Source organism: Haliotis rubra, unplaced genomic scaffold (assembly GCF_003918875.1).
Source record: "Haliotis rubra isolate DU_JTF1 unplaced genomic scaffold, ASM391887v1 Scf369, whole genome shotgun sequence".
In the NCBI taxonomy this organism is placed as follows: domain Eukaryota; kingdom Metazoa; phylum Mollusca; class Gastropoda; order Lepetellida; family Haliotidae; genus Haliotis; species Haliotis rubra.
The window spans coordinates 753,572-825,660 of record NW_025767045.1 but is presented as its reverse complement, the minus strand read 5'-3'; the positions used below and the strand labels follow the sequence as shown (position 1 = coordinate 825,660).

Sequence of the window (72,089 nt, the reverse complement as noted above, 5' to 3'; positions counted from 1 at the left end):
CTATCTACTGGTATCACCTAGTATGGCATGAGAGGGGCCGGGGATAACCTATTGACTAAAGCCTTCGCTCCTCAAGCTGAAGACCTGGGGTACAATGAGTGAAGCCCATTTTAGGTGCTCCCCGCGGTGATGTTGCTGGAATATTGCTAAAAGCGGCGTAAAGCGAAAGTCACCCACTTACCATGGTATGCGATGGTAAGGTGCAATACCCCGGGTTTCTCGTTCCTTGAGAACCACGTTGTGTATTTGTCTAAAGGACCGGGACTAACAATCTAACACGTGTTATCGACACCATAGTGAGTGAGTATGCTTGTAGCAATATTCCAGCAATATCACGGAGGGGGACACCAGAAATAGGCTTCACATATTGTACCCATGTGGGGAATCGAACCCGGGTCTTCGGCCTGACGAGCGAACGCTCTAACCACTAGAATACCCCACCGCCCCATCAACACCATATATATATAAAGCACACTTGGACTGACGGTTTAGTGCTTCGGACCGGCGAGCCACAATGACACACGACAGAAGGGGTTTGTTGCGGCAGGCGCTGTTTCACGCCCCTTCAAAAGGTAGCTGCAAACAGAAATATATTAGAAGAAACCATTGTAGTGTACAGGTGAGTAAAGGTATGGAGCTGTGAGAAATATATCTATAATATAAGTTTTCAAGTGAGGTAATTTGTGTGTCAAATAAAACATGGCAGTATCCAGGTGCGCGAAGTTCTAGATATCTTGAATTATGCTGGAAAGAGAAAAATCATGAAGCTTGTCTTGTTAACATAAACATTTTACCATGGCCACATTGAATAGCGAGCTTACTGAGTGAGTTTTCTGTGTGAGTGAGGTGAGATGAGGTGAAATTGGGTTTAACGTCGTGCTTGAGAGTATTTCGCTCATATGACGACGTGCATGCGTGTGTATGTGTATGTGCGGCTGCTTGTACTAGCCCAGACTGAAGCTGGTTTTATAGTGCTAGCTCACTGAGATACCATGCCGCAGTGAAGCGTGAATACCCCACTCAGACACATTATACTGACTCCGAGCCGACCAGTCCTTGTTGTACCCATTAATGCCGAGCGCCAGGCAGGGACCAACAAGTACCATATTTTAACGTCTTTTGGTATGACGCGGTCGGGGATCGAACCCGCGACCTTCCGCTCTCCGGGCGGACGCTCTAACCACTACACCACGGAGGCGGTTGTGTGAGTGAGTGAGTGAACACACATCTGATTTATGACGGACGGACTCACAGATAGACGAATGGATGGATGGATGTATCGATAGATAGATATGTAAGAAGAGGGGTAGGTGTGTTGTAGGTAGTAATCTCTCTCTCCATCCCTCAACGCACGCACGCACACACCTTCATTAAACATGTCCACCTGCAGTCCTACATACCTACTTCCTGTGTCCGGTTTCACAACACACCTAAACTGACTGTCCACCTTCGCTCTGCACACACCTACATGTCCACCTGACTACATAGTTCAAGCGATACCTGTCTACTTCATGACAACTGTATTGGAATTCCTTTGCACCTCAGCCCTGTCCACCTTTACAAAAGGACTGGACAACCGGTGCCTACATGTCCACCACCACATACCTACTTCCGTCCACCCACAACTGCATTCTATGCTGTCCACCTTGCATTGCACACCTACAAAAGATTCTGAAAGAAGCTATGTGCTATTGGGGATGTCCACTCCTGATTTTGCATGGGGTACATACGGTGGTGTCTACTCTGTCCACATCAATGTGACAACACACCTACAAGGTGTTTGACTAGAACATGGTGTCTGTCCACCTTAACTGCACACCTACATGTCTACACCTGACTACATACTTGCTACCTGTCCACATGACAACACACCTACTCTGTCCACTACCGCACACCTACATGTCCACCTGACTGGCTACATACATACCTGTCCACCTGGACAACACACCCTACTCTGTCCACTCTTGACAACACAATCACATGTCCACATGACTACATACCTACTCTGTCAACCTCACAAACACACCTACCTGTCAACTTCACATTGCACACATGTCTACCTTGTACTCTACCTCTACTTGACAACACACCTACCTGTCCAATCTTACTGCACACACTCTACCTGCCAACTCTCACAACACACCTACTCTGTCCACATGACAACACACCACCTTACTGCACACTCTACTCTGTCTCACACCTGACTACATACCTTACTGTCCACTGGACAACACACCATGTCCACTTGACAACACACCTACCTAAGTCCACATGTGACTGTACCACTCCTGACAACTCACACCTACACTCTGTCCTGTCATCTCACAACATACCTACTCTGTCCACTCCTGACAACACACCTACTCTGTCCACATAGGCCTCTACAACACACCTACTAGCCTGTCTACAGTCACTTACAACACACTCTACTCTGTCCATCTTCTACAACACACCTACTCTGTCCACATACTTTCAAACATACTGTCCTACATGTCCACATACTCACAACACACCTACTCTGTCCACTCACAACACACTCTACTCTGTCCAATTTTCACACAACATACTCTACTTGTCTCCTCACTAATAACACACTCTACATGTCCACTACACAACACACCTACTCTGTCCACCACACAAATATACCTACTCTGTCCAATTTCACAACACACCTACTCTGTCCACCTCACAACACACCTACCTGTCCACATACACAACATACCTACTCTGTCCAATTTCACAACACACCCACTCTGTCCACCTCACAACACACCTACTCTGTCCACCTCTACAACACACCTACCTGTCCACCACACAACACACACCTACCTGTCCACCTACACAACACACCTACTCTGTCCACCTCACAACACACCTACCTGTCCACCTCTACAAACACACCTACCTGTCCACCTTCACAACACACACCTACCTGTCCACCTCACAACACACCTATACCTGTCCACCTCACACAACACACCTACTCTGTCCACCTCACAACACACCCACCTGTCCACCTCACAGTCCAACACATCTACCTGTCCACCTCACTGCACACCTACCTGTCCACCTAACAACACTCCTACCTGTCCACCTCACAGCACACCTTCATGTCCACCTCACAACACACCCACCTGTCCACTCCTCACAACACACCTACCTGTCCACCTCACACTACACACCCACCTGTCCACCTCACAACACACCTACCTGTCCACCTCACAACACACCTACCTGTCCACCTCACAACACACCTACCTGTCCACCTCACTACACACCTACCTGTCCACCTCACTACACACCTACCTGTCCACCTTACAACACACCTACCTGTCCACCTCACAACACACCTACCTGTCCACCTCACAACACACCTACCTGTCCACCTCACAGCACACCTGTCCACCACAGAATACATCTACCTGTCCACCTCACTGCACACCTACCTGTCCACCTAACAACATCCCTACCTGTCCACCACACAGCACACCTACCTGTCCACCTCACTTCACACCCACCTGTCCACCTCACAGCACACCTACCTGTCCACCTCACTTCACACCTACCTGTCCACCTCACAACACACCTACCTGTCCACCTCACAACACACCTACCTGTCCACCTCACTACACACCTACCTGTCCACCTCACTACACACCTGACCACCACACAATACATCTACCTTTCTACCCCAGAACACACCTGACCACCGCACAACACACCTATCCCACCAGTGTACACACCCACCTTTCCACATCACAACATACCTACCACACAACACAACACACCTATCCCACCTCAGTACACACCCACCTTTCCACATCACAACACACCTGACCACCTATGTGTTTAGGCAGGTACTTAGACCCATGTTAACAATGTATCAATCTCCAGGTGTCAGTATATTTGTGCTTCAACACAAGTATTATATATATAAACATACACGGTATAGGTATTTCGGGGATAAAGTCAGTGGGTACGTACACACTGATGGAGGGGAGGTGGGGAGGTGTTGATAGGAGATGGGCGGGGCTTCGTTTAGGATGTTTGACGTAAATACTCAGCAGAGCGTGTAGATGTGTGACCCGTGTGACCCGAAGTCGGGTATATAGGTCGGACTACATAAAGGTAGCGGGTGGACATTTGTGTAATATACAATTTTCACTCGTGTATTTCGGTTTTAAATTCAAGTAAGTTGGGAATGTGTTGTTTTTTTAATTGTTAAGTTCTAATGACAGAGTTCCGTGTAGGTGTGAGGGCAGGTATTGTTGGAAGCAAGTAAAACACGCAGTATGCCACCTCTATGTGTATACAGGTGTATGCACACTGGAGGAAAAGTTATGGATCAATAAAATAACGGGTTTTATAAGATTAACTGAACAATCTCTCTCTCTCCCTCTCTCTCTCTCTCTCTCTCTCTCTCTCTCTCTCTCCTCTCTCTCTCTCTCTCGCTCTCTCTCTCTCCCTATTTTTCTCTCTTTCTCTATCTGTCTTTCTCTCTCGCTCTTTCTGTGTGTCTCTCTCTCTCTTTCCCTCTCTTTCGCTCTCTCTCTTTCTCTCTATCCTTCTTTTTTTCTCTCTCTCTCTCACACACACACACACAACTAGTTATCCTTTAGGATACATGTATACCATAAGTCAAATATAACAATGAAATTGACTATGTCTATTTAAATGGAGAGGTGTATTGCTGGGTGGGGTGGGGGCTCAAGTGGACGTGGTCAGGGTGTTGTGTGTCTACGGGAAAATTCGATGGGTGTTGTCAATGGATGGGGTTGGGGTTATCGGGTGTGGCCGGTGATGCTTCTCAGTGGATGGGTCAGGGAGGTGGACAGTGTGAGAGATCAGGGTGTTATCGGTAGGATCAGTGCTGCGTGTCGGTGGGTTGAGTTGGTGCATGGGGTTGATGGATGGGGCCGATTGGAAGATTGCAGGGTTTACTCTATCGGTGGTGTCGGTCGATGGGCGTGGCAGGTTTTTGTTGTGCGTGGGTGGAGTCGGTGGCTCGGGTTGTGGGTGGGTGTCGGCTCGAGTCGTGGGTGGGGTCGGTGTTGTGTTTCGGTGGGTGAATTCGGTGGATATGGCAGGTGTTTGCTGTCCGTGGATGGAGTTGATTGCTCTGTTGGTAGTGTCTGTCGATGGGTGTGACAAGTCTCTGTTGTGGGTGGGTGGAGTCGGGAGCTGGGGTTATGGGTGGGGTCGATGGGAGGTGCCGTGTAGTATGTCAGGGCTGGGGTTATGGGTGGGGTCAATGGGTGGGGCCTTGTAGTGTGTCTGGGGTGGGGGTCGAGGGGTGGGGTTGGTGGTTAGTGTGTCTGGGGGTCGATGGGTGGGGTCGTAGTGTGTCTGGGGGTCGATGGGAGGCGCCGTGTAGTGTGTCGGGGCTGAGGTTATGGGTGGGGTCAATGGTTGGGGCCTTGTAGTGTGTCTGGGGTGGGGTCGATGGGTGGGGCCGTGTAGTATGTTGAAGGGTGGGGGATGGGGGTTCGATGGAACGTGCTGTGTAGTATGTCGGGGTGGAATGAGGGGGCCAGTTTGGTGCCTTCAAATAAGTGATGTGAAACTGAGGGTGAAATCGTATGAATATATAATAGGTGGTACAGTGAGCGTGTATGAACAAAGTGTTGTTTCAGACACGGTGGGTGATGACCGTTTCCATTTAACAAAGGCTTGAACAGTATTTCACACTAGATGATTAAGTCCGAGGTGACGCAGACTGCAGACAATTGCCGCTTGATACTATGTGTACTATTCCGTCTTGAATCCAAGATCAGAGCTCACAGAATTAACTGCACATTCCTGGTATTAGATTGCTCAACTCACACAAAGAACCTGTCCAGTAACTAAATCACAGTGTGAGACAGGCGGTGAACTAGGAACATGCTCCTTTAAAGGACCACACTGTGAGACACAGACGGTGACCTTATAATGCGTCTCAATCCCCCTCAACCCTCAACACACCCACAGCCCACGCCACATCCACACCCTTGCACACTCACATCCATATCCATCCACATCCACATCCACACCAACATCCACATCCACATTCACTCACATCCACATCCACACCCACATCCACATCCAAACACACCCACATCCACACCCACATCCAAACACACCCACATCCACACCCACACCCACACCCACATCCACATCCACATCCACACCCACACCCACACCCACACCCACATTCAAACACACATCCAAACACACCCACATCCACACCCACATCCACATCCAAAGACACCCACATCCACACCCACACCCACATCCATCCACACCCACATCCACACCCACACCCACATCCACATCCACACCCACATCCACATCCACATTCACTGACAACCACATTCACACCCACATCCACCCACACCCACATCCAAACACACCCACATCGATCCACACCCACACCGACACCCACATCCATCCACCCACATCCACACCCTTGAACACGCACATACGCATCCACCCACCCACACACACGTACACACACACCTACACCCCCCCTCTCTCTCTCTCTCTCACACACACACACACACGCGCGCGCGCACACTGTATTTGCGATGCACTACCATCACGTCTTCTCAGATTCTCAGAGCATACAGTTGGTCGACACATTATCTGTAACGCACATCGACAGTGAATGTTTATCATAACAATACCAGTAGCTAGACATTACCTCCCCGCCAAGAAACAAACAACCTTTCTGTAGAGACATAGGTCTGATCTAACCCACCAACAGGGGCGACGTGAATGTAGCTAGCCTACTCTCACCAAGATGTTTGATGTCTGCTCCAGGTTCATGGTAACCCATATGTGACTCTCTTATCAACTAAAGCTCAACCTTCACCTCGAGTCTACCCAATGAACAATGCACACAAGGTAGGTTATATATGTAGGTATTATATTGCAGGGTATACGGGCATAAGTGTAAGTATATATTCTTGTATCGCATGTATAGGCCATTTATCTATGATATATTATTAAACTAATAATTGCGATCCATTTCATAGTACATTTGCGCAATATCGTTGTGTTGTACCTCTTGGAAAGTTTGGCTGGACGTGACAATCCAGTGATTTATGTCATGATCATCGATCTATGCAACTGAGATGGTGGTAGTGGTACGGTTTGGTTTGTTGTTGTTTAACGCCGCACTCATAATAGTCCAGCTATAAGGCGGCAGACTGTAAATAATCGAGTATGGACTAGACAATCCAGTGATCAACAGCATGAGCATCGATGAGACATGCCACCATATCCCAATTGCGTAGATCGATTCTCATCCCATTAATCAATGGATTGTCTGGTGCAGCTTCGATTATTTACATACCGCCTCCATATAGCTGGAATATTACTGAGTGCAGCGTTAAACAACAAAGAAACAAAGGAACAAACAAACAAACAAACAAACACACGGTATTTTGCTGGTCCTTTGAAGGCCGAATGTATCGTGGTCTGACTCAGTGACGTGGGTAGGTGCGTGTCTTCTCGTAACACGACGGCTTGAGTCGGTGGGTGCTCATAACATCAATCACTGGTTTGTGTGGTCCAGTTAACAAGTACAAACAACCGTTATGCACCAGGAATACTGAGTACATGTACTTTGTGAAATAGGTCACATAACTCCCCTTTAACATGGTTTGGTATTGAGAGGGTTAATGTCTCGAGTACAAATGCGTTCGCGTATTGAACGTGAGGAGATTTGCATCTGGCAGTAGTCTCTATGTCCTCCAGTTAACTCTGTATATTTTCAAGGTGTATGTTACGCTGTGTACACATCGATAGAGACTGCTTGTCAAACAACCCAATTTTACAGTCCTAGCTTGGGTGGTTCCGCCGATTCTTTGTTGAATGAAAATATGAATATGAATACATTCGATTCCGATCAGTAGGTCACTTCTTACGAAACAGCCGAAAAAGCTCGATTTCATTCCTGGGTATTGGGATTCGTGTGATTAGAGCTGGGAGTTTGTTTCCCCGTTTGCCTCTTTGAATTACGTCAGGATGAGTTAGTATTAACGTGTACAGCTGAACGACGTATTCTGTCGTAACAGCTAAAATGTAGTAGACGCAGACGTAATGTTGATGATATAGGCGGTGGTGGTACTACAGGAAGACGTCGACGACTGCTGCCACTACTACTACGACGACGATTACTGCTAATAGTAACAGCAGCAACTGTTGTGGTATTGGTGGTAAAGATGGTGTGTTTGTAGTAGTCTAGTAGTAGTAGCAGCAGCAGTAGTCGTAGTAGCAGCAGCAGCAGTAGTAGTAGCAGCAGCAGCAGTAGTAGTAGTAGCAGCAGCAACAGCAGTAGCAGCAGCAGTAGTAGCAGTAGCAGTAGCAGTAGCAGCAGCAGCAGCAGTAGCAGCAGCAGCAGCAGTAGTAGCAGCAGCAGCAGCAGCAGTAGTAGTAGCAGCAGTAGTAGCAGTAGTAGCAGTAGCAGCAGCAGTAGCAGTAGCAGTAGTAGCAGCAGCAGTAGCAGCAGTAGCAGCAGTAGCAGCAGCACCAGTAGTCATCAGCAGCAGCAGTAGCAGCAGTAGCAGTAGCAGTAGCAGCAGCAGCAGCAGTAGCAGTAGTAGCAGCAGCAGCAGCAGCAGCAGTAGCAGTAGCAGCAGCAGTAGCAGCAGTAGTAGTAGTGGCAGTAGCAGTAGTAGTAGTAGTGGTAGCAGCAGCAGTAGCAGTAGTAGTAGTAGTAGTAGTAGTAGCAGTAGTAGTAGTAGTAGTAGTAGCAGTAGTAGTAGTAGTAGTAGCAGCAGTAGTAGTAATAGTAGTAGTAGTAGCAGTAGCAGTAGCAGTAGCAGTAGTAGTGGTGGTTGTAGTAGTAGTAGTGGTAGTAGTAGTAGTAGTAGTAGTAGTAGTAGTAGTAGTAGTAGTAGTAGTAGCAGCAGCAGCAGCATAAAACTAGTGGTACATCGCAGTACTGGAAGTAGCAGTAGCCGTAACAGTTGCAGTATTTGAAGTAGCAGTTGAGTGGCAGTCCATTCTTGTAAAATAAGCAATGTTATAATTAGCTGTTGTTTGTAGAAGTGATTACAGAAGATGTAATAGCCTCCCGTGCCAGCAATAATGTCTATTGTGAACTGTGGGAATCTGAGCTGCCGGCGTTAGCCAATGTAGTTTGAGTGTCACGAGGCTTGTTAAACCACAGGTATATGTTATACATCCTCGGTTTGACTGACGTTTAGATTCGGGTATAAACACTACAGCGGTGCCACGAACATTCTTGTGACACAAGCAGCCAAGGGCGATAACTCTTTCCAGTTCCTACGCCACCTACTGGGAAGATTTGAGATGTGGAGAGCGCCAGCGTTTACCGTGCCAATCAGTTCAAGTTGAAATGGACGATGTTGTCAGTTCTAAACGTCAGGATGTCCCCGTCAGATGTTACGAGGATGTTCGTGTCTCATTGAGAGACCAAAATTGTTTACTGCCAAACGAAATGGAAATTGGTTCATAATTGAGAATATACTTTTCTATTAACGTCAACCTACAGGAGATAGTTGCAGGGCGTGTGAATACAGTTTATCTGATAGACGAACATCAAGTCTCTGAAAATAACTTATCTGATAGAAATAAAACAGTTCTTAATTATCTTATAAAAAAATAATATAAAAAGGAGCCAAGAGACGTTCTCAATTTGCAAGAAACTGCAGTAATCAGTAATCTAGACTTGCCAAGTATTAAACATTTGCGCTGGCTCTTGGTTCTACCTGTGTCGGGTTCTGGATAGACTTGCACAAGTCTCTAAGGTAACAATTAATAGTTTAAACGATAGTTTCTAAAAAATATATAAATATCACTCTAAGAGACTGGCGTCCTTATCCGCTATTCTAGACTTTCCTCTTTAAAGGATAGAATTACTGTACATCAATGAACTTAGCATTCAGTATAGCCTTGGAGCAAGGCTAGTGTACTGATTATGTGTACTTGTAGAAAGTTATTTCTTTAGTGAGTGAGTGAGTGAATGTGTGGGGGATAGCAGCTTTAAAAAAACCATTGTAGTCATGCCACGACAGTAGAAAAAATAACGGGGTTAAATAAGAGCGCGCATCTGGTGAATCTTCGCTGCCATCGACCAACGTTCTAACCATTACATTTCTCCTGAATAAACCCCAGAGTGAGAATATGTGTTGTTTTTGTCGCTGGCTCGTTTACACTTAGTACCGACGAGAATGTTCTGCCCAGGGCGACACAAAACATTCTAATGAATACCATGGATCTACAGTTGCACGACTACTATGTCGCTTCCAAATAGTGAGTGAGTGAGTTTAGTTTTACGCCACTTTTAGCAATATTCCAGCACTATCACGGTGGGGGACACCAGAAATGGCTTTCAAACATTGTGCCCATGTAGGGAATCGAACCCGGGTCTTCGGCGTGAGGAGCGAACGCCTTAACCACAAGGCTACCCCAACGGTCCGCTTCCAAATAGACCTACACGTTTTGTACAAATAAACGTACACTTATACAAATAGATGTACAATGTGACTTAAAGTTTGACCTACAATAACTATCATAGAGGGACAAGCAATCAAATGGCCCAGATGACACTGCAAAATAAAACACTGTCGCTGATTGAAATAAAATATATATCAATATTACAAGTTTTGATGCAACATTATTTTCAAAATCAATTTACTAAAGCGTCATGGTATTTTGGGATCTTTCTTGATTTACAGGACACATCTTAGCTGAAGAAGAGAGCTACATCGTTGAGTATTTCCACAGGAAAACCTTGTCATGCCTAAACACGGTCAATTGTACCAACCGCCTTGAACATGGGAGGGTTAACGTTGGCTCAGAATAACAGTGTTGCTTTTCTGCCTCAAAATATCTTCATATTTTAACCCTTTGACCCCCCCAACAAGAAGAAACCGGCACCTTTTGTCCCTTCACCCGCGGAATTGGTGTGGATCATCTTATTTTCTAAAGCCTATTCGCGTTTACTCCAAATGAAAACGTGAAATTCAGCCACAACGGTTAACCTCTGATCTGGTACATCTGCCGCACGCAACCTTGTTTAGAAATCATTGTATTCTAAAATTTATTCTAACCCGTCGGCCCATTTGCTTTTGAATGAAGTACATACCGCTGCTCTCAACCAGTGACTTAATGCAAACACGAAATGTCCTCATCATTGAAACCCGCATTGCTCCTATCAACAAGGAGTAGATGGAATCCTCTTTCGTACCAATGGAGCCATTTCGTGTTTTGTATATAACACAAAAATATTAAAACGAAAAGAAAGATACGTATTTCCATAGCCAAGGACATCGCGTGCAGGTTGCCCAGATTTTTTTCTTCGTAATAAAAATACCCCATCATTTCATGACCTATGACCCCGACGGGTACGTCTTGACAAGTATGAAAGATGTGAATGGTATTGACACAAGCGAAAGGAGTCTTGGCCCGTAAGGCTCTTCCAGAAACTCAAGTGCACGGTATATATGAATGTTGAAAATACTTCACCTTATTGAAATATTTATGAGTAATGTAAACTTACGAACACTATTAAATGGGCGACAATTGAATTAGGAATTTAACTGAGTCACTGCAGGTTGGCAAGTATAACCAAGTATATTGAAGTCAATAGTGCTGACAATCGGTCACAATTTTCACTCGTGTTATTTTAAGATTTAATACTTTAAAATCGTGAAATATAGAAAGGATGTCGCGTGTTTGCTTCTGTGTTTGAGCAAACATTAAATACGACTTGATAAAATGATATTCAGATAAATAGAAAAGCAAATACTATTAAATGCAGTAAATTTCGTGACACCTCTTATGTGGGCAGCTGGCTGCTGGGAGCCAGAAGGGGACATACAGCTATAGGTTCAATGGTGTTTATCAAAGTGCGTGTGGCTGTCGTGTGTTCTGAGGTTAAGTTTTGCCAGCTGTTTGCAAGGAATGCGTAGACGTCCAGATAAACAAGGTTTCAGAATATAAGGCGCCGTTATATTTCTACTCCCTAATTAATGTCACTGTTTCAATTCTTAGAGGAGGAAATTGATGGATCGGAATTTCTGTATTTTGATATTTTTTTAATTTTTATTTTTGTTCTTTAACCCCACACTCAGTAATATTCCATCTATGTGACGGGAGTCTGTTAATAATCAAGCCTGGACCAGACAATCCAGTGATCAACAGCATGAGCATCGATCTACGGAATTCGGATACGATGAGTCTGAACACCCGATCCCGTTAGTCGCCTCTTACGACAAGCATCGATTACTGAACACCAATTCTAACCCGGACCTTCACAGGTTTCTGTATTTTGAGAATAATAAATATACTCAAAACATATACTCTGAAACGTCGTGTTCCTTTAATATACAGAAGTTGCCGTCCATAAAATTCCACAGCTTATGTGCATCATTTCTAATGCAGTTTGAGACTGTTTCATTAACTGGTATAACAAAAGTACTTGGGTCAAAAGATGAATTCTTCATATCTAAGAATGATCTTTGTGATACCTTGAAATGTCTATCATGACGATATTTTGTATAGGTAAGAATAATATATATATAAGGATGGGTTTGTGCGGGACGCAATGGTTAAACGTTGTTTCTTTTAAACACAGGGGCGGTGGGAAAGCCTAGTGGTTAAAGCGTTCGCCCGTCACCTAGAAGGTCCGGGTTCGATTCCCCACAAGGGTACAATGTGTGAAGCCCATTCCTGGTGTCCTCCATCGTGATATTGCTGAAATATTGCTAAAAGCGGCGGAAACCATACTTATTCGCGTTCCTGGATATCTTTTGTAACACGATGGGCATTTCAGGTCATGTCACTGTCCAAATTAATCTTTTGAATCTACCCTCATTTCGTGCTGTACCATTGTTAAAAGCGGCGTAAAACACACTCACTCACTCACTCACTCACTCATTCTTTCCGATCAGTTCCATCATTAGCCTCTAAACCGCCATTATAACTGTTATCATCATGACTCACTATCATTTCAATCATCACAACCATGTCAGTTATAAAATATATCAATTATGCCAATCATAATATATTTTGTACTTATTACCCCGTTGGCATTGTGCAGAGTTGTGTCCCTTTGGCAAGCCGTGTCAGTATCAAACATGATTATCTTAATGCAGATTCCACAATCATTACACTATCTCACACAATCATGTTAATAATCCTGTTTCACACGTCATCCTTTATAACCGTTTCGGTAACCATCGAACACAGTTACCATCCATGTCATGATGATCGCTATCTTATACAATCACAGTTTAATGCAATCTCGTCAATAATCATATGTTTCACACGATAGCTTTCAGATCCTCAGTGAGTGAGTATGGTTTTACGCCGCTAGCAAAAATCCAGCAATATCAAGGCGGGGGACACCAGAAATGGGCTTCACAGATTGTATCCATAAGGGAATCGAACCAGGGTCTTCGGCGTGACGAGCGAACGCTTTAACCACTAGGCTTAAACACCACCACCCCCACCCCCCATCTACCCTCAGTCACCATAGAACACAACTTTTATCCAAGTCGTGCTGATCGCTATATTACACAATCATTATCTCACACAATCATGTCAATAATCCTTTGCTTTGCACGTGATATTTTCCACAATCATGATTTCATAACCATGACTTAGTCAGTCACGAATGTAAAAGACGAAGCCTATAGCAAATATACAAACTCACAAAAACCGGAAACATTAGAAGGTAGATGTGCAACTTTAAGATGCTCTGTGATCACTTACAGGTGTTGAAAGTGCACATGGATGACCGCGAGATGCTGGGTCCTTACTCCAGGTAAAATAAGATGGATGGCAGGCAAACCCGGGGCACGTGTACACACTCACGGGTAACACAACACCCGTCTACTGTTCTTGTGTAAAGGTGATTATATCGAAACTAAACTCCACTTCAACACGTATTCCTGGTTCGTTTGACAGCGCCCCAAACACTGATATCCCATCAAAGCAAACATCTACACACCACCAATCATTAAATATTTTATTTTTTGATATCACTTTCTATTTGGTATATTATTAAGAGTCGACAGTGAACATTGCTCCAGAAGGGGTTGTTTCACTCCTTAAGTATTCGCGATAACATCGCTATTATTAGGTCATGTTTTCTACCTGTAACACCAGACTTCCCTGGTGGTCTCAGTGGGTCTTAAGGGAGAGATAAGATCGAGGATATTTAAAGTCATACAGCCAACTGTACGATTCTCACAAAGGAGCGGTCCCCTGCATGGAGGTGAAGTTACGACAGGTCAGGGGTTGTCATCCCAGGGGCGTCAAAGGTTGTCTCTTATTACTGCTATTTCATACACATAAACAACAGGTCTTTAAAGATTGTTGCGAATTTTACAAAATTATAATATGTATTTCGAAGTGTCTTATGCCAACACCTGGTGCCATCACTTTTTGAACTTGAGTCATAAACACATGCTCATGATATAGAGGTGGTGGGATAGCCCAGTGGTTAAAGCGTTCGCTCGTCACACCGAAGGCTTGGGTTCTATTCCCCACATGAGTACAATGTGTGGAGCCCATTTCTGGTGTCACCCGCCGTTGTATTGCTGGAATATTGCTAAAAGTGGAGTAAAACCCATCTCACTCACTCACTCATGATATAGACGGAATTGTAAAATGTACTCAGTTATTGACAGATAATTCTAGTGGATGTAGAAAGGGCCTCGCCACCTTTACTTATCAGAACAGCAGTGTTGGAGTGGCCAAGTGGTTAAAGCGTCAATTCATCGGGTCCAAGGTCCGCGTTAGATTTGACACATCGGTACAGTGTGTGAAACCTATTTTAGATGTTCCCCGCTGTGCTGTTACTGGGATATCGCTAAACGCGGCGTAAAACCATACTCAGTGACTCGTACAAATGTTAACCGCCTGTCGTTAAATATGATGTGGTTTCTTTCACAGTAACATAGTGGTATGTCTCTCTTAAACCCCAGACCCGTTGGGCTTCCACAGCCTGATGCTGGTTGTTCCATGCTATCAACGGAACCTAACAACGGTAATGGTAGTATATAACGGTAACGGTCGTATATGACGGTAACGGTAGTATATGACGGTAACGGTAGAATATAACGGTAACTGTAGTATATAACGGTAACGGTAGTATATAACGGTAACGGTTAGAATATAACGGTAATGGCAGTATATAACGGTAACGGTCGTATATGACGGTAACGGTAGTATATAACGGTAACGGTAGTATATAACGGTAACGGTTAGAATATAACGGTAATGGTTAGTATATAACGGTAACGGTAGTATATAACGGTAACGGTTAGAATATAACGGTAACAGTAGTATATAACGGTAACGGTAGTATATAACGGTAACGGTTAGAATATAACGGTAACGGTAGTATATAACGGTAACGGTAGTATATAACGGTAACGGTTAGAATATAACGGTAACAGTAGTATATAACGGTAACGGTAGTATATAACGGTAACGGTTAGAATATAACGGTAACGGTACTATATAACGGTAACGGTTAGAATATAACGGTAACGGTACTATATAACGGTAACGGTAGTGTATAACGGTAACGGTGGTATATAACGGCAACGGTAGAATATAAAGGTAATGGCAGTATATGACGGCAACGGTTGTATATAACGGTAACAATAGTATACGACGGTAAAGGTAGTGTATAACGGTAACGGTAGTATATAACAATAACGGTAGTATACGACGGAAACGGTAGTGTATAACCTATAACGGTAGTATAAAACGGTAACGGTAGAATACGACGGTAACGGTAGTATATAACGGTAACGGTACTATATAACGGTAGTATATAACGGTAACGGTAGTATATAACGGTAACGGTACTATATAACGGTAACGGTAGTATACGACGGTAACGGTAGTGTATAACGGTAACGGTAGTATATAACGGTAACGGTAGTGTATAACGGTAACGGTAGTACACGACGGCAACGGTAGGGTATAACGGTAACGGTAGTATATAACGGTAACGGTAGTATATAACGGTAATGGTACTATACGACGGTAACGGTAGTATATAACGGTAGTATATAACGGTAACGGTACTATATATAACGGTAACGGTAGTATATAACGGTAACGGTAGTATATAACGGTAACGGTAGTATATAACGGTAACGGTAGTATACGACGGTAACTGTAACGGTAATAACCGACGGTGTATATAACGGTAACGGTAGTATATAACGGTAACGGTAGTATATAACGGTAACGGTAGTATACGACGGTAACGGTAGTATATAACGGTAGTATATAACGGTAACGGTACTATATAACGGTAGTATATAACGGTAACGGTAGTATATAACGGTAACGGTAGTATAACGGTAAACGGTGTAACGGTAACGGTAGTATACACAACGTGCGACGGTAACGGTGTATAACGGTACTAGTAACGGTAACGGTAGTATATAACGGTAACGGTAGTATATAACGGTAACGTATATAACGGTAGTATATAACGGTAACGGTACTATATAACGGTAGTATAACGGTAGTATACGACGGTAACGGTAGTGTATATAACGGTAACGGTATAACGGTAACACGTATATAACGGGCAACGGTACTGTAGTGTATAACGGTAACGGTAGTATATAACGGTAACGGTAGTATATAACGGTAATGGTACTATACGACGGTAACGGTAGTATATAACGGTAGTATATAACGGTAACGGTAGTGTAACGGTAACGGTAGTATATAACGGTAACGGTACTGTATAACGGTAACGGTAGTATACGACGGTAACGGTAACGGCAGTATGAAACGGTAACGGTAGTATTCACAACGTGCGACCTCGTTGATTGTGAGAACACTAGTCGTTTTCCATGCTGAAAAACGTTTGGTTTCCCTGGTCAGGTGACACGTTTATACAGACCGATACTATACAGCCAAAACTTCATTCATTCTCACTTCAACAAACATCAAAGAAGCTGGGATATGTTGTGTGTTTTACCACACCCTATGTATTGGGAGAAATTATACCAGCCTTAACAGCTATGAGAAGAGGAAATATAATCGAATTTTCAGATCAAGCGGCTAAACAGCTGAAATATTCATCGTCTTCCTTACACCGAACTACATGATGTGTCCGTTATGAGACCAAGCACTCGGGAAATGTGAGAGGAATGCTGCCCCTCTTTACGGTCACATCAAGTATATTTCTCGGGGTCTCGCCGTCATATGACGTGAATATTGCTGGAAGAGGAGTCACGCCACAGCCACTCACATACTGGCTACCGTCCGCTTGAAACAACTTGTCAGTCTATCTCATCAAGTTGTTAAACGGTCAGTAGAAGTAGTCGTACAAGTGATGGTAGATGTAGTCGTAGTAGCTGTAGATGAGAAATGTAACGGTAGCGTTAACAATAGCAGTAGTGGTGGTGGTAGTAGCAGTAGCAGTAGTAGAGCTGGTGATCGTAGTGGTAGCGGTGGTAGCAATAGTGACAGGCACTGGTAACAACAGTAGTAGTAGTAGTAGTAGTAGTAGTAGTAGTAGTAGTAGTAGTAGTAGTAACAGTAGATGTGGTGGTGGTGGCGCTGCGATAGAAGTGAAATCAGTCGTTACAAGTACATTTAGTCGTTACGGGAAGTGCAGTGTTGCAAGTAGATTCAGTCGTTACGGGAGGTGCAGCGTTACAAGTAGAGCCAGTCATTACGGGAGGTGCAGCGTTACATGTAGAGCCAGTTATTACGGGAGGTGCAGCGTTACAAGTAGAGTCAGTCCTTACTGAGGGTGCAGCGTTACAAGTAGAGTCAGTCATTACGGGAGGTGCAGCGTTACAAGTAGAGTTAGTCCTTGCGGAGGGTGCAGCGTTACAAGTAGAGTCAGTCATTACGGGATGTGCAGCGTTACAAGCAGATTCAGTCGTTACGGGAGGTGCAGCGTTACAAGTAGAGTCAGTCGTTACGGGAAGTGCAGCGTTGCAAGTAGATTCAGTCGTTACGGGAGGTGCAGCGTTACAAGTTCAGCCATTCATTACGGGAGGTGCAGCGTTACAAGTAGAGTCAGTCATTACGGAGGGTGCAGCGTTGCAAGTAGATTCAGTCATTAGAAGTAGAGTCAGTCGTTACGGGAAGTGCAGCGTTACGTTACGGAGTCAGTCATTGAGTCAGTCATTACGGGATATTACTGGCGTTACAAGCAGATTCAGCCGTTGCAGGAGGCGGGAAGGTTAGTCAGTCGTTGCGGAAGTGCAGTGTTACAGCGTAGAGTCAGTTATTACGGAGGTGCAGCGTTACAAGCAGAGCCAGTCATTACGGAGGGTGCAGCGTTACAAGCAGAGGCAGTCATTACGGGAGGTGCAGCGTTGCTGCAGAGTCAGATTACAGTCGGAGGGTGCAGCGTTACAAGTAGAGTTCAGTCATTGCGGAGGGTGCAGCGTTAGAAGTAGAGTCAGTCATTACGGAGGGTGCAGCGTTACAAGTGCAGAGTCAGTCATTACGGGAGGTGCAGCGTTACAAGCAGATTCAGTCGTTACGGGAGGTGCAGCGTTACAAGTAGAGTCAGTCGTTACGGAAAGTGCAGCGTTACAAGTAGAGTCAGTCCTTGCGGAGGGTGCAGCGTTACAAGTTGAGTCAGTCATTACGGGAGGTGCAGCGTTACAAGTAGAGTCAGTCCTTGCGGAGGGTGCAGCGTTACAAGTAGAGTCAGTCATTACGGAGGGTGCAACGTTACAAGTAGAGTCAGTCATTACGGGATGTGCAGCGTTACAAGCAGATTCAGTCGTTACGGGAGGTGCAGCGTTACAAGTAGAGTCAGTCGTTGCGGGAAGTGCAGCGTTAGAAGTAGAGTCAGTCATTACGGAGGGTGCAGCGTTACAAGTAGAGGCAGTCATTACGGAGGGTGCAGCGTTACAAGTAGAGGCAGTCATTACGGAGGGTGCAGCGTTACAAGTAGAGGCAGTCATTACGGAGGGTGCAGCGTTACAAGTAGAGTCAGTCATTACGGAGGGTGCAGCGTTACAAGTAGAGTCAGTCATTACGGGAGGTGCAGCGTTACAAGTAGAGTCAGTCGTTACGGGAAGTGCAGCGTTACAAGTAGAGTCAGTCCTTGCGGAGGGTGCAGCGTTACAAGTAGAGTCAGTCATTACGGGAGGTGCAGCGTTACAAGTAGAGTCAGTCATTACGGGAGGTGCAGCGTTACAAGTAGAGTCAGTCCTTACGGAGGGTGCAGCGTTACAAGTAGAGTCAGTCATTACGGAGGGTGCAGCGTTACAAGTAGAGTCAGTCATTACGGGAGGTGCAGCGTTACAAAGTTACAAACGAGATTCAGTCGTTACGGAGGTGCAGCGTTACAAGTAGAGTCAGTCATTACGGAGGTGCAGCGTTACAAGTAGAGTCAGTCGTTACGGAGGTGCAGCGTTACAAGTAGAGTCAGTCATTACGGGAGGTGCAGCGTTACAAGTAGAGTCAGTCGTTACGGGAGGTGCAGCGTTAGAAGTAGAGTCAGTCCTTGCGGAGGGTGCAGCGTTACAAGTAGAGTCAGTCATTACGGAGGGTGCAGCGTTACAAGTAGAGTCAGTCCTTGCGGAGGGTGCAGCGTTACAAGTTAGAGTCAGTCATTACGGGAGGTGCAGCGTTACAAGTAGAGTCAGTCCTTGCGGAGGGTGCAGCGTTACAAGTAGAGTCAGTCATTACGGGAGGTGCAGCGTTAGAAGTAGAGTCAGTCATTACGGATGGTGCAGCGTTACAAGTAGAGTCAGTCATTACGGAGGGTGCAGCGTTACAAGTAGAGTCAGTCATTACGGAGGGTGCAGCGTTACAAGTAGAGTCAGTCATTACGGGAGGTGCAGCGTTACAAGTAGAGTCAGTCGTTACGGGAGGTGCAGCGTTAGAAGTAGAGTCAGTCCTTGCGGAGGTGCAGCGTTACAAGTAGAGGCAGTCATTACGGAGGGTGCAGCGTTACAGAGTCAGTCATTACGGGAGGTGCAGCGTTACAAGTAGAGTCAGTCCTTGCGGAGGGTGCAGCGTTACAAGTAGAGTCAGTCATTACGGAGGTGCAGCGTTACAAGTAGAGTCAGTCATTACGGAGGGTGCAGCGTTACAAGTAGAGGCAGTCATTACGGAGGGTGCAGCGTTACAAGTAGAGGCAGTCATTACGGAGGGTGCAGCGTTACAAGTAGAGTCAGTTCTCACGGAGGGTGCAGCGTTACAAGTAGAGTCAGTCGTTACGGAGGGTGCAGCGTTATAGAGGAGAGTAATGGAAGCTACGGTGTTAGAAGTTGTCATTCGTCACACAAAATGTAGCGCTGCAGGCAGAGACAGTTGTTACGTGAGCTTTCAGTTAAGTCAGTCATTACTGGGGACGTAACTTCAGAAGTAAGTCCGTCATTACGAGAGGTGTAGTGTTTGAGGTCGATTTGGCCGTTACTTAAGGTGCAGTGTTAAACGAAGGTCAGTCACTGCGGGAGGGGGTCGTAGAACTAGAGGGAGAAGCAGTCGCCACCGTAGACTAAACATCTGAAGTAGAGGCTGTCGTAGTCTGTATCACAGTCCCTGAAACACATTATTTTCCCCAATGCCTAGCCCTCCCTGTATTGCTAAAGCCCGAAATGAAGCAAGTCTAGATTTCCTCAGGTTCTGAATCTCCTATCTCACTAGGGCTCCTTTTCTATTTAAATGGGTTTACTTGTTACTTTCAAAATTATTTATATTCAGAGACTAAGTGTTAGTCTAAGACCGTCTCTGACGCCGGTGTTAGAAGTAGGTGCAGCGTTGACACAATGGTGTTTGCGGCGTACCGCATGAATAGCAGCAATTACACTGCGATAACATCCCATTATATTTCAGTGTTCACGGAATGGCGCTTCGAGTTGACTACGTCCCTTATTCCAAAGCCGCAGACAAGAAAAAAATGTTAAATAGCACAACGACATGTATGTCTGGCCATTTGTCAACTATTTTGATACTGTGGGTCTTCACCACAAGCTGCTTTTAAAGGTCAGGGTCGGATATTCCCCTAACCCATTATCCAGATGGACTCTCCCAGAGCAGATGAAACGGACGCTCTGTTGGGACGAACCATGATGAGGGATGGGTAGGTTAAAGATGGTTTTAATCTGATCAGCTCCAGATGTTTTGTGAATGGCCAGGCTTTGCCGGGGATCTCGGTAGTGCAGCGTGACTTATGAATGAATGCACACGTTGCGAGGAGACACAACTGCAGCAAGTGTAGACACTGTCGCTGTCAGAACAGAACTTTAATTACGCTCAGGATACTCGGCATAAGGTGTACAGATATACAGTTTAGTGCAGAGGATGGCGGGATGGTTTACATGGAAGATTGTACAGTTGTCATGATGACATTACAGAATATACATAGCGTTTTTAAAACACGTATTTGTTTACACTTAAACAATTCGTTAAATAGTAACACATTGGGTTTTAACATAACGGTTTTGGGGTATGAGTTATCCGATGAACTGGGTGCCGTTGTACAAAACTGACTGACTGACTGACTGACTTAGGTTTTACGCCGCTTTTAGCAATATTCCAGCAATATCACGGCGGGGGACACCAGAAATGGGCTTCACACATTGTACCCATGTGGGGAATCGAACCCGGGTCTTCGGCGTGACGAGCCAACGCTTTAACCACTAGGCTACCCCACCGCCCTTGTACAAAACAACCTTAACGCTAAGGTTACCATAAGTTTATGTTAAGGTACGGTCACCTTAGCGCAAAGATCGCTTTGTACAACGGCACCCTGGCCAATATGGAACCTGCAGATACCTTTCGAGTGATTTTTGTGTGTCTGGATGCCGTGGGTCACATTTCTTAGCACCTAAGTTTCATTTTTGTTTGCTCAACCCACAAAAAGGACATTTTTTGCTTGCTTTACCCACAAAACAAAAGAACATTTTTTTTGCTTTATCCGGAAAAATAACATTTTTTGTTGGTTTTATCAAAAGATAAAAAGGAGCATTTTTACTCTGTCTTTGTCTTACGAGGGGAAGCGTTCTTCTGCCGGGTTGTCATCACGTCATTGTTGAGCGTGTCGCCATGGTGTTTAGTGTGTAAGCTTATATACCGTTTTATCAAATTGCTCCGTTTTAGGTTTTTAGGTTTCTGTTTTCCCCAAAACGAGTTAAAATTAAAATATATTTAAACATAAAATACATATGTTTCTGTCGCCCTGATCATTCAAACACCATTCAGACAAACTAGAATACTGGTTCAAAATGCATTTAAATAAGTTTGTTTTTACAGTTTTAGCAACTCTTTAGCGAAATGAGTGAGTGAGTGAGTGAGTGAGTTAATATTTAACGTCCCATCGGCAATATCTCAGCCATATCGTGACGAGAACATATTTGACATTGAACTTAGCGAAATGACAAAGCGTCCCGTCTTTGAAGCAGAATGGTATCCTTAATATATCGAGCGATCTTTCTCATCTCTTTTCAGTTTCAAAGATGAAATTCTGATAGTGCGATGAGCTGCTGTTGTATCAGAGGAACAGAGTTGTGTATATGTCATTGTTGTGCTCAACAATCGTCTTGTCTGTACGTTCAAGATGGCGCACTTGTTTATGTTGATGTCAGCGGACTGAATGAAAGTCGCACGTGCGCGTCGAAAGTAGGTCAGATGAAACTGACAACGGGCCGAGGGCTGTAAGAGTGCAATGAACGCCACACGAGCGCAGAGCTCGTCTTTTGCAATATAATATTACATCAGCTTGCACATGCATGCGCTTAGAAACCAAAGTTGGCACGCTACCAAAATCTGTTTCTTTTGTTGTTCCACGATGGAAGAAAACTCGTGGATAAATTTGAATATTTACATACAGCTTTGTCATCTTTAACACGAACATTCGTATATTTTTCGGAAACCTTTCTTCTTACACATTTCGTATTCATATACCATTCTTCATTCGATGTGAGTTATATGAAGCCATGGCATTATAAGACCAGGGAGAAATCTGTCTCTATTGCCATGGCTTTTGCAGGCAAAATTCTCTCGTTATCATAGGCCGCGGAATAAGAACATTGAGCGTTAGGAATATACCCGTTACAGGAGATCAAGTAATGATGACGTACACTGTTTGCTGCTCTACAACTACTACTACTACTACTACTACTACTACTACTACCACCACCACTACTGCAACTGTTACTGCAACGCCTCCTACTACGACTACAACTACTTCTATTACTGCCACTACTACTATTACTATTGCTGTCGCTACTGCTACACCGACTACTGCTGCGGTTGCAACCACTACTACTGCTACCTCTACTGCTACGACCCCACCACCACTGCTGTTGCTACTACTACTGCTACTACTACTACTGCTGCTACCACTGCTGCTGCTGCTGCTACTACTACTACTACTGCTGCTGCTGTTGCTACTACTACTACTGGTGCTGTTGCTACTACTACTACTACTTCTACTACTACTACTGCTACTACTACTGCTACTACTACGATATTGCTTCTACGACCTCTATTGATGTTTTAATAACACATAGTGGTGTGTCTATTGCTGACACCTCGTGGTCTCATGAGATCTCCTCGGGGCATAAATGATAATACCGGTATCACTGTCACGGACCGTCCAATAAACGTTATGCACAATAACACAACAAAATGGCCGGAATATGTGCTCTCCATCATAACGTTGAGCCTACATCCCGCACTGACATACACGCAGTGAGTTTCAGCTCAACTACTGGGCGTTTCCCCGAGTGCTACATCCTGCTCGGAATCGTCCCTGCATAAAAAGGCTAGCCAACACGAAGCTGGGCATTCTATACTGTTACGCATGATTTTACACACATACCTAATACAACACTTCTTTCAACGGATGTTGAATAGGAAGATATGGTTTTACGCCGATGTTAACAATATGCCAACAATATCACAGCAGGGGACACCAGAGATGGGCTTCACATATTTTACCCATGTGTGGAATCGAACCCGGGTCTTCGGCGTGACGAGCGAACGGTTTAACCACTAGGCTACCCAACCGCTCCCTCATTTCAGAGACTAGATTATGTTAGTCTACATGATGCCGTGGGTCACCTCTTGCGGCAATCATGGGTTGCTGAAGACAACTTCTGATGCTACCACTTCCACTATAGCTGGGGCACGGGGTGGTCAAGTCGCCAAGGCGACGCCATTCGCTGTTTAGAGTTTCCTTTCCTTTGGCGTGCCAGAAACACGATCGTGGGTTCGAATCCCGGTTTCATCTGACTATGTTTCTAGGCCTGTCAACACCATATCCGTGCAAAGTCGTAAACGCCAGTACCAAAGTGAAAAACGCTGAGAAGTACAGAGACACCGCTCAAAGTGGCGTTATATAAAACTCACTCACTACAACCCATGGTACAGGTACACAAAGCGAGTTTACAGTAACTGGCGCAAATCCTAAGATCGCCGGATTCTATAGCGTTCTACAACGACACAATACGTCGTCACGCATTCTGAAAACCAGTCTGGGATATGATGGAATGCAAATATTCGTTCAGAGGCCTTAACCTCGGTAAGAGAGAATGGCCCCAGGCTTCATGATGGAAAACCAACAAGGGCAAATGATAAGAAGCTCGGAAACCGTGAGGGTGGAAAGATCTTTGGTGTACTTACAATACCAAAATGTTCGCACATTACAAACATGTATCCAATAATAGTTGTAATAGTTTTTTAGAGTGTTTTATTGTTGTTGCTTTGGGTTTGTTTTGGGGGGTTTGGGTTTGTTTTTGTTTGTTTGTTTATTTTTGTGCGGTTTTTTTTTCCTTTTATTGGGGTGGGAGTGGGGTGGGGTATTTATTGTGAGTTGTTTGTATTATGTTATGTGTTGGATGTTTTCAGTGTGTATATTTTTGTTTGTTTTGTTTTGTTTTTGGGGGGGATTATTGTTGTTTTGATTTTTTTGGGTGGTCTTATATTTGTAACTTTTTTGTTGTTTTCTTTTGTGAAGGGGGTTGGTATGTGAGAGGAGGAGGTAGTTTCTTTTCTGTTCTTGCTTAACACAGGTCAGGACGCATTTTTTCTCAATGTAAGCTTTAAAGGTGTTTTGGGGGAGGGGTTACCTTTGGACACAGGTACCATAAATACAGCAGAAATCCCAAACACGACTTTTCGGAAGACTCACTGGCATCAGAAACTCGTAGAAGGGCAGGCTGATAATCAATACATTCACTCCACATCTCGATGACCAGTTGATCGAAGAAGGGCACCATCGGTCAGTTTGAATAGAACATCAAGGTTTATCCCCAAATATCCTGTATTGAGCAATGCAACGAATACTGAACCAGTTATAACACGTGCACAGGTGTTCAAATGCCATAGAGTACAGAACGGTCATTGCCTCGAGAATCACGAGCTCAAGGAACACGAGGTTTCACGGGGATCACGTGGTATGTATTGACCCGGGTTGGATGATTGACATGTTATGTCGCGCACGTTTCAGACGAGACTCTCAACAATAACTATGTCACTTTTGTCGTTGTAGTAATAATTGGATTTGGAGCGACGTCGAGTGACACTCGGCCACTTTGCGCCCAAAATGTTACTCGGTTTTAAACTATGTCACGTTCATTTAAAAGCAGTCCATAGTGCTCTTGACAATTTCAGTACTTATATTGTTTTACTTTTTCTTGTTGTTTGCTTGTTTGTGAGTTTTTGTTGTTGTTGTTGTTGTTTGTTTTTTTCTTATTAGATGATTTTTGGTTTTTGGTTGTTCAACACCAAAATACTATATAAAGGCAATTTATAGACGCGTGCACAATGTTAACAACATAGACTTACAAACTGAAGATCAGGGTTGGAGTTTGTCCTCAGCAAGGCTTGTCATGGTCAGGCTCACAGACTAGGATGATTAAAGTCAATGTATCCCAAATACTCACTCACTCACTAATCACTGGATTGTCTGGTCCTGATAATATACTGAACAACATTAGAAACGCACCACACTAAAATGCACCGACGATGCTCAGATATCATGGGTACATTTCAGTCTGACGGGGATATTTCGCATTGTATGGGTGGTGCGTTTCTAATGTTGTTCAGTATATATTGCAAACCGCCATCTTGTAGCTACAATATTGCTGGGCGTGTACTCTGATAGGACAATTTGATAGCGAGTTGCCACTTGCTGTTCGTAGAGGAGGAGATTTTGATTTGAGATCAACCTTTCTTGATCTTTTAGGAGCTCGATGATTTGACAGCATAAAAAGGTGCTCAATCTTCGCCCAAAAAATAATTTTTAAAGGAACTGCATTGTTTGGACTAGAAAAGGATGCCTTAATTTTCAAGGCATGTGCATTTTCTATTCAGTAAACCAAGAGCTGGGCGAAATGTTGTTAAACCGAACATATCTGAGTACGAAACGGTCAATATAGAAACTGTTCGCTCTGTTTTAAGGACGCGAGTGAGTGTGATTTTACGCCGCTAGTGGTTACAGCGTTCGCTCGTCACGCCGAACACCCGGGTTCGATTCCCCATATGGGTACAATGTGTGAAGCCCATTACTGGTGTCCCCGCCGTGATATTGCTGAAACATTTTTAAAAAGCGGCGTAAAAGCATCCTCACTCACTCACTTCCACATCTGCATGCTAATGTCTCGCGGAAATATTTCATTTGAAACTGTATTTACAATTAACATATTTGTTGAAACGAAGTACAGAATATTGTATGTAGCGTCACCTGGATCAAGTTTCTCACACCGATCAAGTACTTACAGGATTTACTCTCAACCAATTACCATTCAAAATACAAGACAGAAAAAATCTAAATGTTCGATGTTAATCCAAAGTGCAAAAATACGCTCAAGTCGGTGTGTAAGACACCCTTTGATGTGTTTGTGTTCTTTGATGTTTAGGGGTGAATGTAAACAATTCAGCTGTATTTTACCGTCCTCTAATGTCATGTATTGTCATAAATCATAAAGATTTATCTTAAAAATTTAATTCAAAAGTCAGTTAGAACGTGTGAATATATTGAACGTCAAAACGAGCTGCGCGTAACGATATTAATTTGCAGGTAGGCATGACTCGGGGAATTATATACAATGTGCTTTGTAAAAGATAAACTGTATAATTATTAAAACGGCATTTAGGTAAAATTGGCTCTTTTTGTGGCTTCGTGAGAAGAATCAATTAATCGGATATTTCTATATCAACAAATACTGTCTGTCTGTCTGTATGTATATATTCATTAGTTAACAAGGGAGCAGTAACACATACGCGCGCGCACACACACACACACGCACGTACGTAACTTTAGCTTCCTGGCGATAAAACTGAATCATGTAGGAATACATTTCGTGTGGTGCGATGTTTTAGTAAATATACTCATGCCAATAATGGTTGTCACCCACCTCCCCCCCCTTAACCCCACACCCTCTCCAATAAAAAAAATTGAAGGGGGTGACAACCATTATTGGCATGAGTATATTAACTAAAACATCGCACCACACGAAATGTATTCCTACATGATTCAGTTTTATCGCCAGGAAGCTAAAGTTACGTACGTGCGTGCGTGTGTGTGTGTGAGCGCGCGCGCGTATACTTATTTGTCATATCATATATATTGTATGTAACTCCGTGAGCTGATGGGTTCGAACCACGAACCCGTATTGCCTCAAAGCTGGTGGTCCAGATTCCTCACTACTGTGCTCCAGTTGAAACACGCCGAGGGGGACGTTCTCCTATCCTCAACATCCACGGAGAACGAGTTCGGGTCAACCAGCTGCAATTGTCACCGACCCGTGTTACAGCCTCCAACAATGGCATGCCGCGGCTGAGACAGTCTCCCAGTCGAGGACCGGGACTCTACAATAGCGGCGACGAGGACAAGGGTAAGTTATCTGCGGTATGTCTCTCATCCAGCGTTGTCAAAACGAGGCTTTTCACCGGAGCAAGTCCCCCAGTGTCCCCACGGGAGCTGCGGTTAGCTCATTCAGGTAATAAGAGAAAGTACAGGATAACTCTTTTCTTCCACAGAGGGTTTTCATGAAGCGGGGAGAAAAACACACAAAAAGCTCTTTTGAGCGATTCATTCGACAGAAAGACGAGCTCCAAGTCTCCACGTACGTTCTCCGCTGGATGCGTCTCTGAATGGGACAAAACACGTACCGGGGTCTTCCTCAACTCACATTTCTTTACGCCCATTTTTTGCTGATGATTAGGTTTGCCTATAGCCCGCAGCCCCTTCAAGTCTCCCCTGAGACCCCTCCCCTGTCATTCCCTCCCTCCAACCGTGACTGTCTGGATACGGCATCTAATGTGCCACGTCAGCAAAATACCAAGCTTTTTAAAGGTACACTCTCGCGTGTGTTCATGCTGATAAATTCGACATGGACAGTTTGTTTTTACCCAAACCTGGCTCCCACGGGAGATATCGTTGGTGAGATCAAGCAGTATCTCTTCCTAGCACCGCTGTGACGTCATCGGTTAATGATGTAACAATCAGATTTAATCACTAATCGCCGGGCCATTATTATGTTATTTATACCTCCTGAGGAGAGTTACATCAGAAATCATGCGAATGTGAGAGGATATACAGGTTCAAAAATGCAAAAATGCGAAAGAGTGTAGGCCTACAATTTCGAGGATTCAAGAGAGTATACAATTGCTACATCTTCCACTACCATTGTCACTGCTACATCTACCACTACCATTGTCACTACTACATCCTCAACTACCAATGTCACTACTACATCTACCACTACCATTGTCACTGCTACATCTACCACTACCATTACCACTACAACTACTACACCTACCACCGCCATTGTCACTACTACATCCACCACTGCCATTGCCACTACTACATACCACCACCATACCCACTACTACATCCACCACTACCATTGTCACTACTACATCTACCACTACCATTGTCACTGCTACATCTACCACTACCATTGCCACTGCTACATCTACCACTACCATTGTCACTGCTACATCTACCACTACCATTGTCACTGCTACATTCACCACTACAATTGTCACTGCTACATCTACCACTACCAATGTCACTACTACACCTACCACTACCATTGTCACTGCTACATCTACCACTACCATTGTCACTGCTACATCCACCACTACCATTGTCACTACTACATCTACCACTACCATTGTCACTGCTACATCCACCACTACCATTGCCACTGCTACATCTACCACTACCATTGTCACTGCTACATTCACCACTACCATTGTCACTACTACATCCACCACTACCATTGTCACTACTACATCTACCACTACCATTGTTACTACTACACCTACCACTACCATTGTCACTACTACATCCACCACTACCATTGTCACTGCTACATCTACCACTACCATTGTCACTGCTACATCCACCACTACCATGGTCACTACTACATCTACCACTACCATTGCCACTACTACATCTACCACTACCATTGTCACTGCTACATCCACCACTACCATGGTCACTACTACATCCACCACTACCATCGTCACTGCTACATCTACCACTACCATTGTCACTACTACACCTACCACTACCATTGTCACTACTACATCCACCACTACCATTGTCACTGCTACATCCACCACTACCATTGTCACTACTACATCTACCACTACCATTGTTACTACTACTACTACCACCATTGTCACTACTACATCCACCACTACCATTGTCACTGCTACATCTACCACTACCATTGTCACTGCTACATCCACCACTACCATGGTCACTACTACATCTACCACTACCATTGTCACTACTACATCTACCACTACCATTGTCACTGCTACATCCACCACTACCATGGTCACTGCTACATCTACCACTACCATCGTCACTGTACATCTAGATGTAGCAGTACACGTTGGTAGTGGCATTGTCACTGCTACATCTACCACTACCATTGTCGCTGCTTCATCTACCACTACCATATTCCAGCTATATGGTGACGGTCTGTAAATAATCGAGTCTGGACCAGACAATCCAGTGATCAACATCAACTAAGTCAGATCCCGTTAGTCGCCTCTTACGACAAGCGTGGGTTGTTGAACACAAATTCTAACTCGGATCTTCACGGGTCCTGGGTCAAAATGTACACAATTTTTGACCACATATTTGACCATGAAATCGCAAACGATCTGCACTACGTTACCAAGCTGAAAACGGTCACCGAAACACTGGAAATGTAAAGTCAAAACGCATCAAATACGCCATCACAAAAACAACGTCTCTTTCATTTTACGCCACCGCCAAACGTGGTGTGTACTTTCTTTCGCCTGTCAGTATGGTTGGAATGATGCGAAGCACATTATAACAACACGGAATCCAAAGGCTTTCAGTTTACGACCAATTATCTCAGACATCTTTCCAGTAAGAGTTGCTTTCCCTTTACACTATTAATTATAGAGGACGATCTGCACTACTCTTGATTCCTTCCGCATGTCAGTTAAAGCGAAATCTGAGTGTCCATTTGTCCGTGAACCCGTTGACACGACTATTACCTCGCCATCAAAGGGAGATAATCCTGGGTGTCAGCATCTCGCAACATGTGCACTACCGGTCGTATTGTCCACTTCACCTGTTGACATTAGAGGACGCACCTTCTATGTTACAACAATTAAAGCCTTTGGCTGGACAGTCCATCGAAGAGGAGGCACCCCTGGGGTCGCGTTTTGACCGCGGGGTTCAGGCCCTCTTAAAGGTCTTTGAGAATTCAATGGATAACCTTTGGTCTTTATGACACCCTTGAAAGAAGATCTCGTCGATTGTGTGCAGTACAGAGAGATTAATTGCGGAATGACTGTCTACGGTTGAAGGGGGATGAAATAGGGGCACTTAGTGCCTTACCTGGCTGGACAGTGGCGAGCAGACGATGACATCCACGGTGCATCCTGCACCTGACAGGTGGTAACAGGTGTCGTCTGCTTCACAGAAAGACGCCCGGAAGATAAAGATTAATGACAATAATATTCGTATTTGTGTCGGATGGGGTGAATTTAAGAGTCATTGGCTGAAACCAGTCAGAAATGCAGCTTGTAAGCGGGCAATTTATAGTGTCATGGTTTGACAGATTCATCGCTCATATCCCTCGATAATTGTTTCGTTTGTTGAGGAACAATGTCAACTCGTTTGAGTCACTTTCTTCAGGCGTTGAACGTGAGAGCGGAAAATTCTGATTTTCACAGCACGTAATGAGTGAATTATTAACAGTCTATTCCGCAACAAAAACGTCATAGAAAGACTGCTACCGATACCATTTATGTTAAAGAAACTGCCAAACCCTTTTAGTACCAGAGATTCGGGACTAATTTAGACACTTGGGGTATTCTGCAATATGGTACGCAAGGCGCAAATATAATCGAAGTTTATATGCAGATTCAAAATTTGAGAAGCAATATTGGTGAGCGAAAAAAATCATTATGTAATATTTTTTCACATTTTTCAACTTCGCCCTTTGCGACCCAGGAACCCCAGGTTTTATCTGTAATTGACATTCTGTCGACCCAGGAGTAAATTCTGACGCTCTTTGTGTTACGAAGAATGAGCCTCAGGGAGAAATATTACATGGTATTCAGGAATCAAAGCAGAGGGTATGGTCACTCTCATAAAGTCTTTGAATAATGTCTTTTAATATATACATGTAGAATAGAAGGAAGCCAGCAAATCACTCCTGAAGGTGAAGAGATCTGGGCTGTATATCAAACTTCGTGGTCTCGTGAGAACCTACTGAGAACCACCATCCCTAGTACAGGACAAACAACCCATCAAGCGGCCTTTGCCAATGAACCTGTCCAGTAGAAACCTCTCTGAACTCCGTAAGGCTTTTTTGCCAAGGTAGTCATGTCTATTTTTTATTTGAACTACCACCCAAAACAGTACGAAACTACAGCTTCAATGAGTGAGTGAGTGAGTATGGTTTTACCAATACACTGCAATATCGGGGGAAACCAGAAATGGGCTTCATGCATCATCTGGAGAATCGATCCCGGACCATCGCCGTGAGCCACTAGTGAGTGCATTAGTGAGCATGGCTTAACGTGACTTTGTGAATTATTCCAGCCACTATTAAGATGGGGGGACATCAGAAATCAGAGTCACACATTGTACCCTAGATAAACACTTAGTCTCTGAAGATATATATTCAACAGAAAAAAACCAATTCATTTTAGTGAGTGAGTATGGTTTAACGCCGCTTTTAGCAATATTCGAGCAATATCACGGCGGGGGACACCAGAAATGGGCTTCACACATTGTACCCATGTGGGGAATCGAACCCGGGTCTTCGGCGTGACGAGCGAACGCTTTAACCACAAGGCTACCCCACCGCCCCCCAATTCATTTTAACTTGTAAAGGAGCCCTAGTGAGGAGGGAGATCCTGAACGTGGGCAAATCTAGACTTGCTTCATTTAGGGCTTTAGCATTGCAGGGAGGGCTGGCGAGAAGGGAAAACAATGCGGACTGTGACAGAATAATTGTACCCTGTGTGGAATCGAATCCAGACGAGCGAATGCTTTAACCACTAGGTTACCCCACCGCTACACTTGGACAAGTATCTAAGGTAATGATCAATAGTTTCAGTGGTAGTTTCTGAAAATATACATAACAGACTGCCGTTCTTACTGTCCGCTTATCTGGACTTGCCCCTTTAAAGGATAGAATTACTATACATCCATAGGCTTAGCATTCAGTACAGCCTTGGAGCAAGGCTACCCCACCGCCCCAGGTCCAGCTTCTTCAACTCTTGGGATCAGTTGTAACGAAATTACAACTATACTTATACCACGATCAGGAAAATACTTTCATTCCTGTAGTGTTGTCATCGTAGGCTCGGTAACAAACAACCATGACGAAACGTGAGTTGGGGATTTTGATAATATTGTAGCCGATTTAACAGTATTACTATGCTGTCAATAAACCATCTAACGGTAGTTAACTATAGAGACTATATGTGCATACAAACGTGGTCCTCTGCTCAACGACAGATGTTAATTCAGACAAAGTTTACATCAGACAAAAGTTACCACATACAAATGTTACGTCAGACAAATGTCACGTCAGACAAATGTTACCACATACAAATGTTACGTCAAACAAATGTTACCACAGACAAATGTTACGTCAGACAAAAGTTACCACAGACAAATGTTACGTCAGACAAAAGTTACCACAGACAGATGTCACGTCAGACAAAAGTTACCACAGACAGATGTTACGTCAGACAAATGTTACCACAGACAAATGTCACGTCCGACAAAAGTTACCACAGACATATGTCACGTCAGACAAAAGTTACCACAGACAAATGTTACGTCAGACAAAATTAAGACAGACAGATGTTACTTCAGAGACAATTTCTGGGGCTTCGGCCTTGGCCCATTTTGAAACACGATTTATTTTTTATATAGTTTAGTTGTTTAACGCCGTACAATATTCCAGTTTTTTACGGTGGTCGGTAAATAAGGAAACACAATTTATGTGGTGTAAGTGACTGTGTTGAAAATATGCCTCAGTTCATACAATTGGTGCCTGTAAGGATGGGGTTATGTGATAAACTTGTACCTGAGAGGCAGGTTTATTCACCAGTATATGATCTAGTTGCCGGAGAAATATACTGGCGTCGCTCAGAAACTAGCCAGGCCCTTTATTTTTTTTAATTTAAACATATTTTATTCACAATGTGAAAAGGATCGGGGACAAGTTCTTTCAACTTATTAAACCCCTCTCCGAAGATATTTACAATAACTAATTACATCACAAGCAATTATTAGACACAGAGACAGAGAAAGACTGAAAGATAACAGGGGGAAATGCTATAATACAAAAGGTGTATAGAGAGAAGACTACTGGAATCGTTTAGATTTGCATATAGATTGATGTACATTTTTGAATATAATTTCATTTTTATGATTTGTCAGATCTGCAATACATGCATTGTACTCGGGGGCGGTCGGGTAGCCTAGTGGTTAAACGTTTGCTCGCCACGCCGAAGATCCGGGTTCGATTCCCCACATGGATACAATGTGTGAAGCCCATTTATGGTGTCCCCCGCCGTGATATTGCTGGAATATTGCTCAAAGCGGAGTAAAACAAAACTCACTCACTTGAAACCTCTCCCTTATAACCCAAAGAAAGGTATCAAAAGAACGTTCTTCAAACTTAATTTCAAGTTATTCAAAATAATATCAGTGTTTGGTAAACAAAAAAAATTAAAGTGAGCTACAGAACAACTTGTCAATTTGTACAGAAACTTCGAAGCATGTACACCGTGTTTGGTTTGGGTTGTTGCCTGTTGTTGCCTGTTGTTGCCTGATTCGCAATCATAAGAAAGCAGGCCAAGACTTTTTAAATCTCACATATATATCAAACCTATAAATTACGTATGAAATGACAGCGAAGACAGCCTCTGAAAAGGCATGCATAGAAGCCTCACTTCAAACACGGCACACACATGAAATTAATCTCCCCATTGAAGTGTGCACTTGATGACGTCATTACTTTATGTGCTCATTGTGTGTCGCTGCTTATCGCCCTCAGTTGCATATAGGCTTCTCACATCTTTATGCAAGAGAATGCGAAACATTCCCCCAGATAAGCCCGATGCCATTAATAAGCTGGTGTAGATACCTCACCAGTGAGATTAATGATCCGTAAACGGCTGACTTTGACAGAGATGGCTGGCTTGCTTATAATACGTTTATGTGAAGACCTCTTCAGTGCGATCTTATGTTATTATCAAGCTTCCATTCACTGTCACACGTAATGGGCGTGCTATAACTCCGACTGAAGTTCAGGTGTACGTTAGTACGGGTACGGGTGATTATCAAACTGGCGCACTGGCCTTATACAGAGTCAATGTTCCTTGCAATATCCCGGGACGTCTACACTTATTTCTACATCATATACGGATGGAACTAGCAGTAGTTTTGTGTTAAGTCTTTTATTACGACAAAGATAAACATTATTGCTTGCTCATATATACGCCCACTTTGTATTCTTTATTAGTAGACCCGTGAAGATCCGGGTTAGAATTGATCTTCAGTAACCCATGCTTGTCGTAAGAGGCGACTAACGGGATCGGGTGGTGAGGCTCGCTGACTTGGTTGACACATGTCATCGTATCCCAATCATGCTATTGATCACTGGATTGTCTGATTATTTACAGACCACCGCCATATAGATTGAATAGTGCTGGGTGCGGCGTAAAACTAAACTCACTCACTCCTTATCAGTAAAAAATGTTCAACACAACAAGCAGTTTTCCTTCATTTTCTATTTGCTTAACGCCTCTGACATATTCCAGAATATTTCAGTTTTTCTTTGATATGTTCCACATTAGCTGATTCACCGTTACAATGATTGGAACACGGATTTCGCGTGACAAGGATATACTATTTCAGTGATATAACCTTTACAGCGGTATATTTAGTGTATGTCGCAGTCCCTGAACCGCATTTGTTTCCTTCCGCGCGGTCCTTCCTGCAATGCTAAAGCCCTAAATGAAGCAAGTCTAGATTTCCTCAGGTTCTGAATCTAATTTCTCACTGGGGCTCAATTTCCAATTAAAAAGGAATTGTTTGTTTCTATCAAAGTTATATGTATTCAGAGACTAAGCGTTAGTCTACGATATACTGTGCAAGGATAAACCTTTACAGTGATGTACAGACTAACAACTTGTCTCTGAAATAGACATATTTTACAGACAAACAGTTCATAGTAACTGACTAAGTGGTGTACATTTACGGCGATATTGTGGTAAATCGATATATACTGAACAACATTAGAAACGCATCACACTATAATGCACCGACGATGCTCAGATATCATGGGTACATTTCAGTCTGACGGGGATATTTCGTAATATATGGGTGGTGCGTTTCTAATGTTGTTCAGTATATTATTGCATAGATGGATCTGAGTACGTTCTCTCCATTGTCTAGCTAATTGTTTTTGAACGAAGGACAAAACAATTTTACCACGCCTAATGAATTATTGGGTGACCTAAACTAGTTATTAGATGATGCTTATGATAAAACTCTGCATGCACTGATTGTTGAGATAATTAAATCATGTTATAACCTACAGTAATTAGTAGTTTGATATCTTGATAACTAACCTCTCATTTGCAGGGCAAGCCCCACAAATTCTCCTCACATTAACCCTACTTATACCAGTCGTTATCCACGTACAGGTCACTGGAAGGCCGGCAATCGCAGTACATGGGCTTTGGGAACATTGATTAGGATGGAGGGAGAGGGTACAGTTTTTGTCCCCGAGAAGACAAAGACTTGGTTTGACAAACAACCAATCATCGTTGTGTCCAAGTTGAAGGGACAAATACATAGAGGATACTAAACGACCTTCCGTGTAATACCGTTTTTATTAAACGAGGTAATGATTTGGTATCAAACGAGAGAAAGCGAGTTTGATGCTAAATCTTTCACGAGTTTAATAAAAATGGTATTTCACGGAAGCGAGTTTAATATTCTGTTTATTACTCTCCAACATAAACTGATAAAAACTGCCTACGAAGTGTATTGACTTTCAGCTTTCCACGAGTCAAGCAAGGTCTAATACGAACATAGAGATTTTTTCTGGGTTACATCTTCTTTTTAAAAAGAAGATGTAACCCAGAAAAAATCTCTATGTTCATCAAATAGCATCTTCTAAAATGCCAATCAAGCATCTAAGGTCTAATACCATTGTGACAGAGGTATTAACATTGTGACGTCATAACTGTAAGCCATTATGACGTCATACGTCTAGCGATATTACACTAGTGTAATATCGCCGTATAAGTATTACTCTGCAGTATCTTCCACGGGCGAGTAATAATATTCGAGTTATCGGAGGTTCGATATAACCGCAAAATGATGATTATACATGGAATACACAGGGAAGAAGCGTTTACTTGGAGATACCTGTGAGTTCGACACAACGATGTTTGACTGTAGCTTGCCCAAATAGGAATTAAATTAACGCCTTCACCACGAGGCTACCGTTACCGCGCTAAGATTGGTTCAAATACTAATAGTGTACGGGGTAGCCTAGTGGTTAAGGCGTTCGCTCGTCAAGCCGAAAACCCGGGTTCGATTCCCCACATGGGTACAATGTGTGAAGCCCATTTCTGGTGTCCCCCGCCATGATATTGCTGGAATATTGCTAAGAATGTGCTAACTCACAGTGATAGGGGTGATACGATACACGGAAATCAAGCTGTAACGTCACACATCGAAGTCGAATGCATGACCGGAAACACAGTCATATTTAACGTCAACGCCGTAGAATAACGAGACTTGATAATCCGTCGGAACAGATTCCATTGACCTTGAACTACAAAACATATAATGATATAATGATACGTAAACTGGGGTGTCAGAGTGATGATTGCTGGTTAGGATCTTTAGGATTCTACTGAACCACTTGAGAAATCTGGCAACATATTTCGTTAGATGGCACTTGGGTTTTTTCTATTTGAACAATTATGCACAGTTGTGACAACAGGTGGCTAGTCTTTTTAATTCACGTTTGTTATCACCCATTGCCTTACTGTGCCAAGTGCCCGAATATATTCTGAGTTATGGTTAATGTTTGAGCACAGAAAAACTTTCTTTGAATCGATTTCTTAGAGTAGTTAGGTGAGATGTTTACTCATATCTCCATGAAATGCTGCAGAGAAGTCGTTCATGTTTGAACACCCAAAGTAATAATCGTCAACGCGGTGAGGGTATACACAGGTAGGTCCTGGAGCGTTTACTTCACTGAACATCGTAGTCCTGGGGTCAGTGTGGTGTAGCACTTCTTTACGCCAAGTCAGCATGAACCACTAGACCAACGTCCTATTCACCGCCATGTCTTACTGATCCCCATTATGGGCCTTTAACCCAGTTTGGGTGTAGAGAGAAGAAGGGGCAGTCCCCCGTCCCGGGACGTCCGTGACTCTATCCTCGAGTGCACTTTGTTCAGACTTCAGACAAAATTACTAAACATAATACGCTGGATGTTATGATAATGTATTGAAGCAAGCGTTCTCTCATTGCGCTTATTACGTGATGCTGAATCTTCAGTGTTCAACAATCCAGGCAAGAGCAATGTAGAACAAGTCTACAACTGGAATATAAGATTCAGTCACCCGAAAACAATAAGTGTACGTTCAGGGTGAGGTATAACTCCGCTCCTGGTAGGGTATGTCATAGAGGAATTCCTTCCTAGGAGGTCGTGGCGCATGGAGACGTCATATATTCTCACACAGCCACCTCCTTTGTGGCGCCTGCTTGCGTCGTGTCACACGTTTGATCAAGACGAGGCTTGTATTTAATACCAATCACTTTCTTTATGAAGAGTCATAGTGTACAGATCGTACCTGCATACCGTGAATAGCCTTTCCCCCACCACTCCCCCTTTGCCCACTGTCTGGGGGAATAGGGTGTCTTCTTCACGCGACGTCATGGATCGGTGAGGCCGCCTGGTTATAGCGTTCGGTCGTCACGCCGAAGGCTCGGGTTTGATTTCGGTGTGAAATCTGTATTCTATATTTTACACAAGAAGGTGGATGGTCACACACAAGAAGGTGGATGGTCACACACAAGAAGGTGGATGGTCACACACAAGAAGGTGGATGGTCACACACAAGAAGGAGGATGGCCACACACAAGGTGGATGGTCACACACAAGAAGGTGGATGGTCACACACAAGAAGGTGGATGGTCACATACATCAAGGTGGATGTTCACATACATCAAGGTGGAGGGTCACACACAAGAAGGTGGATGGTCACACACAAGAAGGTGGATGGTCACACACAAGAAGGTGGATGGTCACACACATCAAGGTGGAGGGTCACACACAAGAAGGTGGATGGTCACACACAAGAAGGTGGATGGTCACACACAAGAAGGTGGATGGTCACACACAAGAAGGTGGATGGTCACACACAAGAAGGTGGATGTCACACACAAGATGGTGGATGGTCACACACAAGAAGGTGGATGGTCACACACAAGAAGGTGGATGGTCACACGCAAGAAGGTGGATGGTCACACGCAAGAAGGTGGATGGTCACACACAAAGGGTGGATGGTCACACACAAGAAGGTGGATGGTCACACACAAGAAGGTGGATGAAGGTGGATGTCACACACAAGAAGGTGGATGGTCACACGCAAGAAGGTGGATGTCACACGCAAGAAGGTGGAGGGTCACACACAAGATGGTGGATGGTCACACACAAGAAGGTGGATGTCACACACAAGAAGGTGGATGGTCACACGCAAGAAGGTGGATGGTCACACACAAGATGGAGGATGGTCACACGCAAGAAGGTGGATGTCACACGCAAGAAGGTGGATATTCGCACACAAGAAGGTGGATGGTCACACACAAGAAGGTGGATGGTCACACACAAGATGGAGGATGGCCACACACAATGTGTTCCACGTGACTAATGATATCGGTATCAGCTGTTCACGAAGCTCGAGATAATATGTGTACCTCACTATGGAAGTTGCAATGTACTTTTTACAACAATGTATGTTTATTGCACGACTGATGTAATCCACACCCGATGCTCTTAAACCTTCCACTCAACTGTATACCTTACCTATGTAAACTGGAGGTTGTTGGTTGTCTGTCGACGTTCTTAAACTATATATAGTTGTGTTCTACAAAACACAGGTAAAATATCACTGGCAAATGTATCCAGGTAGTCTACAAAGGATATGCAAAAAAGTTATAGTCCATGAATATGTTTTCGGAATATGTTTTTAAAGTGAAGACTGGGCATACAAATTCATAAAAAAACATCCAAAAGAATATTCATGGGCTCTAGCCCTTTTGTTTCAGGATATGTATGCATCTACCTGAAGCTATAACTTTTCCTTGAGGAAGACTTTCCAACTTTAGCTGGATAGTTTCATCTTAAATCCCTTTAACGTCCAGATAAATGGGATCCCTATCGAATGGCGAGATTCGCCTTAGGTTCTTCAAAACAAGAATCATTTTAACTTCGAAATAATAAAAATCCCTTCAACTTCAGATTGACGAGAAATACTTCTTGAACTTCGCAGTTAACGAGAACACCTTAACTTGGGATTAACGAAGATACCTTAACTTAGGAATACTGACTTAAGAATAACGAGAACACCTTAGCTTAGGAATAACGAAGATGCTTTAACTTAGGAATACTGAGAACACCTTAACTTAGGAATAACGAAGATACCTTAACTTAGGAATACTGACTTAAGAATAACGAGAACACCTTAGCTTAGGAATAACGAAGATGCTTTAACTTAGGAATACTGAGAACACCTTAACTTAGGAATAACGAAGATACCTTAACTTAGGAATACTGACTTAAGAATAACGAGAACACCTTAGCTTAGGAATAACGAGATGATTTAACTTAGGAATAGGAAACAACTTAAGAATAACGAGAGATTTAACTTAGGAAATAACGAGAACACCTTAGCTTAGGAATAACGAAGATACTTTAACTTAGGAATACTGAGAACACCTTAACTTAGGAATACTAACTTAAGAATAACGAGAACACATTAACTTAGGAATATTCAGTTAAGAATAACGAATATACGTTAACTTAGGAATAACGAGAACACCTTAACTTAGGAATAATGAGAACACCTTAACTTAGTCATAATGAGAACACCTTAACTTAGTAATAACGAGAACACCTTAACTTAGGAATAATGAGAACACCTTAACTTGGAAAAAAACTAACATACCTTAACTTAGGAATGACGAGAACACCTTGACTTAGGTATACTAACTTAGGAATAACGAAGATGCCTTAACTTAAGAATAATGAGAACACCTTAACTTAGGAATATTAACTTAGGAATAACGAGAGCAGCTTAACATAGTAATAATGAGAACACCTTAACTTACGAATAACGAGGGTTCTTTTACCTATAAACATCGGGATAAGAGAGCTGATAGTAGTCCTCATTTCGGAAAAGGTACTAATATTATGTTGCTTGGGTATCCGATGTATGGAGCCTTATTTCATGAATGAACAAAGCAAACGGAATAAACATCGCATAAACCCTACATTCACACATCGAGACGATATTCTTTTTACACATAAAACCGCCGAGGTTGCCGAGCCGCATCGAGTAGTGTAGTACAGTGCTAGGGGGTTAATAGCCTGAAGCTGAAAGAACTTTTCAGACTCCCAATCTCATGTGTGCTAACTGCTCAAAAGACATATAATTTTCACTTCAGTGTATGACCCGCACGTCTCAGAAAACGGCACGTAACAATGCATGAATATACAAAGAAGTAGTCCGTAGTTACCGTCGGCGTATGAGGGGAAGACTGAGGGCAGTCTGGTGTCGCCGTCACATGGCGTTTGGGGGTTGGGTAGAAGGGGTAGTGGATTGAGCCTCGCTGTATAGAAGCAGACAGGGTGCCCTCATCTCCCTGTGCCTGTTGGCAATATTACACCCCAAGTGCATTTTATGTTGCAGGTGATGAATCCCGTGCAAGTGGGTGAAAACAGCGCTATTTTGTGTACAGATAAGAATGCAATAGATCTCTAGTGTGCTTAGGCCAAGGTGAGATATTTCTGTAAATGAATAGTAAAAAGTCTTGTTTTCGCCCAAACCCAGCTCGGTGTTTTTCAACATTCAAAATTGATACAGACGTCTGTTGTGGACATATCTGAACACTAGCCAACAACAGCGAATTGACCTTTCCAGAATAATTTGGAACAAGGCGGTGATTTCCCCTCCGTATTGTGAACATGAGCATGTCAGATTCAATCGTTCTGGAGGTTTCTTGATGAGAGAGAGTTCCTGTAAAGGCTGTTGATATTTTCGACCTGATTAATATCTAATTTATTTGCTGTTTAAAAACTGTCTGAAAACACGGACATGGGCCACGAGCCTCCAAAACTATTATGGAATAAAAATGACTGACTGACTGACTGAATTTGGTTTTACGCCACTTTTAGCAATATTCCAGCAACATCACGGCGGGGGACACCAGAAAATGGGCTTCACACATTGTACCCATGTGGGGATTCCAACCCGGGTCTTCGGCGTGACGAGCCAACACTTTAACCACTAGGCTACCCCACTGCCCCGGAATAACAATGAAAAAGGGTACATTACTCCGGCCAGTCAATCTACACTGACAACATTCTGAACATTTCTGAGTCACTAACATTAATTCTGAGGCAGCTTTCCTGTTGGCGCTGCCTTCAGGAACCACTGCTTGTAAGAAGCCACTAAAAAGGATTGGGTGGTCAGCGTTTATCATCTGCGTACATCGATGCTCATAATGTTAATCACTGGATTATCTGGTCCAGACTCGATTACTTACAGACCCTGTTATATGGCTGGAAAAGGGCTGAGTGCAGCGAAAAACAACAAATACCAACATCGCCACCATTAATATACTTGGTTGGTTGTTTAACGCCGCACACAGCAATATTCCAGCTACATGGCGGCGGTCTGTAAATAATCGTGTCTGGACCAGACAATCCAGTGATCAACAGCTTCAGCATCGATCTTCGAAATTATGATACGATGACATCAGCGAGCCTCACCACTCGATCTACTACAACTACCACTACAACTACCACTACCACTACCATTGCAACTACAACTACCACTACAACTACCATTGCAACTACAACTACCACTACAACTACAACTACAACTGCCACTACAACTACTACTACTACTACAACTACCACTACCATTGCAACTACAACAACTACAACTACCACTACCATTGCAACTACAACTACCAATACCACTACCACTACCACTACTACCACTACAACTACTACAACTACAACTACCATTGCAACTACAACTACAACTACCACTACCATACCAACTACCACTACCATTGCAACTACAACTACCACTACCATTGCAACTACAACTACAACTACCATTATCATTGCAACTACCACTACCATTGCAACTACAACTACCATTGCAACTACCATTGCAACTACAACTACAACTACAACGTCTGCAGCAACAAGGACTGACGCAAGGTCCACATCGCGTAAGAAATCCCGGTACACGTGGACTTATACAGCGAGCAAGGCACTGGATTAAAAATCTGTGGAAATTTCCCAAAACGTATTTCAAGAAGTAAGGAGGGGATACGCTGTGTTGCCATTAAAACAGATACATGACATTTAAACATTATTATTATATGATACATGTGTTAACTTGGCATAAAACAAACGTCATACTATGTAAATAGTTATATAAGATATTTATTACCCCCGTAATGTCACACTTAACGTCATCATATCGTCAAGTTTGGGTGGGAAACATGATCTCGTGCTTGCTGCGATTATGACCCTAATCATAAACATAATTGTATAAACAATAAACGGGAGCCTACCAATTATTAAAAGGGAGTTGCTGGGCGGATTCAGGCAGGTGTGAAGATGACAGGTAGGACATGTGAGTGTCCTTGTTGGAATACTAACGATGTTTCGTGAGACTGTAACGGCTTAATGGCTCTATGGTGGACGGAGAGGTGTCTCAAGTTGTCTGTTTAGACGAACGAAAGAAAGGCAAAATACTCACACGGAGAGAGGGGCAAGATGTTTTCTTGACATCGTTTTTGGACAGTACCGAAATGCCCTTGATACAGAGGGACAATCGACTACTATACTAACCTACATCCATTTTGTTCGGGGAGGTGGGGTATCCTAGTGGTTAAGCGTTCATTCGTCACGCCGAAGACCCGGGTTCGATTCCCCATATGGCTACAGTGCCCATTTCTGGTGTCCCCTCCGTGATATTGCTGGAATATTGCTAAAAGCGGCGTAAAACCATACTCCATTTGTTTTCATTTAAATCTTCCCTAGTTGCAAGTTGGACCATACTAGCATGTTTTCGTGGATTAGATTATTTGACTTTATAGAAACTAATGTAACATTTCACAGCTCATGAATTCATTTATGCTATTTGAATCAAAACTTTATATGCACGGTTTAATATATTTCTTTTTCTCTCTCTGGCGCTTATAATCAGTTTAAGTACATGGCAAATATTGCTTCTGTTCCGTATACATGAAGTTCTTTACTATTTCGATTATCGATGAAAACACTGTGATGACCAGCAATGGCTTTCGTTACTAGTTCCTTTACAAAAGACGTATGCTTTTTCAAAGATCGTTATTTTCATTGAATATAATCTGGATTAAGGACATGTTGGAGAAGGAATTGAAAAGAATAGAAATTATATTTCGACCTTCTCTTATGTGGCTGTACTCCGATGTTACGATGTCTTAAATGTAGTCCTGGGCCCCGTTCCACAAAACGATCGTAGCGCTAAGATGATCGTAACTCCCATACTTTCACATAGACTTACGACTGTCGTAGCGCTAAGATGATCGTAACTCCCATACTTTCACATAGACTTACGACTGTCGTAGCGCTACGATCGCTTTGAGGAACGGGGCCCTGAAGGTCTATAACTGTTAATGCATTCCTTAGGGGCGGCTGGGTAGCATAATGGTTAATATGTTCGCTCATCACGCCAAGGGCCCGGGTTCGATTCCCACTAATCTGTGAAGCCCATTTCTGGTGTCCTCAAAATGGAATATTGGTAAAAGCCCAATTCACTAGCTAATACTTTAATTCGCATCGCTCTGCTTGCTCCCGATCAGTAATACATAAATGGTATTGTTTTAACGGTCTGACTCACATCCGCTTCACCACTAAGCTGCTCCTCTGACCACGAGGAGTTACATAAATACAAGAGTTATCTTTCTTTACAACAATCTCCATCGGTTTTGCTTATTACTTTCCCCTTTCCGAAATAAAATAGTTTAACATACCCCAGAATCGTTGCTGGTAATGAGGTAATGATACAGATGTATTCCATTGAGGGGAATATGCATGGGTGGAATTTTGCGTTCTGTTTTAAGTCTATAAAGTAAAATTTCTTTTTGAACTTTTCTTATTTTTATTCATTTAGAAAGACGACGCAAGGAATGAATGAATAGTATCCTGGGTGTTCAAACACCCATCTCTGACTTTCTGTGCGTCTGTCTTATGTGTGTGTGTGTGTGTGTGTGTGTGTGTGTAGGGAGAGAGGGTGTCCATGTGTGTGAGAAGGGAGGGAGAACGACGTCTCTCTCTCTCTCTCTCTCTCTCTCTCTCTCTCTCTCTCTGAGGGAGGAGGGAGGAGGAGAGAGGAGGAGGGAGGAGTGTACGTGTATGAGAGGGAAAGAACAGAGCGGGTGTTTCTGTACTCTAATGATAACGCCTTATAATAATCCCGTGAAAAAAAAAACATTGTAAGAAATATGTCAGTCAAACAAATGAATATTGGCTTACTTGTGTTTGTCCTTAAATGGTTACAGAGGCTGACACTACTGCACCTATACCAACAAATAAACTAATTAACATACTTGTGTGGGATCGTCGCCTTCCAGTCACTGAGATAATGACTGGGTAACAGACCTCGACCCACTGGAGGGGAACAACTAGCATGATACACCAGTCGGTCTGTTGAGACCGGAGTGAGTGAGTGAGTGAGTGAGTGAGTGAATGAGCAAATCCGGGCCACATTAAGGGACGAAACTTTCCAAAACTTGACGAGACGAGGACCACAGCAACCTCTGCCTTGACCAGTGCGTTCAGTCGCTTTTAAATATGTGAAACGCCACCTCCACAAACCAGTGTTCGTTCGTTCCGTCACGTTTTACAGATCTATAAACAAATTATGTAAAAATTGGTGACCGTGGCAAATAGACACGATACGCTAACAACCATATGCCACGTGCCTCCGACTTCCCTAGCTAACAATTACCAGTTCCACTTGAACCAGTGACTGGCTCCAGTTCCAAAGCAACAAACAATTGAACAATATATTTAGACTGTTTTACAACCAATAATTCGTTCTAGAAATACTGCATCCAATTAATGTCCAACACCGGTCAATTAAACAGTGGTTTATTTGTAGTTCGTATTTATATATGTATATCAATGTTTCCTGTACCGTTAGTTTAACCGCCTCTGCCCGGCAGGGTGTGGCACGTGTATGTTACATATATCCTGATGGAGGTCGTGAAATGCGAGCTGAAAATTATAAATTCACGCATTCGTCCTTAATTTGAAACTTACTTGCAAATGTGAATGTATTTTCCAAAATGAAACTGTGCGTTGCCCATGTCCTTTCAGTCTGGGGGCGGTGGGGTAGCCTAGTGGTTAAAGCGTTGGCTCGTCACGCCGAAGACCCGGGTTCGATTCCCCACATGGGCACAATGTGTAAAGCCCATTTCTGGTGTCCCCCGCCGTGATATTGCTGGAATATTGCTAAAAGCGGCGTAAAACTAAACTTAGTCAGTCAGTCCTTTCAGTCTGGGGCGGTGGGGTAGCCTAGTAGTAAAAGCGTTCGCTCGGGTTCGATTCCCCACATGGGTACAATGTGTGAAGCCCGTTTCTGGTATCCCCCTATTTGTTTGTATTTACCAAGTACTGATAAAAATGTAATATTAAATTTGGCAAGGTTTTTATATAAAGTCTTTAGGATAAGAAATACAACAAATTATAATTAGATCTTCAGTATTTATGCTGAAATATTATTTGATAGTTTAGTGTAGCATCTCTATTGTTATTTTACGAGAGCACATTTGTTTCGGCTGGTGACAAGATAGAAACAAGACCAGCATGAATACCTGTAAATTGTTTTGTAATATGGGCCATGGCCTTGAATACTTGAAATAAAATGTCTGTCTGTCTGTTTGTATTACAGGGGGGTATGCACATTAAAGGAAACCCCGAGAAAAAGAAGGGTTGGTTTGTTCGGTTTTAACGCTCATCACGTACTGCACGTGCATTTGTTTCACTGTTCTAACTACTGCGCGTACCCCCTTGTAATACAAACCAATAATAGCGATTTGAAACTATGATCGTTTGTTAAACAACTTTCATCTTAATTTGAATAAAGTTCTGAGATTTAAATGTTCAATTGGCAAGGTAAAAGTATGAGGATTCGCAATCTTAATTTCACTTTATTTGATTTACTTTTTTGTTTAAAGTGAAATTCAGCAGTACGTTTCCACTGCAACAGACTATGCATGCAAATGGCATTAATGTTACTCTGTACCAACGATTCTTAATTCGGACATTTGTTAGACTGTACGATGTTTTGTTTCTAAATAGGGCAGTCCAGATTGTCATGGTCGCAGACTGTATGAATATTCTTATTCCAAGACAGATTGTGTACAAGTGGATAATGCTGTATAGCGATACGAGGCTCGAGATACAATACAACCATTTCCAACGCCTTCATCGCAATACATACGATCCATTATAAGTGGAGCGGTAGGGTAGCCTAGTGGTTAAAGCGTTCGTTCGTCGCGCCGAAGATCCGGGTTCGAGTCCCCACATGGGTACAATGTGTGAAGCCCATTTCTGGTGTCCACCGCCGTGATATTGCTGGAATATTGCTAAAAGCGGTGTAAAACCATATTCACTCACTCACTCACTCATTATAAGTTACACTGATGTCAAACGTGAATAATAACAGAAACTGCTCAAGAACTAGTAAATGTCACATTTTATAGCATATCCTGGTCGGCTGTAAACAGCAGAATCCCTAGGATAATATGTTTCTCCCGTTCAACATCCCATCTTAGCAGTCTGAATTTTGAAAACAGATGATTCAGGGGTGTAGTTCACTTGCTAAAAAAGAGAGAAAAAAAGAGATGAAATAAAAGTACTGTATAGGGATGTGAATCTATCGCATCCATACTATTGGGACATGTATCACATCACGGCCTCTTCACCTCTATTGTGTACCGCCGCCTTTTGTCACGCACAAACATATGCTAAACAAATTTAGAAACGCAACCGTTTATAACGCAGTTGTAGCTGAGTGCGGGTATCGTCATGTTGTTTTGTCAGCGTCTGTCAGCGACAGCCTTTCACCTCGTATGTTCATGTTACAGCACAATATGTAATCACGTGTAATACTTCTCAGTGCGGCGTAAACCAACAATATGTACAACGCTCTTCACACTTCATTCTGGATTCCCCAGAGATCCCTACTGTAAACAGTATAGAGACAATAACATGACTAATTACCTGTGTTCAGTTGCCTCTAATTGCCTCTTGAAAGGCATTGTCTCCTCAGGTGTATATGCTCAGACTAGTTTATTGCTGTTAGGAGGCGCGGGCGACGGTCTAACACAGATTGGCGGTGATCATAAACTAATACGGCCCAATAAAGAGGTGGTAATATTTTAAACACACAACTGTATGGGGTTAATGGTCGTCGTAGCGCGGAGAGTGATGGTCAACATTTGTCTGAGCAAATGGTATGTCATTGTTTGTCTCCCAGTAGGCCCAGCGTTGTTCTGCCTCGGTGTGTGAAGGAGAAACAGCAGATTGTTCCACATTCACCGTGAGACACCAGTGTTAGGGACAAACATCTGAAGAATGTCTTGCTGGTATTTGGACTGACTGACTGACTGAGTTTGGTTTTACGCCGCTTTTAGCAATATCCCAGCAACATCACGGCTGGGGACACCAGAAATGGGCTTCACACGTTGTACATGTGGGGATTTGAACCCGAGTCTTCGGCGTGACGAGCCAACGCTTTAACCACTAGGCTACCCCACCGCCCCGCTGGTATTTGGAGATGTAACAACCCCCGCCTAACCACCATCTCCATCCACAGGGGCATTCTGGAGAATTGGTCCCATCCAACCGATGCTGGTCACTTATGATTTGGTAGTCAGGCTATATCTTTTTAACTTCTTTGAGTGGCATTTTAGAAGTTGGGAAGTACAATAAAGAACAAACATTATGGATAACAACTTCTTTTTATTTGGCTTCTTTTAGCTGGATAACGGCGTAAGACGCCACACCGAAACGTCGCTCTAAAGTTGTTATCCATAAAGTCGAATGCTTCATTACTGACTCACCAATGCCGATCAAACAATATACTTTCTTATTGACAGCGTAGAAACATTCCACTGAGCTGAAAATAATCGAGTTTTGAGCAGGTGGTTGATATTATGACCATAGGTTACAGTGACACGGAATCAATTAAACAAACATACGCCTACATTACCTGCATCGTGGTCTGTGGTGACCATGTCATTTACCTGTTAACACCTTCAAACGCAAAGGTACATAGACTATTTAATATTCAAATTCTGATAGCGATAACCATATATGTCATTCTATTTAAACATACGATTGACATATGTTAAACAGTTTTATCTATCAAGGTAAGATAAATAAATATCTGTATCAAACGCGCACTAGTATGTATGTACATGTATACCCTCGTCCAGCAGATACAATACAATATTCCTTTTAAGCGAAGTAAATAGGCTTATGAATAAATACAATGTATGTTTGTGATCATGCAAAAACACCTCGATTCCATTTGTGCATAATCTTGTGTTGGAAGCTCGAGCCACGCCTTTCAGTCACAACAAACTGTTGGCACAAACAGTGGAACCTTATAGGGACGCCAGACCGCCTCCGTGGTGTAGTGGTTAGAGCGTCCGCCCGGAGAGCGGAAGGTCGCGGGTTCGATCCCCGTCATACCAAAAGACGTTAAAATATAGTACTTGTTGGTCCCTGCCTGGCGCTCGGCATAAATGGGTACAAGGACTGGTCGGCTCGGAGTCAGTATAATGTGTCTGAGTTGGGTATTCATGCTTCACAGCGGCATGGTATCTCAGTGGGCTAGCACTATAAAACCAGCTTCAGTCTGGGCTAGTACAAGCAGCCGCACATCCACATACACACGCATGCACGTCGTCATATGAGCGAAATATTCTCAAGTACTACGTTAAACCGAATTTCACCTCACCTATAGGGTCGCCAGGCTCTGGTCAATCGCATTTCTAGAATGTTTCAAGCCATTTCAACTGTTCAAATTGTAGCGAAACTGTGTCACGGTCAGTCTACTCCAGTTAGTTAGGGTGAGCATTAACCGAGCATGACGCGGGTTGAAGATCTTTGATTTCTGTCAGAGAAGGAAGTACATTTCACCGGATCCTGCCACTTCAGGGTGAACCCACATATTATTCACAACACATGAATGCTTACTTTATTTAATCACCCAAGACCTATATGTTCGTAGCATTATTAAGAAAAATTTCTTTTTTCCAAAAAAGTTCCAGGTCAACCTGAGAATATCAACTGGATGGTGCCAACAGCGACCTGAGTGTGCAGTAAAGGTGGGTACCAAATCGCGGGCCATAGTTCAAGAGGAATTGAATTGAAGTATTTGGGTTTTACGCGGCTTTTAACAATCTTCCGGCAATAGCACGGAGGGGACACCAGGACTGGGTTTCACACATTGAACCATGTGGGGAATCGAACCCGGGTCTTCGGCGTGACCAGGCTTTAACCACTGTGCTACCCCGCCGGCCCAGTTCAAGAGGATATTGAAAACCTTCATATGCTGAATCCATTTTCCTCGCACAATGATGAGCCGCTGTCTATGTTGAACATGGCACGTCGTCCACAGACACGTCAACGTTCCTTCCTCATGGCGGGGCGGTGGGGTAGCCTAGTGGTTAAAGCGTTGGCTCGTCACGCCGAAGACCCGGGTTCGAATCCCCACATTGGTACAATGTGTGAAGCCCATTTCTGGTGTCCCCCGCCGTGATGTTGCTGGAATATTGCTAAAAGCGGCGTAAAAACCAAAACTCAGTCAGTCATTCAGTCCTTCCTCATGGCGTAACGGGGAACCGATAACGGTGCATTTACAGAACAACAGCTGTAAATAACACATGGTTTTTGTTTACCGAGGTTGTACCTGACATTGCAACCTTACAGTCCTGTTAACATGATATCAATTGTCTATCAAGGAAAAACGTGCAAATGCACGGAAGAAACGTGCCACTCACTGAAGTTGTTTATCGGTGATAAGAGTATTATATTGCCGCACGTTATATCGTGGGAATTTATTCTAGTACCTTGCTAATCCGCCTATGTCCTTATCATATACCTTGGACGACAATTCGGCTCAATATCCGATTCTCTTGCGAATGGACTCACTATGAAGATGCATTATGGAAGACAATTCAAGGCAGTACCTTACAATCCCGCTAATGTAATATCTATAAAGGTATATCATGGAAGGCAGTTAAAGGCAGTACCTTACAATCCCGCTAATGTAATATCTATAAAGGTATATCATGGAAGACAATTCAAGGTAGTACCTTACAATCCCGCTAATGTAATATCTATAAAGGTATATCATGGAAGACAATTCAAGGCAGTACCTTACAATCCCGCTAATGTAATATCTATAAAGGTATATCATGGAAGACAATTCAAGGCAGTACCTTACAATCCCGTTTATGTAATATCTACAAAGGTATATCTTGGAAGGCAATTCAAGGCAGTACCTTACAATCCCGCTAATGTAATATCTATAAAGGTATATCATGGAAGACAATTCAAGGCAGTACCTTACAATCCCGCTAATGGAATATCTATAAAGGTATATCATGGAAGGCAATTAACGGCAGTACCTTACAATCCCGCTAATGTAATATCTATAAAGGTATATCATGGAAGACAATTTAAGGCAGTACCTTACAATCCCGCTAATGTAATATCTATAAAGGTATATCATGGAAGACAATTCAAGGCAGTACCTTACAATCCCGCTTATGTAATATCTATAAAGGTATATCATGGAAGACAATTCAAGGTAGTACCTTACAATCCCGCTAATGTAATATCTATTAAGGTATATCACGGAAGGCAATTCAAGGCAGTACCATACAATCCCGCTAATGTAATATCTATAAAGGTATATCATGGAACACAATTCAAGGCAGTACCTTACAATCCCGCTAATGTAATATCTATAAAGGTATATCATGGAAGGCAATTCAAGGCAGTACCTTACAATCCCGCTAATGTAATATCTATAAAGGTATATCATGGAAGGCAATTCAAGGCAGTACCTTACAATCCCGCTAATGTAATATCTATAGAGGTATATCATGGAAGGCAATTCAAGGCAGTACCTTACAATCCCGCTAATGTAATATCTATAGAGGTATATCACGGAAGACAATTCAAGGCAGTACCTTACATTCCCGCTAATGTAATATCTATAAAGGTATATCATGGAAGAGGCAATTCAAGGCAGACAATTCAAGGCAGTACCTTACAATCCCGCTAATGTAATATCTATAGAGGTATATCATGGAAGACAATTCAAGGCAGTACCTTACAATCCCGCTAATGTAATATCTATAAAGGTATATCATGGAAGACAATTCAAGGCAGTACCTTACAATCCCGCTTATGTAATATCTACAAAGGTATATCTTGGAAGGCAATTCAAGGCAGTACCTTACAATCCCGCTAATGGAATATCTATTAAGGTATATCACGGAAGACAATTCAAGGCAGTACCTTACAATCCCGCTAATGTAATATCTATAAAGGTATATCATGGAAGACAATTCAAGGCAGTACCTTACAATCCCGCTAATGTAATATCTATAAAGGTATATCATGGAAGGCAATTCAAGGCAGTACCTTACAATCCCGCTAATGTAATATCTATAAAGGTATATCATGGAAGACAATTCAAGGCAGTACCTTACAATCCCGCTAATGTAATATCTATAGAGGTATATCACGGAAGACAATTCAAGGCAGTACCTTACAATCCCGCTAATGTAATATCTATAAAGGTATATCATGGAAGACAATTCAAGGCAGTACCTTACAATCCCGCTAATGTAATATCTATAAAGGTATATCACGGAAGACAATTCAAGGCAGTACCTTACAATCCCGCTAATGTAATATCTATAAAGGTATATCATGGAAGACAATTCAAGGCAGTACCTTACAATCCCGCTAATGTAATATCTACAAAGGTATATCATGGAAGGCAATTCAAGGCAGTACCTTACAATCCCGCTAATGTAATATCTATAAAGGTATATCATGGAAGGCAATTCAAGGTAGTACCTTACAATCCCGCTAATGTAATATCTATAAAGGTATATCATGGAAGACAATTCAAGGCAGTACCTTACAATCCCGCTAATGTAATATCTATAAAGGTATATCATGGAAGGCAATTCAAGGCAGTACCTTACAATCCCGCTAATGGAATATCTATAGAGGTATATCATGGAAGACAATTCAAGGCAGTACCTTACAATCCCGCTAATGTAATATCTATAGAGGTATATCACGGAAGACAATTCAAGGCAGTACCTTACAATCCCGCTAATGTAATATCTATAAAGGTATATCATGGAAGACAATTCAAGGCAGTACCTTACAATCCCGCTAATGTAATATCTATAAAGGTATATCATGGAAGGCAATTCAAGGCAGTACCTTACAATCCCGCTAATGTAATATCTATAAAGGTATATCATGGAAGGCAATTCAAGGTAGTACCTTACAATCCTGCTAATGTAATATCTATAAAGGTATATCATGGAAGACAATTCAAGGCAGTACCTTACAATCCCGCTAATGTAATATCTATAAAGGTATATCATGGAAGGCAATTCAAGGCAGTACCTTACAATCCCGCTAATGTAATATCTATAGAGGTATATCATGGAAGACAATTCAAGGCAGTACCTTACAATCCCGCTAATGTAATATCTATAGAGGTATATCACGGAAGACAATTCAAGGCAGTACCTTACAATCCCGCTAATGTAATATCTATAAAGGTATATCATGGAAGACAATTCAAGGCAGTACCTTACAATCCCGCTAATGTAATATCTATAAAGGTATATCACGGAAGACAATTCAAGGCAGTACCTTACAATCCCGCTAATGGAATATCTATAAAGGTATATCATGGAAGACAATTCAAGGCAGTACCTTACAATCCCGCTTATGTAATATCTACAAAGGTATATCTTGGAAGGCAATTCAAGGCAGTACCTTACAATCCCGCTAATGTAATATCTATAGAGGTATATCATGGAAGGCAATTCAAGGCAGTACCTTACAATCCCGCTAATGGAATATCTATAAAGGTATATCATGGAAGGCAATTAACGGCAGTACCTTACAATCCCGCTAATGTAATATCTATAAAGGTATATCATGGAAGGCAATTAAAGGCAGTACCTTACAATCCCGCTAATGTAATATCTATAAGGGTATATCATGGAAGACAATTCAAGGCAATACCTTACAATCCCGCTAATGTAATATCTATAAAGGTATATCATGGAAGGCAATTCAAGGCAGTACCTTACAATCCCACTAATGTAATATCTACAAAGGTATATCATGGAAGGCAATTAAAGGCAGTACCTTACAATCCTGCTAATGTAATATCTATAAAGGTATATCATGGAAGGCAATTAAAGGTAGTACCTTACAATCCCGCTAATGTAATATCTATAGAGGTATATCACGGAAGACAATTAAAGGCAGATTCTTACAATCCCGCTAATGTAATATCTATAGAGTTATATCACGGAAGACAATTAAAGGCAGTACCTTACAATCCCGCTAATGGAATATCTATAGAGGTATATCACGGAAGACAATTAAAGGCAGATTCTTACAATCCCGCTAATGTAATATCCATAGAGTTACATCACGGAAGACAATTAAAGGCAGTACCTTACAATCCCGCTAATGTAATATCTATAGAGGTATATCACGGAAGACAATTAAAGGCAGAACCTTACAATCCCGCTAATGTAATATCTATAGAGGTTTATCACGGAAGACAGTTAAAGGCAGTACCTTACAATCCCGCTAATGGAATATCTATAGAGGTATATCCCGGAAGACAATTCAAGGCAGTACCTTACAATCCCGCTAATGTAATATCTATAGAGGTATATCATGGAAGACAATTAAAGGCAGTACCTTACAATCCCGCTAATGTAATATCTACAATGATATATCGCAAGAGACAATTATAGACAGTAGTTCACTAACCACCTTTTTGTACGTTCTCTAAACTCAGTCTTGGAAGCTAATTCGAAAGAGTCCGTTATTAATCATTAAACTGACAAAGAATAAGATATGTCATGAAAAACATTTCTTTGAGATCTCACAAACCTGCCAATGTACTGTTATCAGTCGCCCATCTAACTTCAAGCACGTTTACCAAGTGGTGCACGAAATGCACGTGCATCACAACTTCCGTCTAAAAACGGGTCTGAAACATGTTTAAATGGGAACCAAGCTGGCATGTGGCATCTTTCTGTGGACAACAGATACCTGTTTTGCTGCTGATAACTCGTGCTTGTTACTTGACAATAACTCAAGGAACTTCCAGATTTCACACTTCGAGTTGTCGAGTTCGATTCATCAGGCCACCAAATGTCATTCCGAAGAGTATCTTTCTAAAGTTAGCTTAAAGTAGGTAGACAAGTTTGTGTTAGCGCTAAGGTCGCTTTGTGGAACCAAAGGCGCATAAAGGACAGGAGTTTTCGAGAGGTTCAGCGTTTTATTATGGCGTCATTCGCGTCCAGGGTTAGGCTACCCCTGGACGTACAATATATTATAGTAGCTGTACAACGATAATAGGTGAAAATGTACATTTAGCAGCTATTTGCTTATACATACAATTCGTGCTTGATCACGTGACCTAACAATCAGCTCTCAGGGTCATTTTCACAAAATACCATTCATACCTGTCCCCGGTACAGACAATACAACCTGGCGAACTCTCACACAATCACAGACACACACCGTGGTGCACACAACGTCTTATAGACGGAGTACCACTCTCCAGGCAACAGGTTAACCCTCTCGCAGTCAGCAAAATAGCCATTTGCTTGAATGGGGTTCGGGTTAATAAGTACGTTGACTTCATGGTGCGGTAACAATGCTGGTTTCGCAGGACATTAATAATTTGGCAGACATGCTAAATGGTGAGTTCTGACAAGGTCTTTTACCGACTTTATGCACGTAGATTTCAAAACATAAAAATGAAAGTACATTTAATGCTTGGGGTGTTGTATGAAAACCGACATTTCTAAAATACACTGTAAAAACAAATTGCTATTTGTAACGTAAGGCATGGATTGGCGCGTAGAAATGAGCAACGTTCAAACTGTCATTAAGGGTGAAACGATGAATAATACGATGTAGGTTATTACGGGATGTATCAATAGTGAGCTTCTCATTGTAAATATCGACAAAACAAATAAGTGCCATTTTCAGGTCCGCAGAGAATACTACGTGCTTGGTACATACTCAACAAATCGCTAGCCAGTGTACATAAATATTTTGACCCATCACATCTGTCAACAATTAGCATATAAAAGAACACGTGTGGAGTCGTATTAATGCATATGAAACGTTCACAGTATTAACGTAGCAAACCGTGGAATCCACATGTGCCTCAGATTAAAGCGTAACGGTACATTATTACTATGCAAATACATTAGGGAAATGCCATTTTCATTAATTCGGTCAATGACTTGTGTGGCTATATCCATGTACCACTGGAGCTTCATTTAACAGTAACTGGAAGGAATATGCGACTTAAGACGAGGTAACCAAGGAATATATACCTCCATTAATTACGAGTCGGAATGTGACGACGAATGCCGTATTTCAATAAGATTACACAGTAACATCCAGGATCAAATCACCCATTCAAGATACATCCATATCTCTTCACCAGGGACTAACAAATCTCCCGAGGAACATTCTAAAACATCAGATCTCGTGCACCCACACATGCTTATGGGGATATTTAACTAGTCTCTTTTCCTGCGCCAGAAAATCGGCGGGAATTGAGTGAGAGTTAACACAGTCCGGAGCTGTACATAAAAAAAAGACCAGGTTAGCAAGCGAGACCTTTTTTTGCTTTGAAATCACAGAGTCAGAATTCGTGTTGCTCTTGTGGCCTAGTTCCTGTGTACAGCAGACGAGCTAGGCTGCTGGCTGGCTTGTGTTTTTCACGAGTTTGAACTATCGTCTGCGTCACTTGAGCAGACGACCAGCCAGGCCCGGCTGAATAGGACTGAGAAACTTGCGGATCACAGCTTGGAATCATCACTTTGTCACCATCCAGAGTGGTTTTAATCGACTGAATCTGTTGAGAGCATCACAAAGATGAGTTGTGGTCCCTGGTGTAACAAACGTGGGTAATCACAGACGAGTCAGTGTTGTTACGTTGTCGGGGTGTACACATAGGGAAGAAGGAGACAACGGACGCACTGTAGCAGGCTGCAAACACACACAGATTAGACAACTCGCTGCCTCTCACATGCTCTAATCTTAACACACGGGAGCGTTTAATTTCCATCCTTTCTCAACATTTAGAAATTTTAAAACAGTTTGATAGGAAACTTGAATATGTATGTCTTTCTTTCACATTACGACAAATTTCAAATACATATTCATTGAAAATTAATTCCAATATTTGTCACCGAAAGTACAACGATATAAAAGATGATAAGAACGAGATGTTGTAATATTTTTAATTTTAAAACATTGAGGTCACGCGTCTATGATTTAAAAAATGTTCACCTTTGAGCAGGTGAATAAATCAATAATAGAAATTATTTCAGGAATTTTGTCATAGCATGCATTGCAGGGATGCCCTGCTACAGTGACACGGGGAGCAAACACCATATATCAGTTCTCTCTCACTTTTGTCCCCTGGTGGTCTCCGTGAAAACACGCAGGAGCAGCTCCAGGCTTTCTTGAATCCACGAAAACACACAAATATTATTTCAAGGTGTTATGCCCGAAAGCATAACTGTCTGCTATCTGTTCCCGGGGCACCGTCTTATACCTGTCCACGGAACACCATTGACCGGTTGTCTGAGGTTTACATGGGTCCCCGTTTCCTCGAGTTAATGTCGTCTGGTCGTATGGGTCAGACCAGACGACAAAATGTCACAAGTTCAACTTGGTTGAATATACTCCATATACGAAGTACGGTGAAATATAAACACAATTATATGTACAAAAACATGGTTTCAATGTGTTGAATATGATAAAATATACATCGAGAACGCAGGTCTCCATCTAGAATATCGTCTGCTACACAGCCATGTGATAGAATGCCCTATACACATTGTCTCGGATGTGGGCTTTCGGCGATAACAAGTCTTGTCGCCTTATGATGCCCTATTACAACAAAAAATGTCACTCACTTGATCCAAGTGCTTTAACTGAGAGTTAGCTGATCCCACCCTGAGGGTCCCCGATTCTTGGTGGAGAGTTGGGGACCTGTCACATGAAGCCTGTTAAGGTTCCGCACGGTTCCCGGCAGTTGTCCGGCAGGACACCATGAGAATGTCTCGTGGGAAAGTAGAAACAGGCGAGGTTAAATTCGTGATGCTGTTGAATGCAAAGGAGTACAGAATGAGGTCTGACACACGTGGATACTGGCATGATGTGGTGAGGTAGAGCGTGATACGTCCGATCTGCATCAGAAAAGTTCATCCTCGTGAATATACTTTAGTGATGGGCGGGACCCGTTCCCGGTCGGGCTGACGGGGCCCTTCTCTTTGGGTTATGAAAGAAGCACATTGTCGTCTGCTATCGTCGAGCAGAAGCAGACGACATCCTCCCAGCGTGAAGGAGGTAAATAATTATGTCCTGATGTCCAGCGAAAGCTGCAATGTGAAACGCAGTCCATCCGTCCCTATTTGCTAGCTTAATGTCCGCTCCAAATTTCACCAGTAACTTGACAAGCTCTAAGTTCCCACCCTGAACACTATGGTGGAGGGCTGTCTGGCCCTCCTTGTCAAAAAAGTTAATGTTAATTTTACCATCCCGATCTTCCAATATCTTCTGAAGCTCTCCCGTGTCTCCACTTCGAACCGCTTCTTGGAATGTCTTTTGGTACGACGAAATCGTGGGGGGTGGCATGTGACTCATTCTCATGTCGCAGCGTACTCGGAGGTTCACAAACACAACAGCTTCGGACGGAGAGCAAGCGCTGTGACAGTACGTCTCACAGTGGTTTACAGGTAGCTAGATCACGAACAGTCAGTGACGGAGAGAGATTGCTGCAGTCGTGTCAACTCGTCAGCTAGGAATTAAATGAGGCCTTCCTGCAGCTAGATACCATCACAGTGCGAATAGAAATTTATTCAGGCGCAGCAGTACTGACATGCCTGTGATCCCAGCAGCCAATCAGAAAGCAGGACAGGGAATCCTCGCTGGCGGGACGACGATTCTCATTGGTCGACCTTTGTCCAATAATGTAATACTGGGGTTTATTCACAAGCGGCTGACCGTGGGAAAACCTGAGTCGCAGGCTTCGGCCTGTGGTATATGCAGGACAGTGTAATAGAATGCGGGGAACGGCTGGACGTAACTGCCCCGCCTGTCGGACAGCCTTTGAGGTTGGTGGCCTGAGAATCTTGAGCTGGGGATAAGAAATCAGCCATCGGCCTATCATCGACTGAGCATGTACACGATATATCTGTATAATACCCTTCAACTGACAACATTCCTCGACCGACTCCGCTTATAGCGGGGTTTGGGTTAGTGCGTGTGAACGACGGTCGATACAGCGCTGCCTCCGTCTCGGCCAAGGGTGACTGTTTCTCGCTATAGCGCGGGTAAACCACTTGTTCCTATCGCGAGTATTACGTCACAGCTCGCTAGTGTGGGCTATCCGTTTACACTGAGAATTAAAGGGGCCGTGTCAAGTTATTTGTTTCCTATTTTCTTGAGGGGCGAACGGTTTCAGCTTGTGTGTGGACTTTGTCGGCGCTATTTTACTTACAGAGCGTTATATGTTCGTGAAAACAATGACGTAGACTGTTGTATTGTTGTCATGGCATGGGTAGCGGTCGCGTCAGTCTTCACAATTTATGGCTTTAGGTGATAGTTATCGACGAAGGCGTAAAGCCTATTCTTCGTTGACCAAATATCTGAATAACTGCACAGAACCTGACACCGCTTTTGGCGGGTAAAAGGGCGGTCGGTGACGCCGAGAGTAGCTTGGCACGTAAAGGAACTACGTGTAACCTGGTGGCAATGTTGTACAGAAGGTCGGGACTGTCTTGGTAGTACCGTCAGGTGGTAGTACCGCCAGATGGCAGTACCACTAGGTGGTGTCATGTCGAGATAGACTAACCGCAGGTCAGAATGAGTGAGTTTAGTTTTACACTACACTCGGCAATATTCCAGCTAGATGGCGGCGGTCTGTAAATAAGCGAGTCTGGTCCAGACAATCCAGTGATCAACAGCATGAACATCAATCTACACAACTGGGATACGATGACATGTGTCAACCAAGTCAGCAAGCCTGACCACCTGATCCTGTTAGTCGCCTCTTACGACAAGCATGGGTTACTGAAGACCAGTTCTAACCCGGGTCTTCACGGATCCAGGTCGGAATGTATCATTATGGCATTTTCTTTCTGACAACAAAATGCGGAATACTAAAATCACTTTCTCTACTACTTCTAGATTTCACTACTACTACTACTACTACTACTACTACTACTACTACTACTACTACTTCTACTTCTACCATATATCACGTCCATGTTACTCCACTACTAACTACTACTACTACTACTACCACTACTTCTACTACCACTACTACTACTTCTAATACTACTACCATATATCACGTCCATGTTACACCACTACTACTACTACTTCTACTACCACTATTACTACTAAATTTACTGCTGTTGCTATTACTACGAAATCTACTACTGCTGCAACTACTAAATCCACTACTGCTACTACTACTACTACCACCATATATCACGTACATGTTACACCACTACTACTGCTACTACGAGTGCTGCAGCTACTATATACATATTGCTACTATGTCGCTTCGCGTACTGCTGCTACAATGCCACTTCTGCCACCACTATAGATTGCTATCAAATTGATTCTACTACTATGTATATTTCTATAATATTGCTTCTACTACTGCTACTGCACCTTCAGCTACTTCAGCTTCTTTAGCTACTGCTTCTACCACCCGAGTAGTCTGTCTCTCAGTCCATGAACCACAATATTTTCCCCACTGCCAAGCCCTATCTGCAATGATAAAGACCTAAATAAAGCAAGTCTAGATTTCCGCAGGTTCAGATTCTCTGGTCTCCATGGGGCTCCTGTTAAATTTAAATGGGCTTGTTTGTTACTATCAAAATTATATATATTCAGAGACTAAGCGCTAATCTACCACCCGAGCTGCTGCGTGAGAAGTCGTTAATGGATTTCAACAATGACGACAGTCCTCTATAGACACCACTGCATCATCAGACACCACCTACAGACTAAACACAGACACCACTTGACTAACAACTAGTCTCTGAACTGAACATATTTTACAGAAAAAAAACAGTTCACAATAAAAAATATATATATATACTGAAAAAGAGCGCCGAGATTTTCTTCACTTGCAGCCTGAAACTGTGAGTGGGTGAGTGAGGTTTACGCCGCACTGTGCAATATTCCAGCTATGTGGCGGAGGTCTGTAAATAATCGAGTCTGGACCAGACAATCCAGTAATCAACAGCATTAGCATCGATTCGCGCAGTTGGGAACCGATGACATGTGCCAACCAAGTCAGCGAGCTGAAACTGTGGAAATCTAGACATGCCACATATTTCTAGACTTGCATGGGCTACATTGGGTATATTTGTTTCAGGGTCTGTGTGGCAGACTAAGACGACACCTACAGACAAAGACACCACCTTCAGACTCAAACACAGACATCACATACAGACATGCTTCTGTTTTACTGATACCGGATTGGTGATGGATAACCTAGTGGTTAAAGCGTTCGCTCGTTACGCGGAAGACCCGGGTTCGATTCCCCACATGGGTACAATGGGTGAAGCCTATTTACGGTGTCCCCGGCCGTGATATTGCTGGAATATTGCTAAAAGAGGCCTAAAACTAAACTCACTCACTCCCTTCACATGCTTGTCGTAAAAGGCGACTAACGGGATCAGGTGGTCAGGCTCGCTGACTTGGTTGACACATGTCATCGTATCCCAATTGCGTAGATCGATGCTCTTAATGTTGATCACTGGATAGTCTCCAGACTGGATTTTTTTTACAGCCAAACGAACTTGTTTAATAAGGAACTGTACCTTAAGTCATGCAGTGTTTACTACGATTAAACCTGTCACTCGTCATTAAGTTTATCACAAACCTCAATAGGGTTAGAAACGGGTTGAAACATAAGTGAGTGTTTACACTGTCAGAACACACTCACTTTCTGCCGCTTCAACTTTATTCAAAATTTTGAAGTCAGACGAAGTCATATTTTAACAAAGACGATTTGAATGCTGACACAAATAAACAAATAAAGTATGTATATATATACCTCCTTGTGGCGGCGTATCGATTCCCGCATTGTTCGGATTTATGGGTTTATGGTTAATACCGACAAGTATATTGACGTACACGAGTAGGCACTTTACCATGTACACATGTATAACGTATCATAATCTTATCTGCATTACTTACGACATGCATATGACTTAAGGCACAACATGTACAAAACTCCCGAATAATCTTGATACGTTTTTCCAAAATAATCTAGATAAATAAATAATTTTGATTCATTTTATGTTTCATGCAAAGTACTCCTCTTGTTTGTCAATATTTTTTTTCAGTCTGAAGACTACATTAGAACAAAAGAAAGCATACGTCCGTATTTGATTGTGGATAAAAATGGGGGAAAAACAATCATTTGTTATTCGATGGTGTTGTGTTCTATACAGGTATCATAGTTGTATTTTTTAACTTAAATTTGAATTGTTTCGGTGTGCTCCGTCTGGCAACGTTTGATCAACGTTTGTTAATTAGTTTGCCAGTTTCAACTGCAAACAGTGTGCTTTCTTTCGCCCTTCACTTTATGGGACAATTATCGAGGTGTCAGCAGTCATTACGTTTTATCTGGATGGTGATATACATACGTGAATATATAGTTCATTTCAAATGCATTAAAACCAGGTGTGGAACGGTTTCATAGTGATTGAACTTTACGCCGCTTTTAGGAATATTTCAGCAATATCACGGCTGGGCGCACCAGAAATGGACATTGTACCCATGTGGGGAATCGAACCCGGGTCTTCGGCGTGACGAGCAAACTCTTTATCCACTAGGCTACCTCCACCGCCCATATTTCATCGAGACGGGTCACTTCCCCACGAAGACACTAGGGCAGAAATTCCTATGGTATGACAAATCTGGGTGTACAGAGCACACAGAGCCGGGTATTTATATACATACATATTTTCCAGTGTACTGTACAGTCACGTGGGTAGGCAAGAGGTTGACGACATCAGTAACGCTCCAGGTGTGAATTAACAAAAGCCACCGATTGGCAATTTTCAACTTGGTTTTGTGCTGTCGTGGCATGAATTTTGAACCCTGTTTTCGTATTGCCGTTTTTAATACATAGGTCATGTGGTTGTGTACACAGTTCATATGTGCGTGGTTCACGAGGTTCGCTGTATGAACAACGATGTACAAATCAAAACTGACATTTTAAAAAGTTACTATTGGCATGGTGTCAGTGATTCGCTTATTTCGGTTCAATGTATTCGTGAGATTACCATGATCACCTACACAGAAAGGGTTACCCGTCTTGAAGGCTGAATAATAGCATTAAGAAATTGAATTTTCGTATAATAATTATGTATACAGCCACCAAAACGTCTTTTATAACTGTATAACGTAGAAACATATTATATAACATATATAATTATCTAATTATTTAGCTCCCTTTCCTCTCAAATTAATTAATAACTTTGTAAGCCTTACTACCAAAGAAAACTTTAACCTCCTGTTAGAAATAATGAACCAAATAGTACAGATATAATCTGCTACCACATGTACAACTTTAAACAAATATAGAACATCTCTAGATTACCTAGGCCATTATTATACAAATTTGTATTATTATATGTTTTGTTGCTCTGATTCATTATATATATATTGTTAATGTAGTTTATAGAATATTGTCATATTGCTGAGTGCGGCGTAAAACTAAACTCACTCACTCACTTATAGAATATTGTCACCGTTTCTGCATGGAACGTTTGCACAATAAATATCTTCCCTCTTATCTAATCTCTAAGGCAGGTTTATGTGTTATGTATTGTATTAAAGATATCATATTGAAAGAAGCAGTTGTTTTATCCAACACAGACGTCGGATTTCGCATTTATCAGATAAGTCGACTTGTAATTAACAGCTTATTGTCTCTGTTAACTCTTCTTGTGGCTGTCTACATGTGTGTACGGGTACCTTGTTGGTGTTATTGCAGCGACTGTGCTGTAGTGACACGTAGATAAAATATGTATATATGTGAGGCATTCGGACATACGAACAAATAGCAGACTGATGGCCAGAACAAATGAATTATCGGGATTAATTAACAATGGCTATAATTATAGAAACAGAATACAATTGAAATTATATACAAACAAAAGGATTAAAGATTAATTATGAAGATGAATTATGAATCGTACGGAAATGAATGAATGAATGAATGAATGAATGAATGAATGAATGAATGAATAAATAAATAAATAAATGAATGAATAAATAAATGAATAAATAAATAAATTTAACTGAAACAACTAATGAAGACGCATCTTTGTTCTCCAATTGGCTCCCATACCTTCCCAGGCACTGTTAACCCTCTCACGGTCATGCCTGGGAACCTGTGTCTACTCGAGTATGTTTACATCGGTCTGTTTCACGGATCATTGGTCTAAGCGTTATAAGCCGTTAATTTTGTCTCCATCCTCTCGCCAGACAATGGCCACTTGACTTGATTAGGGATAATTGCGTCATACGATCAGATTAGTCCGCCACCGTGGCAAGGCGTCGCTGACACTATTGTACCTTGCTTGTCAATCTCATTCAAAACGTGTCAGATTCGGTGTGTTTGTTGGCAGGTTTATTTAAAAACTGGATCGGCATCGTCTGACACGCGGAACACGGATCCTAAAACGCTTGTTATTTATGACCTTTTGGTAAATTTTGAAATAAGCAATTAATGTAATTGATTAATTACATGTTGTCATTAATTGACATTAGTAGTAAATACTTAATTTGACCTCGTTTGCATAAAAAGCACGTGGCACGTCGTGCCTTCCATTGAAGAAAATCCATTAACGCTTGTTCAAAGTTAGTGTTCCTTGACTTCAGTTAAAAGGGGGAAATATAATGACAGCTTATGAACCTGTAATAAATGTCAATATCATAGCGTCGTTTATTCACGTAAACATAATTATGTGAAATACGTAGAATAATTTATCATACACGATAATTTTCTCTCTCGCAACAACTCTATTTCGTAAGATTATATATATGAACATTGCATGTTTTATATTGTTGTAAATATGGTGCCTGTTTCAACAATGGTTCAGGTAGACTAATGCTTAGTCTCTGAATATATATAATTCTGATAGTAACAAACAAGCCCATTTAAATTTAAAAGGAGCCCCAGGGAGACCAGAGATTCAGAACCTGAGGAAATCTAGACTTGCTTTATTTAGGGCTTTGGCACTGCAGAGAGGGCTTTGCAGTAGGGAAAATAATGTGGTTCAGGGACTGTGAGACAGACTACAGGGAGACCAGAACCCGAGGAACTGAGGTGTTTCATTTAGGGCTTTAGCATTGCAGGGAGGGCTAGGTAGGAGGGGAAATAATGTGGTTCAGGGACTGCGAGACAGACTATGGTTCAAGATAAAGTGGAGCTTGAGTCTATCATGTATATATCTGCAACTGCAATCGGAACTAGATTGACTATTTGGACATTGATTCACTTCTATGGCCTCAGTGAAATCGTTTATATATGTTGTCATTGCGTTTTTAAATTCTCACATCACCTAAACCGTGTCCGTATTTTGTCAGACCGTCATTTTTAATGTTTATTTATTTTCGACATAGATTTAGTATTTATGTATTTATTTATTTTGATGAAAAACAACATAATAATTCAACATTTTGGGTGAATCATAAACTTGTCTATCATTACGCCTGATATCCTGTGTAACTGTGCTAAAGCGCCACCATCACCTCCAGAAGAACGCCTCCTGCACGACGGCGTATATTCCCGTGATGACAGTGAGTTGCCTTCATCGCAACGATGAATCTCCTCCATCTCGACGGTTAATCTCCTCCATAATGGAGGAGTATGTCCTCCATTACGTCGGTGAATCTCCGGTCCCGAATCTCTCATCCATTACGACGGCGAATCTCTTCCATTACGGCGTTGAATCTCCCCCATTACGGCGTTGAATCTCCTCCATTACGGCGGTGAATCTCCTCCATTACGATCTCCTCCATTACGGCGTTGAATCTCCTCCATTTCGGCGATGAGTCCCTCCGGTGAATCTCCTCCATTACGGCGGTTGAATCTCCTCTCATTACGACGGTTGATCTCTTCATTACGGCATCTCCTCGGCGATGAATCTCCTCCATTACGGCGTGAATCTCCTCCATTACGGCGTTGAATCTCCTCCATTACGACGGCGATTAATTCCTCCATTACGGCGATGAAATCGACGGTTGATTCCTCCATTACGGCGATGAATCTCCTCCATTACGACTGTTAATTTCCTCCATTACGGCGATGAATCTCCTCCGTTACGACGGTTAATCTCCTCCATTACGGCGATGAATCTCCTCCGTTACTACGGTTAATTCCCTCCATTACGGCGATGAATCTCCTCCATTACGGAGAAGGATCTCCTTCGTAACGTTTTGAATCTCCTCCATCACAACCTTAATTCTTAATCTTCTCCACTATGACGTATTTTGAAACATTCATTTCAAAACGGTTTACCACGTCAACAAACTCTTGCAAACAAAGTTTGTCAAACTTAAACCTAAAATCATAGCACCACTGGTCGCATGCGGGTCAGCTGAGTTATCACCGAAGGCGAGATGTGCCGAATTCTCCGAATTATAAGACGCCGTTTTTCTCATTTTATCACGATTTATGACTCCTGAGGTATTTAAGATAACCTTCAAATTTGTATTTCACGCATAGCTCAAAGTTGTGATAAAGAACTGCGAGATTTATATATTAACTCTCGTGGTGTGAACGTTAAAAACTCCGCTGCAGCTCTTACCCCTTATAACCTTGATGAGGACTGATAAACTCACGTGCTGAACTCAACGCAAGCTGAATCGAGTACAACTTTATCAGCCTGTGTTTGTTTAGAGGACAGTTGATATAAACATGGAAATAAACACGGAAATAATTATAATATGAAAAATCCGAGTTTTTGTAGGTTTTCTCAAAAAGGTCCTGTTTTCCTTACGACTGGTATTTATAACAGCTTCGCCCTCGGCCTCCACACAGCCGGGCTAATCCACACACTGTTTATAAACACGGGCGGCAGAGGGGGAAGTTCAATTAAAAAAAACATGAACTCGGTTCAACACTGTTTAAGATTTCACATTCGGATCTTGTTCTCAAATGATATGTTTGAGTGAATCATTCGGAAGACACCATAGCTTGGCTGGTCTTTCATGATCTCGGATTTGACAGAGGTCATAATAAGGTTCCTAGTATTGACAGCTGTGTGTATGCGATCTCATTACCAATATGTATACATATGTATAAGGACGCTAAACACCACAGATACTGATGCAGAAACCTATATACATTGATTCAGATAAATCAACACACGTTAGTCCATGTGGAATTTATAATTTTAAAAGTATTCCTTAACTAAACTCTTAGCAGAGGAGGAACGTTGCACAATTAGAGTGTGTGTGCGTGCGTGCGCGCGCACGCGCGTATGTATGTGTTTAAACATGTTTATATCACAAAGGTCGTGAACATATATTTACATACAGTCACATTCACGTGTACATACACTCACATACAGACACATCCACGGGTTCATACTCTCACATACTGACACATCCACCTGTACATACTCTCACATACAGACACATCCACGGGTGCATACTCTCACATACTGACACATCCACGGGTACATACTCTCACATACAGACACATCCACGGGTGCATACACTCACATACAAACACTGACATCTCTATTTCCCCTGTACATACTCTCACATACAGACACATCCACGGGTGCACTCACATACAAACACTGACATCTCTATTTCCCCTGTTTCCATTAGACTAACAACTAGTCTCTGAAATGAACATATTTTACTGAAAAAAGTTCATAGGAAAAAAAATAAAATATAATGAAAAGGAGCCCTGAGACTTTCTTCATTTCCTGAAGCTGAGTAAATCTAGACTTGCCACATTTTCTAGACTTGCATGGGCTTTCTTGTATATATTTGCTTCAGGGTCTGTACGACAGGCTATGTTTCCATTTACATCAACATCTGTGGGACGTGCACCGCAGCTACCCGTGATCACAGATCGGGGACTGATGTGTTTCCCAAATGCGTGAACTGAGTGACTTGGGGACCAGTCAGAGTTCCCCGGGGAACACCTTGGGGGAATGTAGAAGGGAGATAGTTTAATGAAATCCACATAATAGAACAAAAGAGGTTATCACTAATTCATTCGTATTTTCACCTTAAAAGATACGAACGTTGAAACACTTTAGCTTACCACACTCTATATGACCCATGAAGATCCGGGTTAGAATTGATCTTCAGTAACCCATGCTTGTCGTAAGAGGTGACTAACGGGATCGGGTGGTCAAGCTCGCTGACTTGGTTGACACATGTCATCGGTTCCCAATTGCGAGAGCGATGCTTATGCTGTTGATCACTAGATTGTCTGGTCCAGATTCGATGATTTACAGACCGCCGCCATATAGCTTGAATATTGCTGAGTGCGGCGTAAAGCTAAACTCACTCACTCACTGACCAGACTCTATACAAACCTTTGTGTCAGCCTAGTGGTTAACGCCTCCGCTCGTCACACTGAAGACCCGGGTTCGATTCCCCACACGTGTACAATGTGTGAAACCCATTTCTGGTGTCCCCCGCCGTGATATTGCTTGAATATTGCTAAAAGCGGAACAAAACCACACTCACTCACTCACTCATTTACTCTTCGTACATGTGTGTCTAATAAGTCCACGACAAGAAAAGTACAGATGCACTTAGTTCCTAAATCGACGACCAAAACGCTGAAGGTCCATTCGTGAAAGTGGGAGTACTTTGTGTAATCTCGAAACAGAGGTTACTAAGTTAGAAACCACGGCAAAGGGTCGACTTTCCGCGATTTGGTGGCAATCACGTGATTTGACGAGATTTCACACGATAGTCTTATCTTGCAACCAGAAAATGTCAGGTGTGACCTTGCCGCTGGTGCATGACAAGGTCACCCACTGACCCTCGGCGATAGCGGCGGCGTGGAGCACCCTCTAGCGTCAGCGTTCACTATGTAAGCACTTCTTTGTAGTTCCAGGGATAAAATGAAAACGTGACATTTCATTTTAAGCGACAAGTACAACATTCCTATACGACATAAAAACATTAAGTGACATTTCCGCTTCAGTTTACATGGATATTCTTATCATCAACTTCACGAACGACATGTTTTAATTAGAAATGAAAACTTGAAAATGTTTCTTTTTTTGTGAATGTCAACGTGTTATAACGACTGTATGATAATTAATACCACATTCATTTCTCACGGGCTAATGTGAGAGGGTGCTTCTGCGTTTAAGACAAACAAACCACAAATGTCGGCCATATTTGATACTGATGAACAATCTTAAATTTCATAACGTTTACACTGAAACGACAGAATAATCTTGTCGATGTCTATATAGGTCCTTTTCTATCGTGCTCCTTATCCTGATAATCCGGAAACTGTATAATCGGGACGAATTCTGTTGTTATGAAGGCACATACAGACCACAAGGAGAAAGATAGTATTTACTTAAATATGGATTTGGGCCAAAACTTACAAACGCTAACAATATACTGTTACACTGCGCTGGAAACTGTCTTCGAAACAGGGCAAAGGTATGGTCCAACATATTAACTATGATACCTGTTTCCAATTCATCATCATCATCATCATCATCATCATCATCATCATCATCATCATCATCATCATCATCATCACCATCATCATCATCATCGACTATTTTTGTTCCTTTCATCTTAGCCACAATCAGATGTATACTACCGTTTGCAAGTCTGTATACACATAAGTCATTCTTACATCATGGATTTGCCGGACACTGGTTAATCCGGACAATTCTGCTATATGGCCAGATGTTTAATAGCATTATCGAGGCGATTAGAAAGACGTACAGTGTTTCTAGAACTCACAGGCACCAATTGATTGGCAACAAGGTACAACCGTAAGAGACCGGTAATTTATTAAAGGGTGGGTTCTGTCATATGGGAATGGGAAGCCATCAACCCAAAGATGAGAAATAAAAATAATAATCATATTTGAGGAGCGATATGAATATCATAAGCATTAGGGGAAGGCATTATTTTCGGCACGATGGTGCATCAAAATTCCACCCTACCCCACCCACCCACCCCCCCCTTCTCAAGCCACCTCCCCACCAACACACCCCTGTAACAAATGACCGCTCCCTGATGCGGCTGAGTCTTTCATGCCTAATTGTGCACGTATTTATACAGCGGATTGACTGGATAAAGTTGATGCCTTTCGTCGGATTTAGTTTAGAATGTGTGGCGACTTTTGCAGTTTCTGAATAGTTGGAAAATACTTCACACATTGTCATGGTTTAATGGTGTGTTTCAAGTCATTGTTCGACCAATGATTACTAGACAGGCCATGCGAACCACTAGGATCCCACAGAGGTTTTCCGAAGCGTCTCGCAACAGAGTAAATAGGGTTGGTTAATTAGATAAGCCTCCAAATTGGATAGGTCAAACTGCGGCGTGAAGTTAAAAGGCGGAATTGTTTTGTTGGGAAATATTTGACAATAGTGTGAGGATGGGAGGGATGGAAGGTCAACACTCTGTGTCCGGGAACATGACGCTGGTGACGAATGTTGCCGTCCGCTGGAACGACGTTCAACGTTAGCGGGAGTTGTTGATGTTGTCGGGTGTTAGCCGAGGAAGTTGTTGATGTTGTGGGGTATAAGTGCAGGAGTAGTTACACAGGGACGTTGTCGGGATGGGGGTGTTGTTGATGTGTTGACGTGATGTTGTCGGGATGGGGTGTGTTGGAGGTGTTGTTGTTGTCGGGATGTTGTCGTTGATGTTGTCGGGTATGGGGTGTGTTGTTGATGTTGTCGGGTATTTATAAGTGTAAAGTGTTGTTACCGTCAGATGTTGTTGACGTTGGCTTGGGGTGTGTTACCGATGTTGTCGGTCAGGTGTACGTAGGGAAAGGTGTTACCGTCGTTGTCAGGTGTACGTAGGGAAGGTGTTGCCGTCGTTGTCAGGTGTTGTCGGGTGTAACAGGAAGGTGTTGCCGTCGTTGTCGGGTGTACGTAGGGAAGGTGTTACCGTCGTTGTCGGGTGTACGTAGGAAGGTGTTACCGTCGATGTTGTCGTAGGGAAGGTATGCAGGAAGGTGTTGCCGCCGTTGTCGGGTGTATACAGGGAAGGTGTTGCCGTCGTTGTCGGGTGTATGCAGGGAAGGTGTTGCCGTCGTTGTCGGGTGTACGTAGGGAAGGTGTTGCCGTCGTTGTCGGGTGTACGCAGGGAAGGTGTTGCCGTCGTTGTCGGGTGTACGTAGGGAAGGTGTTGCCGTCGTTGTCAGGTGTACGTAGGGAAGCCGTCGCTGTCGGGTCGTTGCCGTCAGGTGTACGTAGGAAGGTGTTACCGTCGTTGTCGGTGTATGCAGGGAAGGTGTTGCCGTCGTTGTCGGGTGTACGTAGGGAAGGTGTTACCGTCGTTGTCGGGTGTATACAGGGAAGGTATTGTCGTCGTTGTCGGGTGTATGCAGGGAAGGTGTTACCGTCGTTGTCAGGTGTACGTAGGGAAGGTGTTACCGTCGTTGTCGGGTGTATACAGGGAAGGTGTTGCCGTCGTTGTCGGGTGTATGCAGGGAAGGTATTGCCGTCGTTGTCGGGTGTATGCAGGGAAGGTGTTACCGTCGTTGTCAGGTGTACGTAGGGAAGGTGTTACCGTCGTTGTCAGGTGTACGTAGGGAAGGTGTTGCCGTCGTTGTCGGGTGTACGTAGGGAAGGTGTTGCCGTCGTTGTCGGGTGTATGCAGGGAAGGTGTTGCCGTCGTACTGTCGGGTGTACGCAGGAAGGTGTT

At 42.8% G+C, this 72,089-nt stretch overlaps 1 protein-coding gene across 1 annotated transcript; it reads left to right on the top strand.

Annotated features, from left to right (window-relative positions):
- Positions 1-23,042: 23,042 nt before the first annotated feature.
- Positions 23,043-59,223, top strand: LOC124285761 (cell wall protein DAN4-like). Its single transcript, XM_046722034.1, has 7 exons — positions 23,043-23,222; positions 24,932-24,938; positions 27,636-27,812; positions 29,010-29,831; positions 58,198-58,294; positions 58,390-58,511; positions 59,063-59,223. Exons 1-7 carry the CDS (start codon positions 23,043-23,045, stop codon positions 59,221-59,223), a joined length of 1,566 nt encoding a protein of 521 aa, XP_046577990.1.
- The last annotated feature ends 12,866 nt before the right edge of the window (positions 59,224-72,089 follow it).

Excerpts from the sequence above, each read along its gene's own strand:
- LOC124285761 (XM_046722034.1), top strand. The coding sequence starts at position 23,043 with ATGACGTACACTGTTTGCTGCTCTACAACTACTACTACTACTACTACT. Across the intron at positions 27,813-29,009 it reads TAGCGGCGACGAGGACAAGG|CTACCATTGTCACTGCTACA; the intron begins GTAAGTTATCTG and ends CTACACCTACCA. Across the intron at positions 58,512-59,062 it reads ATCCTCCCAGCGTGAAGGAG|CCAATCAGAAAGCAGGACAG; the intron begins GTAAATAATTAT and ends TGATCCCAGCAG.